General features: G+C 32.8%; 6 protein-coding genes across 6 annotated transcripts; 2 read left to right on the top strand and 4 right to left on the bottom strand.

Moving 5' to 3' along the window:
* Positions 1-1,777: 1,777 nt before the first annotated feature.
* LOC133705879 (oligopeptide transporter 1-like) lies at positions 1,778-4,925 on the top strand. The gene is made up of 7 exons (XM_062131340.1): positions 1,778-1,832; positions 2,219-2,664; positions 2,805-2,902; positions 3,020-3,592; positions 3,688-3,955; positions 4,040-4,222; positions 4,305-4,925. Exons 1-7 carry the CDS (start codon positions 1,778-1,780, stop codon positions 4,923-4,925), a joined length of 2,244 nt encoding a protein of 747 aa, XP_061987324.1.
* A 254-nt stretch (positions 4,926-5,179) lies between these two features.
* On the bottom strand, positions 5,180-13,164 carry LOC133705806 (pentatricopeptide repeat-containing protein At5g66520-like). Its single transcript, XM_062131217.1, has 2 exons — positions 11,686-13,164; positions 5,180-5,347 (listed from the first exon to the last, which is right to left on the bottom strand). The coding sequence occupies exons 1-2, from the start codon at positions 13,162-13,164 to the stop codon at positions 5,180-5,182; spliced, it is 1,647 nt and encodes a 548-aa protein (XP_061987201.1).
* Positions 13,165-14,993: 1,829 nt separating this feature from the next.
* On the bottom strand, positions 14,994-19,868 carry LOC133689732 (ER membrane protein complex subunit 8/9 homolog). The gene is made up of 5 exons (XM_062109737.1): positions 19,517-19,868; positions 19,172-19,318; positions 19,030-19,089; positions 15,433-15,599; positions 14,994-15,274 (listed from the first exon to the last, which is right to left on the bottom strand). Exons 1-5 carry the CDS (start codon positions 19,724-19,726, stop codon positions 15,244-15,246), a joined length of 615 nt encoding a protein of 204 aa, XP_061965721.1. The 5' UTR covers positions 19,727-19,868; the 3' UTR covers positions 14,994-15,243.
* An 18,500-nt stretch (positions 19,869-38,368) lies between these two features.
* Positions 38,369-42,633, top strand: LOC133697525 (oligopeptide transporter 1-like). Its single transcript, XM_062120151.1, has 7 exons — positions 38,369-38,450; positions 39,972-40,417; positions 40,497-40,594; positions 40,712-41,284; positions 41,380-41,647; positions 41,748-41,930; positions 42,013-42,633. The coding sequence occupies exons 1-7, from the start codon at positions 38,369-38,371 to the stop codon at positions 42,631-42,633; spliced, it is 2,271 nt and encodes a 756-aa protein (XP_061976135.1).
* Positions 42,634-51,001: 8,368 nt separating this feature from the next.
* On the bottom strand, positions 51,002-54,959 carry LOC133680909 (ER membrane protein complex subunit 8/9 homolog). Its single transcript, XM_062103935.1, has 5 exons — positions 54,520-54,959; positions 54,176-54,322; positions 54,010-54,069; positions 51,532-51,698; positions 51,002-51,377 (listed from the first exon to the last, which is right to left on the bottom strand). Exons 1-5 carry the CDS (start codon positions 54,721-54,723, stop codon positions 51,347-51,349), a joined length of 609 nt encoding a protein of 202 aa, XP_061959919.1. The 5' UTR covers positions 54,724-54,959; the 3' UTR covers positions 51,002-51,346.
* Positions 54,960-69,389: 14,430 nt separating this feature from the next.
* LOC133704552 (heterogeneous nuclear ribonucleoprotein 1) lies at positions 69,390-71,938 on the bottom strand. The gene is made up of 6 exons (XM_062129410.1): positions 71,780-71,938; positions 71,645-71,685; positions 71,091-71,254; positions 70,750-70,849; positions 70,453-70,622; positions 69,390-70,201 (listed from the first exon to the last, which is right to left on the bottom strand). The coding sequence occupies exons 1-6, from the start codon at positions 71,833-71,835 to the stop codon at positions 69,686-69,688; spliced, it is 1,047 nt and encodes a 348-aa protein (XP_061985394.1). The 5' UTR covers positions 71,836-71,938; the 3' UTR covers positions 69,390-69,685.
* Between the last annotated feature and the right edge of the window lie 151 nt (positions 71,939-72,089).

Genomic DNA, 72,089 nt, shown 5'->3' with positions numbered 1-72,089 from the left:
TAGATTTAAACCTTAATTAGAGCCAACATCCTGAAATTTTTTATTAAATTTATCCAAAACATCAAATTAATTAATATTTGGATGGTCCTTTGAGCCCCTGTTTGGTATCAAATGATGGGGTGAACACTTTTTTTTGATTGATTTGATGTATTGATATAAAAAATTATTTCTAAAAATTAAAAAATATATATTATTTTGATGAATTTTTAAATAAAAAATATTTTAAAAAACAACATTTACAATACTTCTAAATACCATCTAAAATTACTTGGAGATGTAACTCAGTCTTGGTTGAGCTTGGTTAGAGGACACCTTTACTATCAAATAAAAAACAATTCTTAATCTTAATTTTTTTAGGGTGTGTTTGAGAATGCAGTAGCGGTTCAAAATATTTTTTGTTCAAAAATGCATTAAAATAATACTTTTTTATTTGTTAAAAATTATTTTTGTCATCAGCATATTAAAAAGATTTGAAAACATTAAAAAATTAATTTTATACAAAAAAAATTTAAATTTTTTAAAATACAGTTTCAACCAAATTCCCAAACATAACCTAAATCATATACTTTAAAAATACTTGCTTCTAGAAGTCAGCAGAAAATAATAAAAAGAAAAAAATAATAAAAAAATTCAACAATAAACTATTATTTAAAACTATTAAATGGAAAGAAATATTATCAGTGTAAAAAAAGAAGAAGAGAAATTAGAGGCAACAATACTGCAGAGGAAACAAAAAATTAAATCACAATGACAGAATATATCTATTATTTAAAACTATTAAATGGAAAGATATCCATCCACTTACAAAGATGATATTTACTATTAGTTTTACACATTCTGTCAAATTTCTTTTCCATATATTTTATTTTTTCCATTTTTGCTTCCTCTTGATTTGCTGTCATTTTCCTATCCTCATAATCTCTTTATTCCATATTTTTTACACAACCAACCTAAATTATTTTCTTTTAAAAGATATTTAAAAGCATAATAATAGTTACTTTTAAAATATTTTTTTATTACAAATATATTAAAATAATATTATTTTATTTTTTCAAAATTATTTTTTATAACAGTATATCAAAATAAAAAAAACATATAAAACTAATTTAATTTTTTTTTACCACCCTCCATTGAAAACGCAATAGCAAATAGCGGTGGAATTAATACTGAAATAGGGTTTTCAGCCACCCCAAACAATTATCTTTTTGAAAAAATGTCCAAGCTTATAGTCAACATGAAGACAATGTGAAAAAGGCAAATAATTAATGTAGATGGGACGGGGATCCATTTTAAGATAAAATAAACTACAAAAGTGTGTTTGCGCGCGTGCCTTGTTATAAATAGCGGTGCAGTGTATGTTCGTGTGTTTGTATTCATATATATATTACCTCGTGTATTTACAGCTAGCGCTTTAATTATATCTGATCTACTGGTGCAAGCTAAGAACATATACACAGTGGAAATTTCATCCTTGAAAGCAGGTAAATCCTGGGTGGCCCAGTTCTCAGTCATTGTTATTACTATACATCGATTACCCTAATTAAGAGAAGAAGAAGAATATGGTCAGAAAATGATGCACGATTCATTTCCTGTTCATGTACAGTTATGGCATGCATGAGTACATAAGGAAAGAAAATCAGAGCGGGATGTGAATGAATTGTTATTACAGAATAGGCAAGGCATTTTGGAGAATCTGTATAAACAGGTTTGAATTGATTTGCTTGGAGCCTTGGACTATCCTCTTCCTCTCCCTCCCAGCAAACATAATCAAGGAGAGATGAGAAATTTGCCTGATGATCATGAGAAGCATCATTTCGAAATCGACAAAGCAGGTAATCTACCATGTACATCTCCTCTTCTCTCTCAAATATTGGTTCTATGCATCTGTTCATCAGCTCTTCTCTCAAATATACTTGTATAGATGATCAAATCATGCAGTTTTAGCCTTGTTTTGTGGATGCGTGTATGAGAAATTATTAGTTAAACAAGAAGTTGCAGGCTTCTCTTTTTACATGAAGAAGAAATCCATCATAAAAATTATTTATGTACCTTGACTTTATGAAAGAGAGGAGATTAGAACAACTCTGAATATATCAACAATTACGTGCAAAAATCTGAAAGAAGATGCTTGCTTTGGAAGCATTTAATTGTTTTTAGCATGCATGGTTAAGCCAGGTACAGTTTGTAATGAATAATATTTTATGGCTTGTTTATGTAGAAGATGAAGAAGGGAACGATAATCCAATTGAGGAAGTCAGGCTCACAGTTCCAATCACCGATGACCCCACGCAGGCAGTCCTGACAGTTCGAACATGGGTTCTTGGGTTGGCAGCGTGCATCCTTCTTTCCTTTGTGAATCAATTCTTCCAGTATCGTTCTAATCAGCTGTCTATCGGTTCAGTTACAATACAGATTCTTGTTCTCCCCATAGGAAAGTTCATGGCTGCAAAACTCCCAAAGAAACAAGTCTCGATCCCTTTTACAAAATGGTCATTTTCATTGAATCCAGGGCCTTTCAGCATGAAAGAACATGTATTGATCACCATATTTGCCAACTGTGGAGCTGGTGGTGTATATGCAGTGTACATTATTACAATTACGAAAGCCTTCTACCACAAAGGGCTTCATCCTGTCGCTGCTATGTTGCTAGCACAAACTACTCAGGTATAACATATATAATTTGGATTTTAATTTTTATTCATGCAACACACACACAGATATACACACACAGACATACATACATACATACATGTCAAGAAATGTTTTCTATCTATCTTATGATGTTTCGTGGCACTTGATGCAAGTTGCTTGGTTATGGATGGGCTGGCATGTTCAGAAAAATTCTCGTGGATTCGCCTTACATGTGGTGGCCTGCAACCCTTGTCCAAGTCTCTCTATTCAGGCATGTACTACTGTGATCTCTCTATATCTTTCTTCCCTTGTATTGAAAAGACTTGTATGGAAAGTCTGTTAATTAAACACTGGTGTAATGGAGCATATATATTTATGCAAACTGCAGGGCATTGCACGAGAAGGAAAGGAGAAAAAAGGGAGAACGTACAAGGCTGCAATTCTTTGCCATTGTCTTCGTTGCAAGCTTTGCTTACTATATTGTTCCTGGCCACTTTTTCCCTTCACTATCAGCTTTCTCCTTTGTTTGCTGGATATGGAAGCGCTCGATCACCGCTCAACAGATCGGTGCAGGGTTAAATGGTCTTGGAATTGGCTCCTTTGGTCTTGACTGGGCGACTGTTGCCTCTTTCTTGGGAACTCCTCTAGCTTACCCTTTCTTCGCCATTGCCAATACTATGGTTGGTTTCATCTTGGTTATGTATGTCCTTGTCCCCATAGCATACTGGTCTAACTTTCGTGAAGCCAAGCGATTTCCCATATTTACCTCTCACACTTTTGATGAAGATGGTCAGATATTCAACATTACCCGTGTTCTTAATGAGAAAACATTCGACCTTAATCTAGCGGAATACGAGAATTACAGCAAACTCTATTTAAGTATCTTCTTCGCCTTCTTATATGGATTGAGTTTTGCATCTCTAACAGCTACCCTTACTCATGTTGCTCTTTTTGACGGAAAGTACGCCATCTTCCTCAACATTAATTTTATTTAATTCCAGCCTAATTAATTGTTTTTTGTTTGTTTGTTTTGATATAGAATTTTCTTTTGAGCAGAAATATCATAAAAATGTGGAAGAAGACGACAACTGCAGTGAAAGACGAGTTTAGTGATGTGCACACAAGAATTATGAAGAAGAACTATGCAGTAGTCCCTCAATGGTGGTTTACTGTTATCTTGGTTATGTCACTGGCTCTTTCGCTTCTGGCTGTGGAAGGTTTTGACCGACAGCTTCAGCTTCCTTGGTGGGGACTTCTCCTAGCCTGTTTCATTGCTCTAATATTCACCTTACCCGTTGGAGTCGTTCAGGCGACAACAAACATGGTATGATCTTGTCTTTTGGGAAGCAATAGACACACACACACACACACACTCCATCACTCATGAACTGTGTAAACATCTATGCAGCAAATCGGACTAAATGTGATCACAGAATTGGTTATTGGGTACATGTACCCAGGGAAGCCTCTTGCTAACGTGGCTTTCAAGACGTATGGCTACATTAGCATGACACAAGCACTCAGTTTTCTCGGTGACTTCAAAATAGGGCACTATATGAAGATCCCCCCCAAATCTATGTTCATTGTACAGGTAAATCTTTATGCTCATCACCCTCTAACTAGTCTATTTCATTTAAATATAGGATACTAATTTGGTTTTATTGTGTCTACAGCTAGTTGGAACAGTAGTTTCTTCCACTGTTTACTTTGCCACAGCATGGTGGCTTCTCTCATCTGTTGAAAACATCTGCAATCCAGACTTGCTTCCTGATGGGAGTCCTTGGACCTGTCCTGGAAGCGATGTCTTCTACAATGCTTCAATCATCTGGGGAGTAGTAGGACCTCTCAGAATGTTCACAGACAAGGGAGTCTACCCGGAGCAGAACTGGTGGTTCCTCGTTGGTTTCCTTGCCCCAATTCCAAAGTGGTTTCTCGAGCGCAAATTCCCTGAGAAAAAATGGATCAAGTTGATTCACATCCCCCTTATCCTTAGTGCCACAGCACCCATGCCAACAGCAAAAACTGTGCACTACTGGTCTTGGGCATCTGTTGGATTTATCTTCAACTACATTATTTACAGGAGGTACAAGGGATGGTGGGCTAAGCACACCTACATCTTATCAGCTGCTTTGGATGCTGGTGTTGCCTTCTTGGGAGTTATCCTTTATTTTACCCTTCAATCCAAGGATATCTATGGCCCAGCTTGGTGGGGTGCTGACAATTCTGACCATTGTCCATTGGCGAAATGTCCTACAGCACCAGGGATCAAGGTCAAGGGATGCCCCGTTCTCTAAGAAGATTGTGAAATTCTACATCTTTTAAACTATAGGAATTTGCGCAAGGAAACTATAGAAATCCCTCAATTTCTCTACCCTTGTTCTGTAAACTTTTAACTATGTTCTCCCTTTCAATCCCTGTTTTCTTTGTTCCATCTCGTTGCTGTTGCTTTGAATCTTGTTAATAAATTTACAAATGCTGGCCGCTGTGTGGTGCATTGCAAATTATGTTAGCTTCTCTATGAATGTTTCCAAAAAGGATACTGAAGCACTCATGCTCCTGCACAAACAGTCGTCACTCTCATTTTGTACAGTCCTGATGCCATCAAGAGCAGCTCCTTCAAAATAGCAAACTGTGTCAAGCCACCTGGAGCATATTCGATTGCATAGCGTAGGCAGGCAGCTCTCTTTGCTTCTGCCATAGCTGAGTCTTCAATATTCTGGGTCGTGCGAGGCACATTTGTATTATGGCATTTTTCTCTGGTGTGGCTTGAGGTTATTATACTATTATTAATTAATCTTTGATCGATTTTATTTTTGAATTATTATATTTTAGATAAATACTATTTTTTATTTGATTTGACCATTAAAATTAATAAAAAAATATCTTTTAAAAAATTCATTATTTTGGTATTTGTCATTGAGATTTTTTTATAAATATTATTGAAAATTCAATCCATTTTCATAAATAATTTTAAAAGTTTTGAAAGTTAAAAAGCATTTTTTTTAAATTTTTCTAAACAATAAAAATGCAATAAATTATGGAAAAATAGAAAACAAACTAAAATTATATCAATTTTTTTTGGAGTACAATGATGCAAATGAATTTATATAAGGAATTTTAGTGTGATTCTCAAAACTTTGCATGTATGATTTAAAAACTTAACTTTTTCTTTCAAATGCTTGCAAATATTTTGAGAGTTTTGTTATTTGGATTAAGGCAAATTAAGTGTGTCACTAATATTAATAAATAATACAAATTAATTCAAATAAATATAATAATCAACAATATAATTAAAATGCTTAAAGTAAATAAGTAAGGGAAATATAATTTGTAAATTTAATTTTTAACGTGGTTTAACAAGTTTACATTCATATCTCAACTTAACATTCACTTCTTTCATGAGAAAAACATCCATTTGAAAAAGTTTAAAGTTGGCATGACAATCATATGCTAAAAACATCCTTATTGATTTTAGTATAACTACCAGTACAAATATTTCTTCATAATCAATAGCTTCTTCTAGATTATATTCTTTGGCAACTAGTCTAACTTTGTTTCTTACTATTATCCCATGTTCATCAGCTTTATTTCTAAACACCCACTTAGTTCTAGTAATTGAATGGTTGTTAGGTTTATGGAACAATTCTCAAACATCATTTCTTTCAAATTAGTTTAACTCATCTTGCATAGATAAAATCCATTTTTTTACTATCTTCGACTTCTAAAAGTGATTTAGGCTCTATATGAGAAATAAATGCATAATGACCACTTATGTTTCTAAGAGATACTCCAGTTTTAGTAACTTAAAAAGGATTATCAATAATTAACTCAGAAGGGGGAGAGCTTACATACCTTAGCTCCTTTAGAAGAAAAAAAAAGTTACTTACCATTTCTTATTGATTGTTTGTGCTTGGTTGGTCTTTGTCCATTCCTTCATTATTAGCCTCCATGAGGGTCTTATCATTAAGACTCAAATGTTGAACGCTTTTATTAATGTCATCTGAAATCTCAATAATTTTTTTCATTTTGAGTTTCCTCAAAGGCAATATGTATAGATTCTTCAAGACAAAGTGTTTTATTATTGTAAACTTTATATGCTTTGCTTAAGGAGTAAAACCAAGAAAAATTCCAAATGGACCTTGAATCAAATTTGTCTAAATTATCCTTGGTGTCGAGAATAAAATATTTTGAACAAAGTTTTTTGAAATATGAGATGTTGGGTTTCCTCCCTCTACAAAGCTCATATAGAATCCTTTTTCAACTCCAGTATCAAGGTAACATGATTTAAAACATACCAAGAGGTGTTTACAGCTTCTAGCAAAAAAACTTTCAGAGTATCAAATTCATTTAACATTGTTCTTTCAATTTCTTAAAGAGACCGATTTTTTCTTTCCATAACCCCATTTTGTTGGGGAGTTCTAAGTGTTGAAAAATCATGGTGATATCATTTTTCTTCACAAAATGATTCAAACAAATCACTTATAAATTCACCCCTATGATCATTCCTTATGTTTATGATGGAAAAACCTTTTTCATTTTCAACCTTCTTTGAAAATTTTACAAATTCATAAATAGTTTTATCTTTTGATTTTAAAAATAAAATCCACATATATCTAGTTAAGTAATTAATAATCATAAACACGAATCTATTTCCACTTATACTTCTAGTTCTAGTTGGTCTAAATAAATCAATGTGTAGAAATTCTAAAGGTTTTTCGATTGAGATGTGATTCTTGCTTTTAAATGAAGTTTTCACCTGTTTGTCTATTTGGCAAACATCATTTAACTTTTATTTTTTGAAGGCTATAAGGAAGATCTTTAATTAGATCATTTTTAACTAGTTTATAAATAATATTCACGTTCATATGACATAGTTTTCTATATAAAAAAAACTATTATTAATGTTAGAAATAAGACAAATTTGTATCCTCATGCATGCATTAATCTTAATTTTGTAGGCATTGCCTTTTTTATTTCTTACGTAGATTACTTTGTCATTCTCAAGAATGAAACAACATGCATGGTAAAAAAAAATCTTAGAGCCTTTATAACATAATTGAATAATACTAATCAAATTATGTTTTAAGCTATTAACAAGAAATACATTTTTAATTAAAGGTGAAGATTTCCCTCCAATATTACCAACTCTAATGATTTTACCTTTTGAGTTGTCTCTAAAAGTGACATTTTCTCCATTAATTTTGGTAATGCTTGAAAACAATAAATCATTTTTAGTCATATACCTTGAGCAAACACTATTTAAAAACCACTCCCCATACTCTTTTGATTACTACATACAAAAATCAAGATGAAGCTTTTGATACCCATACCTTCTTAGAATTTTTGTGGTTAGAAGTGATTCCTTTTGAAACCCAAGTTATATTACAAACCTTGTCCTTCTTAATAAGACATGCATAAATCAAATGACCTATAACTCTACAATAATTGCATTTATGGTTAGGTTCATATGATTGTTTGGCTTTAATAAAATATTTTTTTATTCACTTTTAATTCTTTTTACGTTGGTAACCTAAACCTATTTTTTTTAAAAATACATATTTGGCTAGAAAGCATGGTTTCTAAAATCTTAGAGCTTTATATGAATTTAGCTAAGGCAGTGTGCAACTTGTCTACTTTTTCTTTCAAGGATTTATTTTCACTGTCAAATTGATTCACCTTATCTATATCATCAATGAAAATGCAAGCTTTATTTTCCGAAGTTTTTTTTCCAACAAGTAATCATGCATAGTTCTATTTCAATATATTATATTTTGAACTTAAATTTTTTAAATTCATCATATAAAGATTCAAATGCATCATGCAATTCATTGTAGGTATGGTTAGATTCATCATCTAAACATTGTACCTTATTTTTGCTTTCAATTGTTTTGAAGCGCATGTTTGTAACATGCTATTCTTTATCACTTGAACTAAAGTCTGAATCATCAATCCATATGGATTTCATTTATTTTTTGTGATGATGGTTCTGCCTTTTATTTTGAATAAGTGGACAATCTACTTTGATGTGTCCTGTTTTGTTACATTTGTAACATTTAAGAACTTCTTTGCTTAATTCTTTCTTATTTTCATCCCTCTTGAAGTTTGAGAATCTTCTATTCCCTTATTTTTTTTCTTAGAAAATTTCAAAATTACTTTGTAATTAGAGCAATGTCCTTTCCAATGTCTGTCATCATCATCATTAATTTCAATATAATGAACAATTTTGAATGCCAAATCCTTATTTGGCTTTTCTTATTGTTCTTGTTTCTCTATTGCAATTTCATGTGTCATCAAAGAACTAATAAGCTCTTCCAATAGAAGTTTAGTGAGATCCTTGGCTTCTCGAACAACCATCACCTTTTCTTCATAAGTTTTCAGTAGGGACATAAGAATTTTGCTTATAATTTTGGCCTTAGTATAAGTCCTACCAAGAGCATCCAAACTATTAGTTATTGTAGTCATTCTAGTAAACATACTAGTTATAGATTCACTAGGAAACATTTTGAATAATTCATATTCATGAACTAATATATTGATTTTAGATTTTTTAACTTGGTTAGTTAAAATCTTTAATTTTAAATGGTTTATGAGGGCCATTCTCTATGGATAACCATAAATCATAGTTAATAGATTGAAGATAAATGATAGTTCTAGCTTTACAATAAGCATAATCATTACCATCAAAGAAAGGTTTCCTAGAGGTATATGATCCTTCATTTTAGAGATTATAGCTAGTGATTATAGATAAATAATAGTTTAAGCTTTGATGCTAATTGTTGTTGTAGGATTTAAGGCAACTATAACATCTAAGAGGGGGTGAATTAAGTGTATCACTAATATTAACAAATAATAAAAATTAATTCAAATAAACACAATAATAAAAAATATAATTAAAGTTTTTAAAATAAATAGGTAAAGGAGAGAATTTGTAAACTCGATTTTTAACGTGATTAGGAAGTCTATATTAACACCTTAAGTGCCAAACCATATTTGAGTACAATAACAATTTGATGAATCTACACCAAGATTTTACACTACTTGAAGATGTTCTATGTTCAAGATTTTTCTTCCACTTAAAGATATATTCTCTTCAAGATTTTCTCTTGATGAAAATACCTCACCAATGCCAAGAGTTTTTCCCTAATTCTCAAGTATCTTTATATCTCAATAGATAACACTTATAGGATTGAAAAATGTTTAACTATATTGAGAATGACAATGTTTATGAAGGCTTAATTACACAAATATGAATAAAATTAAGAATTGATGATTTTGAAGTTGTTTTGCTCTTAAAATAGCTTGTATATGATATATGTTTGGATTTTCTTTAAATTTTATAATTATAAAAGCTATATATATGTTTCTTGTAAAAACTAGTCGTTTATAGTCGTTAAAGTCCCATTGACGACTAAAATGATTGAACGGTTTAGATTGGTCAAACCAATCGGTTGACCGATTCCTATAAAATTCTCATGTGTTCATTATTGATAAAAAAACAGTCAACCAATTCATTTGGTATCACCAAAAGGTATACTAGTTTATGTAGAATATTAGATTTATCAGTTTTAATTTAGGTGAATTCTTAGAATTACTTATCAGGTTTTTAATCAATCCTTTTGAATGTATGCAAAGTGAAGTGTAAGCATTCGTTTTAATTGTGCTATGAATATGAGATATATAAATTTACATAAAACACTAAAATGAACACTTAAATTATAAGCCTTCACTTTGCTTTTTTTTTTTGACTTCTTGATTGATTTCTTTGTGAAATTTTTCATGCTTATTGATTTGATCTTTGTATAAAACCTGTTTAATATTTATTCTCAACCAAACATATTATTAATCTGATTTTTATTTTATTGTTAGCATAAAAATATATAAAAACATAAATGTGTGGTCTAAAAGTCAACAAATCTTACTAAGATAAAACAAATAAATTTATATGATTTTCATAGAACCCAACAAAATTTGAAACCATTCCAAAATAAATTCTATTGTTTTACCATTTTGTTAATATTTGATATTTAAGAAAAAATAAAAAAATGCTTCTTAATCTAATTTTTTTTTGAATGTAAACTGAATTTTTGATAGCATATATTAATTAGCTCAAAAATATTAAAAATTGATTTTTTTTCTAAAGAAGGTTTCATCAAATAATATGTTAGATAATTTGTGGTGTCTGCTCGAGGTTATACTATTATTAATTAATTTAATTAGTTTTATTCTTAAATCATTATATTTTAGATAATTGTTATTTGGTTTTGACCATTAAAATTAATAATAATAAAAAAATTCTTTTAACATAATTCATATTTTGGTATTTGTCATTGAAATCTTTTATAAATATTAATGAAAATTCAATCCATTTTCATAAATAATTTGAATTTTTTTGAAGTTGAAAAATATAAATTAAAAAAAAACAATTTAACAAATTATAAAAATAGAAAACAAGCCAAATTATCTCAAATTGTTCTTGAGTGCCAATGATTTCATATGAATTTATACAAGTAATTTCAGTGTGATTTTCAAAACTTTGCAGTTTAAAAAATTAACCTATTTTTCAAATGTTTGCAAATATTTTAAATTGGACCCTAATAAAATTTGGGACAATTCCAAAATATCTTAATATTTTTTTTTTAAATTTTGTTATTAAAAAAAAACTTGAAAAGCTTCTTAATCTCAATTTTTTAAAAAAGTAAATTGAATTTTTTTAGCATATATAAAAAATGTGAGCTCAAAATTGATTTTTTTTTTTTAAAAAAGAAGGTTTAATCAAAGGACAACGGAAGGACACTATTAAACCAAAACATATGACAACCCAGGCAAAAATTGGCATTAACCGAGTACTATTTGGTTCAACTTGCTTCTCTCTTCACAACTTCAAGACACAATTGCCTAAAGTTCTAACCAAAAAGTGTGGAAAAGATGATTAAATTTGCAGCCAACTGTGACATTGCAATTTGACAAAACTTTGTTGCCATCGATAAATTACCAAAAATCCCTACAAGAACACTGGCCATCTCTAAAACAATGGAAACGGTTTCTGTCACGTACAATTATCTCTCGACTGACAATACCTGATATGATTTTCAAGGCAGCATGGCAGTCCTCACAAACACGGAGATTTTTCATAATCCTGATGGGTGTTCCCTCTGGCGTGGTCATTAACCCAAAAACCACAGCTAATTTCTCACTGTGACGATACAAAAACTTCTCCTTCTCTTTCTCTTCCATGTCCAACAGAACAACAGATGTCTTAGGTGAATATCCTCTACGCTTCATTTTGACCAGTAGTTTGTCCCATATCTTGCATATATCCTCAGCCTGAGGGTGTGTCTGATCTCCAGCAACAAACTCATGAACCACTCCATTAACAGTGATTGAACTCCACCCACTTGTCTTCTTCACCCCTCGATCTTTCATCAACTTCCTCACCCTTGCTGCGTCTTCCCATCGTTCTGCTTCTGCATAAATGTTTGATATAACCACATAGTACCCATCATTAAGAGGATCCAATTCAGAAAGGTGTTTTATTGCTTCCTCGGCCAAATCAATGTTTTTGTGAACTTTGCACCCACCAAGGAGAGCCCCCCACACCACTCCATTTGGCTTAATAGGCATGCTCAAGATAAACTCGTGGGCTTCTTCAAGAAGCCCTGCCCTACTAAAAAGGTCAACCACGCAACCATAATGCTCAATCTGTGGAATTACACCATAATCCGCAGTCATGCTAGCAAAAAACCTACGACCCTCATCAATCAATCCCATGTGGCTACATGCATGCAAGAGCCCAATAAAAGTAACCCCATTAGGCTTCACACCTAGTTTGATCATCTCAGAGAAAAGACACAGAGCTTCCTCTGCTTGTCCATGCATTGCAAGCCCAGCAATCATTGCTGACCATGACACCACAGTCCGTTCTTCCATTTCATAAAAAACTCTTCTGGCATTCTCCAAGCATCCACATTTGACATACATATCAATCAAGGTATTACAAACATGAACATTTCTCTTAAACCCACTTTTTGTCGAGTATTCATGAACACTCCTCCCAAGATCTAGATCACCTAGATCAGCACAAGCTGCAAGAACAGAAACAACAGTTACCTCATTCGGCCTCAACGCTTCATCTTCCAACTTCATAAACAAATCAATAGCCTCATTAGGTTTGCCACACTGAACAAAACCCGAAATCATCGAAGTCCATGACCTAACATTCTTGTTAGGCATCCGCAAGAAAAAGCCATAAGCACCATCAATATCTCCCCTCTTGACCAACTGGGCTATCACTATATTCCAAGTAACAGCATCTCGTTGCGGCATTTTCTCAAACAACAACATAGCATCACCCATCTCCCCACACAGACCATACAAATTCAAGATCATATTTTGCAAGAACAAATTTGAGCCAAACCCCAGCTTCTGAAAAAGCCCATGAATGATTTTACCATTCACAACATCAGATAGTTTCAGACACGCTTTTAGGACAAAAGAACAAGTGAAAGTATCAGGCAAGACATCAAACAAACGCATTTGATAAAACAACAAAAGGGCATTAGAAGGGCAATCACCCTCAGCAAAGCGTATTAAACAAGAATTCCAAATGGAAGTTTGAGGTATTTCAAGGAGATGAGAAAAGATTTGGTGGGCATAAGAGAAGGAAGGGGAGAGAGCACAAACAAAAGCAACTTTGGTTAAAGGGAGGATAGAGAGAGGAGTGTTGGTTTTGATAAGGCGGGCATGGAGTTGTTTTAGCTCAAGTGGAGTGTTGAAATTGTGGATCAGGCGATCATTATTTTTGAGGTTTCGGAAAGTGGGGGAAGGTGGTGGGAAACAGTGAAGGGAAGAACATAGAGAGCAAGAGGACATCATTTCCTTTTCCACTTTCAGTTAATATTTACATGTTATTCTTCTTGAAACCTTCCTTTGGTCTGTGAGGGTGCTTTTATATATATATATATATATTTCTCTCTCTCTCATGTTAAGATCAAAATTTCCTTAAAAACAAGAGAAAAAAAAAATACTTAAAAGAATGTAGCTAAATGAATTAGATTTTAAATTTATTTTTTTAAAAATTATTAATTTGAGTTTTATAAATTTTAAAGTTGTTAATTTAATTTTAAGATTATTCAAAAAATATATATAAATTAATCTAAACACCTATGTTAATTCCTTATCAAATTTAAGCATTCGAAATCTTAATTTGATTGATTGTGTTCGACATCAGGCAATACTATCTCCTATTCATTCTCCATTACTAACTGTTGAAATGATTTCGTCAAAGCTGTCCACAGCAAGGCTTTGACAATAGCCACGTCAAATAGTATTTCCTGAGGGTTGCTTTTATCGGGAAAGGTTGTTAAAAATATTTTATTTACATGACACAATATATATAATATAAATTTAAATTATAAAATTATAAATAAAATATTAACCCTAATAATATATTAATAATTTTAATGAAGTAGTAATTAATAATATAACACAATAAAAATAAAAATAAAATACATAATATAAAAATCCAAACATTTATTTTTTTTACATTGATTCCTCTACTTTTTAGACAAATCGACCCATCTACTTTGTAATTTACAATAAACAAGTGCCTTTAAATTTTAATAAATTATTTAATATTAATTATTCCAAGGATCAAGCATGCCAATTTACAACTTTTTCTTTATATATTTGCCAGCTAAAACAGAGTAATATAACAATTGATATGTTAATAGTTTACATAAAAAATTGTAAAGAATAAATAAGTATTTTAATTTTACGAAAATAAAATTCACAAATAACTTGTATCATTAAAAAAATTACAATAATTATAGTTAAAATCAAACCCTTGTTTATCAAACTACACAAATTTTGCAGGATATAAATTTAAAACAATGAAAATATTAAGATACATATTACCAAAATACATAATTTTATATTTTTTTCAAACTTATAAAATTAATCCGATTTTACTTTATCAAGTTTAATAGTTTTTAAGTTTTAATCTAATTTAATATTTATATTGATTTGTAAAATCATAAAATTTTAAAATTGATTTTTTTTTTAACAAGATTGCTGAAGTGATTGGAGTGCTATAGCTAACTTCCAAAAAACATAAAATTGAGATGAGGTGGTGGGAGACACCACCCCACATCGACTACTAGCATACTAATTGGCCCTTTTTCTAGCCTTACCTCTCCAATACAAATATTCCTTTTGAATTAAATTGTACGAAGGCTAACGCTTTGCCCTCAAGATCGCACAACGAGCTTCAATTAAAAGAACAGATCACATGATATAGCATCAATACAAGAACTCGATGGGAATCACCTAGCAGACTACATATCCAGTCTAATTGACGAGGAAAATTAGAGATTAAACAGATAGTAGTGATGTATTTATGGAGAGCGGCAGCCATTCCACTTTTAAAACTCTGAACTTCAACACAGTAATACTTCTCAGAAGAAAATACCATGTTCCTTATCTGGGAAACTTCACAATTTAACACAGATATATCACTGCAAAATTTTCTTATTAATGGTAACTACGAGCCCAATGCTCATCCAAATCATTAACATTTAAATTTCATCTGGTCTACATGCACGGCTGGGGCCAACCTTACTTGAAGAGTTCTGGATTCAGCCAGTCCCTGCAAATACAAAAACAAATTGCTGATATGATTTCTATGAATAAATAAGGTGCAAAGCAGTGCCTGATGCCAAACTTGTCTGCACGTATATGAAAGCAGAAGACACCATTCATTCACTCACACTCACACTCACACTCACACATGCATATGATGCTTACTTGGTAATGTCATCAAGGTGGTCATCAAAGTCTACCACATCCTCCCACTTCTTGGATGAAATATAATCCAATAGAACAGCATTTGCAGCTGGTTCCTTAGTTGTCAATCGGCAGCTTCCATCTGATCTAGTTAGCTTCCAGTTCTTGGATGCATCCCTTGTATAAAGCTAGTACAAGAAGGGAACAAATGTACTTAGACGCTTGACTGAAAATTCATTAAATGGGGGGTAAATTGGGCAATTAGCAAAGTAAACATAAAAAATTGACGGAATAACACCGTTTGAAAACGTTATGGCGAAACAACACACTTTCACCTTATCGCGTTTCAAAAGCGCGGCATTTACTTTTACTAAATGTCGCTATTCCTAAGCGTGACAAGATAGTTGTCAAGCTTCCAAATAACAACATTTAGTAAATGTAGCGCTTTTGAAGCGCGACAAGGTGAAAACTGATCAACCAGTTTGTAATAGTCAGTAAAACCAATCGACTAATTTTGAAAATAATAAGAAAAATCTCAAAAAATGATTGGACTTTCACCTTGTCACACTTTAGAAGCGCGACAAGGTGAAAGTGTGCTATTTCACCAAATTCTTTTCAAATAGTGTCATTCTGCCAATATTTAACATTTATTGTGCTAATTTGACAAAAAAACCTTAAATGGGACCATCATACTAGGGTTCATCTATAAATTAGTGAGTGGTATGAGTTAATGGTGGCGCTATGGTAGGGGAGCAAGATTGTTTAATTTTTTAACACAGCAGTGAACTATTACAGAATAATCACAAAAGTAACTGTCGGAATGCTAACAAAGGAGAAACCAAGAAATTAATGAAATCTCAAAAGAAAAGTTCAAACAGATAACCACACCAAAAACATGTCATGTTGCTGATGGCATGAAAAAGACCTTAGATCAGTAAACACAGACAAGTAACTTGTTGCATATCTGTAAAAGGTAACTTAACAGATGATCATTGAAATTTCAACATATACATAAATTACTAAATATGGATAAACAATTAATTCTGGCATGTAAGTAGAGTTATAGTTATTATCAATAGAGCCATTAACTTCCTATCAGACCACAGAGCACCAATGGAGAGATCACATGAGAGTTTAAAAGATAGTTGAAGAGAAGCATTGATGCCCCCAACACAAGGTAATTTCAAGCTTCACACAGATGCTACTATCTGCTCTGATGCTCAGAAAACAGGAATGATGTGCAATTCATGAGCACAAGGGAAATTCTTAAGCTAGTCACAACCAGAGGAGCCCAAGCAAGATGATTCCAGAAATAGGAGAAGCAATGGCAATTGCATTTTGGAATCCAAACAGTAAGAAATGCAGATTACACAAGCCTCCTGGTGGGAAATGATTTTGTAATAGTTGATGCACAACAAGGAATAACTGTCAATTGAATTCACTCTATTGATAGAGTACATCGGGTGTTGCCTGCCTCCCTGGAACTTTTACAAGATTCTAATTGCAAATGGGAAGCCAATGGAGTGGCTCATGACTTTTTTGAGAATCAGCATGCACACCATTGAGATTCAGACAACACATTGTTTTTGTACCTCATGTAATGAAAGGTTTACTTTCCTGAAAAGAGTATATCAAAGTCACAAATGCTTAGGCACACAAGTTTATTTTGTTGACAGTTTTGGACCTAATTTTCCCACATGGATCTTTTTCCAACTGTTATTCACCAGAATTAAATGGAATCGGTTTTTTATTGCTCCTTGTCCAGGCAACAAGTAGTTCCTGTCAAAACCCATTGCAGGTATAACTCCCTCCCTATCAAACACAGGTGTGTGCAGCCACATTGAGAACTCAATATACCTCTATTGGACAGGAACTCTCCACTAAATCAAGTCCCAACTCCATACAGTTTCTGAAAACAAGTCGGAGACCTGACAAATCAAAGATCAGATTCTCAGCTGCTTTAGACGAACAAGGATTGATGCATGCAGCTATATGGTGGGCTAGCACTGCATTACAAAATGATGATTAAATTCCTGCTACTGCAACTGACTAAGCAACATTATTCATGCTCATCTCCTGATATGCCTGCTCTTTTGCACCAAGTATCATGTTTATATTACTCAAACTTCACTATGATTACATATAAAGCCCTCTAGCCATTTCCCCTGTACTTCTTTCCCTAAACCATCACGTTCTCCTTTCCCTCTTTATGACTGATCTGTCTAGCTGATAATAAACAATATGTTCCTTCAATTCCTATTCTTGGCATGTATTCTATCAAGCACATCAAAGCCAGTGTAACAACCATTTCCCTTCTTACCAGAACAATCCAGCACAGTCCCTTCTCACAGATGTTGCTTCCTTAATCTAACTAACTATCCCCATAGGATCTTCATTCATGCAATTAACTACACTCAATTCTGCCAACAATTCAAATGCAATCGCCTACTACAGTTCCCAATTGGTTTAACTCTAACCAGACCATTTCTAAGCTCATTAGTGAATTAACACCCCAATTGTTATTGGACCAAATTTTCCTTAGATCCTTTTGTGATTACAAACTAGTAAAATTAGATACAAATGCAAACTGAGAGCTTCATGTTCAAGTAATAGCTAATACTAGAAACAATGTCCAAATACTAGCATATCAAGGACCCAAGTTGTCCATAAACCATAACACAGAACAAATTCTCACACAGCACAACCCTCTCTTTTATCTTGATGGTTATGTAGTGATGCCAAGTCAAGCGGCTCATGAATGTGTTAGACTAGGCTGTAGCTCTCAGGATAATAAACTGTTCTTAGAGACTATGCCTGGGGTTATCAAAACTGATGTAAATCATTTGAATTTGAAATGGAAGCCTATGTTTCTATTTGAGATTGAGAGAAAGAGAGAGAGAGTTCTTGGGGAAAATTAAATTCAGGCAAGGTTATGCATACATTGAAATTGGAGAGCAAAAAGCATCAGACATCAAGTATAGTAGACTGGTAGGCTTACAGAAAACTTCACGATGATTTGCATTTCTTTCACTGTCACAATGTGCAACAGCATTTTTAGACATACTCAGTGCTCTTCAATCAGTCTTACAGCAACCATCAAAATCAAATATTTTTTGAGACTCATAAAGACTAATAAATTATTATTCCCCTAGAGTTCATGCCACTAGATGTCCTGTCAACTCGAAGATGTTTGAACCTACATTGCCAGATGAGTAACATTCTACAACCAATTCCATGCTAGATTTGTTTCCTCCCCCTCTTTCCCTCCCAAACAGCCCAAATCAGTAGATAAAACACCATGAAAAACAACATAAATTGGATAAATTCATTCGTTGAAGAATAAATCATAGGCATGCCATTGACCCTTGGCAAAGTGGCCGTAAACTATAGTCCTATCTGTGGATATATCCAAAGCAGTGGTTCTAAAGCCACTCAAAAGGTTTTAGTAGAATAATGTAATATTTGGTGCATAATTTATCTTCTCAGTCACTGCACAGCCAACCAAAGGCTCTTGTATGATGGAACCACCACTTGCTAAATGTTCCCAGCAAACATTAGATGTTTCAGTTCATAAATGTCTTCCAAATAACACAACCGGGATAAGACAAAGCTACTAACCTGCATAACAGGGAGCCCATCTTTCCCCTTTGGCAAAGCTTCAAGCTTTTTGTTATCTAACTGCATAGAAAAGGTTCAAAATGAAATCCAGCAAGAAACAACAGACAAGAGAATCATCATCTACAACAGAAAGAATACATACCAAAAGAATGGCAGCTTGGGGAAAGTAGCAATAGATGTGATCGCCAATATTCTTTGCAACATTACCAAGCTCCACATCATCAGACCTCTCATTTGCGTGAAAGTAACCCACTATACCCAAACCTCGAGCGCTATAATACTCCTCTATCTATTTAGAAACAATTCAAGAAACCCATTTTTTTTTTTTAGAAAAAAAAATTCAACATTCTCATCTCATAAGTATAAATCAATCCCTGAACTTTTCAAATTATAACTAATAAGTATATGTTAATTACATTGAATTAACAAAGGATCCTACTTTTATTAACCAAAGTGAAAAAGAAAATATTGATTACTAGTTGTTTACCATGATGAGAGAGATCTCGAGAGGAGGCAGGAGACCTAGGTGGTTGTGGAACAGAGGGACAGAGTCGATGATCTGGACAACATCGTCACAGGAACTGCCAACCAAAACCCCGTTGACGGCGGAGGTTTTGTGCTTGAGAGAGTGGAGTACTAGTTTTATGTAGGCGTTTTGTGAAATCTCGTATCTCGATTCACCACCACTACCACCCATCGTATTTTTTCCTTCTCAATTCGAGAAAATTGCCTCGTATCTTGGCTGGGTTTGTCTGTCTATCGCTCAGTCTCAATTCTCCAACTCTTTAGCATCCCGTAATCAGTCTTGGCTTAATTCCTCGTAATAGGTGTTTTTTCACAACATGTTACAACTATATATTTTTTATTTTTTTTTAATTTTAAAAAATATATTTTTATATAATTTTAATGATCTAATATCAAAAATAAATTTAAAAAAATACAAAAAATATTATTTTAAAAAATAAAAAATAAATTTGAAAAACCATACCTACTACATCCTTAAATAAACACATAATCTCTCTTTAAACCATACAATTTGAATCGAGATCAAAACTCAATACCTTAAACTTATTCTCAATCAAAATCCCAACATTAGTCCCAACCTAAACCATACCTCACACCAAACTTAGCTCGAACTTCAAATGTCTCAAATCAACTTTCATATGTGCCTTAATGTAAATTATGAATCTTAAGCACTATTTACTTTAACCTAGTGCATCTCAAACCCTAATAATAGCCTAGTCATAACTAGAATCATCTCAGGCTTTGTCTTTGACCAACTCAAACCCTAATTGTTATAAGTCTGTCCTTACCTAACTTCTAAGCGCTTTAGACTAGGTCCTAAAGAAACCTTGATTGCTCAAGTTCAACTCTTTAACCCCCTAGACCAAACCTTGATTTCTATGACAAACTCTTAAGCATCCTAGTTTGGGTCCCAACTTGAATCCTAAGCACTCTGGTTTGGGTTTTAACCCAAACTTTATGCACCCTAAACAAGGTCTTGGCCTAAATCTTGATTACTCTGAACCTAGTTCGAACCAACTTTTGGTCACCCCGAACCAAGTGTCAGTCTAGATCCTAGACACCCTAGACATGGTTTAGAATCAAATCTTAAGCCTTCTAACTCAATTCTTGACCTAAACCCCAAACTTGATCCTAACTAAATCTCGAGATCCCAAACCTAGTCATAGCCCAAATGCTTGAGCGCATTGAACATGCTCTTGAATTGAATCCGAGGCACCCTGCACCAAGTCTCAACCATAACTCGAGATATAATCCATTAAAAATTTTAAAACTACTTTTTAAAAATTCATATTTTCTTTCCAAATAATTGAAAAATAAAAACAAAAAAAAATACCAAATATCTTCATTTTTAATACTAGATTCTCTTGAAAGTCTAAAATAACACCTAAGAAATGGTGAATTAGGTTTTAATTGAATATTTGATACTTTAAGAAATTTAATCATTTTAAACCTTTAATTTTTTGGTAACAAATATCAAATATGAAATGCACAAATAAAATGAGATAAAGATCAAGAGATACATACCAAGTTTATAGTGGTTTGGACAATCACCTACTCTACTCGTTGAACCATCATTCAAATATTCACTATTAACTCATGATTTTTTAGACAGGTGGGACCTTACAAATACACTGATTTTTTTTTTATGGGAACAAGATTAGAAAACCTTTCACTCATAATCTTTTTTCAATATCAAGATCTTAACTTTTCAATGGCTCACAGCCAAATATTTTTTTAAATGATTTAAGTGCTACTTACACTTTCACAATAGATTTTCTCTTTTAAGGATTTTTCACACCTTACAATAAAAAGAAATAAATATAATAGATTGAACCCAGGATTTTATGGAATGTAATCTATCTCAGGAATGTGGAAGGGATGATTGATGCAAATAAAGTTTAAAATTTTGAGAGAATTATGAAAATAATAAAAGTTTTTAGATTAAAGAGTTTATAAGCATAAAGTGTTGTAAAGTAATTTACACAAGGTGAACAAGTGGTATTTTTGGGTGAAAATCATTGCATAGCCATTACTCTCACTTTCATAGCCATTACTCTCACTAAGAAAGATGGAGTAAAATATTTTGAATTTTTAATGTATTCTTCCATCTATTAAAAAAGACTATAACATATTTTTTTTATAGAGAAAATGAGTTTTCACAAGAGCTTTTGAGTGTAGAACAAATTAACTCTTGAGAGTAAAATAAGTTAAGTATAACTCTTTCAAATTACAAGTTTACCACTTAGTTAAAAATAAAATAGTGTGATCAAAGTGTAAGAGATCATTTATTAAGTAATCTATTTAAAAATAATTTGAGTGATAACGTCAAAATATATGATAAAAGATTTTTTTCATGAGGCATTTTTCACAATGTATTGATTTCGATAATGATAAAATTTTTGGATAATGAACTTGGCAATGAAATATATTTTGTGATGCCAAATTAAATTATATAAAGACTTGATTACATAAATTTAAGTTTAAACATCTTCAAATCAAGATTGCGTTCAACGAGTTCATTTTGATTCTATATGATAAGGAGAAATTTCTATAACATTAAAACTTTTGATACACACACTAGTTAAAATATCATGTATCGCTACGAAGAGCAACATATTAGAAAGTATGTATAAGTGTGAGAAAATATTTTTTTAATCATAATTACTTGGAATTTTAAAATTCTATGTTTTAATAGCAATTTAATTTTATAAAAATGTTTTTTTATAATTCAGCAACAATTATATGAATAAACACAAACATACAAATATAAAATACTCACTTCATGAACAAAACAAAGATTGTTTTGAATTATATATGTTAAAATCCATAACTATATAAAAAAGAACTAACTTTTTATTGAAACATTTGATTAGAAAACACTTTAAATTTTTAAATACCATCTCATGCATTAAAATGATTTTATTGGTAGAGACTAAATATATTATCTTATTTAAGAAAATTACATGAAAAAAATTCTACTCTATATATAGAAATGATTTTTTTTTGTGTCTTTAAAAAAAGCTTAACTCCATTTCAGGAAATGATTGATTTATTTTACATGACATAGCTTAACTATGTTTTACATTCATATAACACTATTATATTTATAGCTAACTATTTATTGTATACATATTTATGTATCTCATAAATCCTTAAATAATATAAAGGGATAATTATTAATAAATAAAAATCAGTTCAATTAAGAAACCCTGGAATTCTCTCTTTCTCCTCTTTATAAACCCCTCTATATATCACTTTTTAGGATATCATCAATGACTATTTCATCGAGGACAACCCCTTCCTTTTTTCTCTCATAATTTTTCATTTTCTTTTTTATTTTTCTAATAATTCCAGATCGAGTTTTTGAATCTAATATTTCCAATAATTATAGATTTAGGTCTATATGATCTAAAGTCTATGATTTTATTTGGTTTGTTGTTCTTAATATGTGAGGTTTTTGTTGTTGATTTGTGTCAAGTAAAGGTTTGTTCAAATATCTATAATGAATAAGAGCATGGATTTATAGTCTTAGAGCTCATTTGTAGTGTTATAGTTGTTGTTTTTTAAAATACTTTTTACTTAGAAATGTATCGAAATAATTTTTTTTTATTTTCAGTTTTGATATCAACATATTAAAATGATTTAAAAACAAAAAAAAAGTTAATTTGGAGCAAAGAAAAAAATAAAAGTTTTTAAGTTTTTTCAAAAGTGTTTTTAAAATGTAAAAACAAACGAGCTTTTAAGAAGATTTCAAGTGATATGATTGAATACGATGTTGATGAAAAGAGGTTTTAATAGCCTATCGTGATCTTGTTGCATCCATCAAATAAAGCGTTGTAGTGTGACTTGTTTCTCATAAGTGGTGGAAGTAGAAAATGAGAACTTGAGGGCTCATTTGAATGTCTGTGAAATACAAAGGATGAGACGTTACTTAGAAGGTCAATGGTTTATATTATAGTGAGAAAGTTTTTTTTCACTTGATTATAATCGATTACCATGCTTGCAATCTCTATGTGAGTCTTGGGGAAATTATAATTTCTATGTTCTATTTTCAATATTAATGAAAATATTTTTTACAAAAAGAAATTATAAATCAAACCCGGACCTAAGAAATTTTTCACAAGTCAATCCCCGACTTTTGAAATTTTGCAACAAGTAGTACATCGTATTACAATTATATATTGACATTGTTTAAATATGAAGAATTATATATATAAAAGAAACAATTGAGGAAAATATTGATGAAAATAGGGATGAAAATCCATTTTAAAAGAGGATAAACCATAAAATATTATTATTACCTAGTGTATTTACAACAAGCATTTAAACATCTCTAGTGGTGCATTAGGTATGTATATATATGCCTTGTTAAAATTGCATTTAAGTGTGTTTGGCTTGAAAAAATATTAAATTAATTTTTTTAGTACTTTCTGATTGTTTTGATGTGTTGATGTAGAAGATCACCCCACATAACTAGTCTTAACAATTCGAACATGGATTCTTGGATTGACAGTACATCCTTATTTCCTTTGTGAATCAATTCTTCCATTATCATTTTAATCAACTATCTATCGGTTCAGTTAGAATACAAATTCTTGTTCTTCTTATAGGAAAGTTCATGGCTGCAAAACTTCCAAAGAAACAAATTTCAAACCCATTTACAAAATGATCATTTTCATTGAATCCAAGGTTTTTCAATATGAAAGAACATGCATTGATCACCATATTTTCCAACTGTGGAGCCGGTGGTGTATATATAATGTATATGATTACAATTATTAAAGCCTTCTACCACAAAGGACTTCATCCTGTTGAAAATTAAACTCGATTTCTGGTTTGTTCTGAAGAACAGAGGAATCGGTCAACCAATTGGATTAAATTATGATTTTCTTATATTAGTTTAATTTCTTAATTATCTATGACTTTATACTTATAAAAGGCTTGCAATTCAACATTATTAAGCAGCACAAAAGAGGGAGAATAACTAAGAGAGCTTAAAGAGAAACACTTAATAAAAATATACCTTCCTCTCAATCTTCTTTTTGTTCTTAAGTTTTTGACTTTGCATTACTGTTTTTGATCTTATGTCACACTTATCTTTCTTCCAATAAGTGGTATTAGAGCTTGTTTTAATTGTTTATTATGGCCAATCCAAACTTCCCACTTCAATATCCTTGTTTGATAAAAGATAACTACGAACCTTGGTGTATTAGAGTAAAAGCTTGGCTAGGTTTCTAAGATGTATGAGAAATGGTTGAGAAAGGCTTTAAGGATCCTATAGAAAGAGCAATGTTAACTTTTGCCTAAAGGGAAGCTGTGCAAAAGGCACGAAAGAAGGATAAAAAAAGCACTCACAATCATTTACTAATGTTTGGATGATGCACATTTGAGATAAGACAAACACAATCACCGCCAAGCAAGCATAAGAAGTTTTGCAACAATCAAACCCAGGATTGACAAAACAAAGGTTAAATGCTATATTTCAAAAGGTAAGTCATTATGTTAGGGATTGCTAGAATCTAACTAGAAGAGTTGAGGAGAATGCCAATTTTATTGTAGAAAAGGAGAAAGAAGTCCCCCTATTACCAGTCTATTATGAACAAATACAAGCCAATAGAATATGTGGTATCTAGTCAATGGTGCCAGCAATCACATGTATGGAGATAAAGACAAGTTTTTGGAGCTTAATGAATCAATTAAAGGTATTGTCACCTTTACAAATCATTTAAAAGTTTTTATCAAAGAAAAAAGTATGATTCTCATAAAATTGAAAAATAAAAGTCATCAATTTATTGGTGACGTCTATTATATCTTTATTGTAAAGAGAAATATATTGAGTTTGAGACAATTGTTGGAGAAGGGTTATGAGATTAAGATGAAAGATTGTATATTGACATTACTTGATACTTATGGAGCTATGATTACAAAGGTAATCATGACAAAAAAAAACATAATGTTTTTGTTAAACATAGAGATGGATGTGCCTCATTGCTTAAAGACATGTGTGAAAGATGAGACTCGGCTTTGACATATGAGACTCGGACATGTAAACTTTGATATCTTAAAGAGGATGGCACAAAAGGAGATGTTGAAGGGTCTGTAACCCATTATACATCCAAATCAATTATATGAAGGATGTTTACTGGGCAAACAATTTCGCAAAAGCTTTCCAAAGGAGTTTACATCTAGAGCAAGTCAACCTCTACTAGAGATACATACAGATGTTTATGGTCCTATCAAACCATGTTCATTTGGTAAAAATCTGTATTTTCCATTTTTATTGATAATTATAGTAGAAAAAGTTTTAAAAGAAAAATCTAACGTGTTTAATTGTTTTAAGAAGTTTAAGACATTATAGTTGAAAAAGAAAGTGATTAATCTATAAAATCACTTAGGACGGATATGGGATGGATTTCATTCTAATAATTTTAATGAGTCTTGTGAAGATCATGATATAAAAAGACTCTTAATGATGTCTAGATCCCCATAACAAAATAGTGTGGTGAAGAGAAAGAATAGAAGTATTTTTAACATGGTAAGAAACATGCTCAAAACTAAGAAGATGCCTAAAGAGTTTTGGGTTGAAGCTATAGATTATGCTATCTATTTGTCAAATAGGTGTCTTACTATAGGTTTGAATGACATAAATCTATAAGAGGCATGAAATGGAAGAAAGCCAAGTGCTACTCATTTGAAAGAATTTGGAAGCATTAACTATATACATGTAGATGATCAAGTAAGGACTAAGCTAGATGACAAGATCAAAAGGATGATCTTTGTGGGCTATAACCAAAAGTCTAAATGATATAAGCTCTACAACCCCAATGAAGGAAATGTGGTGATTAATAAAGATGTTGAGTTTGATGGAGAAAAAACATGAGATTGGAAAGTAGATGATGATGATAAATATAATTTTCTATCGGTTCTTGATAAAGGGGAAGAGAGATATGAAGATCATTAATAACAAGCTACACCTTTACAATCACCAATGGTGTCATCTTCACCTTTATCTTCTTTTTTTAACAGAAGTTCAAGTAGTGATAACCTATCAAGTTCACCAAGAAGGATGAAGATTCTTAATGAGCTATATGAGGTAACTAAAAATCATAACCCTTTCTTCTCCTTAACCCAAAGGCGCCGCTTCCTCCATGGAAAAGAAAAAAACCTAAGCCAATCGCCCTCCCACTTGGCCAAACAAGAGAAGCCGCAGCCTCTCCTATTTCCATACCTTCCCTTTCCCAGCCAACCGTAGCCCTCTGCTCTGCCAGCCTCAGCTTCTCTGTAAACCAAACACCTCATTTTTCCCTTTAACCAGCAGACCACAACAAACCAGCCACACACCAAGTCTTCCCTCTCTCAGCTGACTTCCTTTCCTCCCCCACGACTGAACATAGCCACAGCCAACATACGACCACCCACAGAGTCATCAGCGCTGTCCACACTTGGCCACAGATCCACCATCGCCCTCTGCCCACCGTCGATCTGCCCGTCAACAACAACCCATTAGCAGCCGTAGAAGACCGCCACCGCTAGATCTGCCATCGGCAGAAGAACACTGAACTGGGAAGAAAAGAGAACAGAAGATTTTGAACATATCTAAAAAATAACTAAATAAAATTGACTGCCTGTGTTTTTTTGTTCTTTTTGCAGGTGATGGTGGGTGTCACCACCGGCAGGGAAGGGAAAGGGAGAAGAAGCTGAGCCAGACCCACCCATTTTCCAGCGTTTCTCGTGGCAGTGGTGAACCCACGCGCCGCCAGTGATGATGGCGCATGGAGGGGACGCGCCGCCACTGTTTATACAGGTCCAAAAGGTTTCCTAACACTATTATGTATTTTTGGGGGTTTGTTTTGTAATTTTTAAAGTGTTTAATGTAATTTTTGTTTAGTTGTTTTTTAATTTGTGTAATTTATAGTGTGTAAAAAAAGAAAAAAATATATAGTAAAAGTGTATGTGTGTTTTTATTTGTTTTATGGATGTTTTTTTTATTTATGATAAAATTGCAAAAAATAAAGAAGAATTTAATATTTTGATTTGATCACGGTCAAGAATTAGAACTTACACGTAAGTCGTATTTCTAATATCCAATGAAAAGACAAAATTTTTAAAACTTTTTTAACACATCAAAGCCACGAAGCAGCTTACCTCAGGTAGGGTGCGTTAGGGGTGCTAATACCTTCCTTAACCACAACCAGTTCCTTACCCGTGAATCTCTGACAAGACCAGTACATCCAAGTTTCCTAGTAACCCTCAATGAAATACTAGGTGGCGACTTCCAAGAACGAATCAATCAAGCAACGAAAAATCACCAACCGACACAGTGCGGGTGACGTGCGACAGAATGGCTACTCCACTAGGGAAGGTACTGTTTCTAACAATATTGGACTAAGTTTTGTGTATTTGATGTGTTTAAGTTTTTTGCTTTTTATTTCTTTTTTGTTAATGTATTTTCCATGCATTTTGTAGAATTGTCTCATGTATCACATGTCTTTATTTTTTAAAGCACATACAAGCTTCTAAGTTAGGTGGGGAATTAACAATCTACCCTGTGACTATTGGTCATGGTTCAGATGCGTGAAACACCCAACTCATATCTGAGTGCTTGCTTGGTAATGGTAGGTATACGTACCTTAACCATTTCTTGCAACGCCCCTATACTGTCTTTATGAAGACCGTCATTGGGCAGGTATGAGACCCTTTTGAGACCAGGTAGAAAACCTACTCATATTCACATAATGAATAGAACTTGTCCTTAGGTTGTATGTGCTATCGTTATTTACATAAGGACAAACCTTTCTTGAAGCATCTTGAACTCAAGACTTGTGGGTGACCCAATGGCCCTCACTTAGAAAATTTTCATTGTAGAGTTTAGGCAAGAATCACGATTCTTGTTTCATCATACAAGAGTTACGACCATATGTCACCCCTTGAAGGGCGAGTTCATCATATAAATTACATGCTCAAACATTTGTCATGTATACACCGGGATGAAAAATTGGTTCCCTCACCCGAGGTCTTCTTTACTGGATTGAGAAAAGTTGGGAAACAAAGAATGGGGTCCGATAAGAGGGTTATTGTCTAAAGGAAATTGAGGCATCAAACTTTAATGTAGCAGAACTCTTTTTGCAGAGATTTTTTTGTTGATCTGCTAGTGGGGAATTAAAGAAGGAATACAGTAGTTTCAGATCATCTTTGATTTTTCTCCTACTAGTGTTAGACTTAAAATGCAAAAGTAGAGAGAAAAGACATGCCTAGACTGAAAACCTTGAAGAAGACTGAAACTTCAACATAGCAGAACTCCCTCTATTAGTGTTTGTTTGTTGCACCACCATTGAGGAGTTGAAGAGGAGACATAAGAGTTTCAGATTCATCAATTTCTCTTCTATTAGAGACAATGCATGATTCCACGCGTTGACAATGGTGTTGTTGTGCGCTACCAAGATTACCTAGCTGTTGGGAGGTTCCAACAATCCTCTAACAACCATAACAACATTGGAGGATTGACATCATGCTGCTGTAAGGATTGCCGAAGGAATTGAACAAGCTATGAAGAGAGGAAAGATTGAAGGATCTACCATGGATTCTAAAACAATTATGAGAGTTGAATAAGAAGATGACTCTCAATTGAGAAACCTCAGTTATTTTGCCTAGTCAGGTCTTGCCATAATATAAATTGCTCAAATGTCTTTGCCAAGATTGACATTCCTCTGCCACTCAAGTTTGTCTACCAGCATCTGCCAAATTCTAGACTTATTGCCTCGACTCCGTTCAATCACATGCAACCACTGTTTCCTAGGTGGTATAATACAAACGAGATGTGAATATCATTGTGGGCACCTCGGCCATTTCAATTGAACAGTTGCAAGAATTTCAAGAATCGAGATCGGATGATGGTGAGCAAGAAGCGAGTTGAGTTTGTGAAAGATGATGTCATCGGCCATATTGTCATCAGAACATCCTCAGATTGATAAAAGATCGAAAATGCTTGACAAAACACAAATATTGCCAGAAAAGCTGATCCAAGAATGGTGCTGAATTGTCAATCATTTTGTTATGGATTGTTGCCATTGTGCATTTTGTTTTGGGGTCACATCTCATCCTTGAACGAAATATGTCTTTCTTTTGGCTTCATGTTGTTTTGAAATCAAGAGATGCTTATTTCAAAGGGTATTTTGACAAAATATTTTGATCAAACTCTAATATGCAAAATTAAAGCTAGTCAATCCTAAAAGATTAAGAGTGTTTTGATTGCAGAAATGACTCGATATTTGTTAAAATGTCAAGATAAACAATATGAGGCTACCAAACAAATTTTGAACTCATACTTGAAATTGAACCACACACCATGTAGCTAAATTTTAGCAGTATGCATAATGACATGTAGTGGATTTAGTAGTGATGGACTCGTGAATCATGATTCTTACAAGTCCAAATCATTACACTAGACAAGATCAAAATTTATCGGTTCTAATTGTCCTTGCTTCAAATAAGAAAAGGCCATCTTTGTTCATCCCTTCACTTTCTAAAGATATATATCCCTTGCAATCCAATTTAAGCCTGATAGAATATTTCTTTTCAAAAGAAACCCTGACTAGGATCACACTCCACACTGAGGTAAATAAGAGATATTTTAAAGACACTGATAAAATCAATGGATAAAAGAAAGGCTTAGAACAAAAGTCCAATGATTAAGAAAGAGCTAGAAGAAGAAAGAAGTCATAGACTAGGGGGCATGTAAGAAAACTTTGAAGAAAGCTATAAAAAAAGTGGAAAGGAATTGGAATGCCTATCAATTCAAAGAAGGGCAAAAGAAGTTTCAATTGAAAAAAGACACAACAAATGCCAAAAGTCAACACAAAAAAAATTGAGTTTCATGTCTTTTGGTGTGTCTAAGATAAAGCCTCTAGTGTCTTCAAAAGGATTAGATTAGTTATTCATTAAAGAAAAAGTTGGGTTTGCATTATGACCTATGTTAGGAAAATTCTGATCTTTGAGATTAACAAGGTTATATGTCACTTTCCCTACAAAGACAACAAGAGAAAGAGAATTGATGAATAGTTGATGTTGATCCTAAGTCTTCGAAACCCTTAAACACCTTTTTGATCTTGTGAATTTTCCTTTCTTTCATAGCCATGAACCATAGCTTGCATTATGTGCTTTTAAAAACCCTTTTCGATCAAGTAAACAATCTGAACCGATAGCTACTGGTTATTATACATGTTGATAAAATAAATGCTAAGAAAAGAAACCACCTTTCTTAATAAAGCCTGAGCATCTTGTTTTTGAAATTCACAAAAATATCACCTTATCACAGACCATAAAAAAGATATACCCAAAATTAGAGTTTAAAGTGGACACAAAGAACTATGAGAAAGGCCATTTTAATCTTACAATGGGTCGATTTCTGTTTTCAAAATACAAGACAATCAAAGGACTACATTGAATGACATGTGTTGGGTCCTTGACCAAAAAGCTTGATTTTTAAAAGATCTTTCCCAAAACTGATATCTCTCTGATTTTATTTCAGCAATTAGACTTGAATATACATGACCTTTGAAATATAAGATTTGATTCCAGAAAAGAAAGATTGTCAAACAAAGAAGAACATTGATTCAAACAGTATTCAGCTCAGTTAGGGGGCAAAGAAAGATGATTCAATGAAGAATCGGTGAACAAAAGACAATATGGTTTGAAGAAAGATAATCAATGAACGAGCATATTCAGATCACACCGGGGGCAATATTGTTAAAAAACACTCCATGATCTAGTGAACTCCAGTAACAATTGAAAACAACACTGCACTTGAGGGACAACTTCGTATCTTCATCTTGGGGTTACCCTTTGAAACATGGTTATAACAGATGTTATCGCATAGTTGCATTTGAATGAATGTCAGAAAGATGCGCATCACCAAGACTGACTGTGGGACCATATGTTTTGAAACTCAAAGGCGCACTTCACAGCATGAATATGGGTGATAAATTGGACATCATTGATGAGGCCAATACATTTCTTTTCGCAATCTGATTCAACAAGATCAGAGGAATCCATTGAGAAAAACACTGAGTATACAACAAAAAGCTTTTTACTACAAGCTATGAGATGCATGTTTGGATGACTTGACAGTTCCAAGAAGAATGGTGATAACATATACTTGAAGAGTATTGTTTCAACTTGAGGCAAGTTCATAACTGATTGACAATCTTGATGGGTGTTGGCACGATGCGCACAATCAATGAGAGAACAATTCTCAGGAAAATCCAGAAGATGAATGATCGGTTAAGCTCATTCGTGATGAATCAAGCAACACCACACTTGGGGGCACACTCATGCTTAATAAACAACGAGAGCAGTAATCATCGAGGACTGCCCGGATAGGCACGACTCTTACAGCTGAGTGAATGACTAGCACATGAACAGGCCAGTACATGGAAGAAATAAAAAAAGCTTTTGGATAACAAACAAATATACCCTATGACGATGGAACATCAAAGAGGGGGGACCTATATTTCAAATCAGGTAAGGATGCATGCATGTCATCTAACCTCAAAGCATTGCACACATATTTTTATTCGTTACAGGAAAATCCTCAAAGAAGTCCAACAAGATTAAAAAAAAATAATCATTGAGCTGATAATAACAGAGAATTATGGTTGTGACCTTGGAACGGGAAGAAGATGAGATAAACCTTACTGTTAGGAAAATCTCAAAGAAATGAGAAGATCAACCTTGTCATCATGAAGAGTCTTCAAGTCAACTCCTACAATTAGGAAGCACTAAGTTTTCTAACTTTGTCATCAAGAAAAATCCAGTTAATTTCAGTCATCATGAAGGACAAATGTTAACCTTGTAATTAGAAAAGACAGATGTCAGTCATGCAATATCACAAAAAAAGAGAAAGCATCAAGTGAAAAGTTTAATCAAACCTTATCATCAAGAAGAAAAATGAGAAGAACCTTACCATTAGGAAATTCTCAAAACAAGAGAAGAAAGTTCAAACCCTGTCATCAAGAAGAACACACAAGATTTTGGTTTGGTTAAAGGGGAACGCCAAATGGGATCTCAGGTTAGCCCAACCACACTTAGGATTTTGGTTCTAATTAAAGGAGATCGCCAGATGGGATCTCAGGTTAGCCCAACCACTCAAATTTTGGTTCTGGTTAAAGGGGATCGCTAGATGGGATCTTAGGTTAGCCCAACCACACACTGGATATTGGTTTTGGTTAAAGAGGATTGTCGGATGAGATTTCAGGTTAGCCCAACCACATAGATTTTGGTTCTGGTTAAAGGGGATCGCCATATGGGATTTCAGGTTAGCCCAACCACACAGATTTTGGTTCTGGTTAAAGGGGATCGCCACATGGGATCTCAGGTTAGTCCAACCACACACAAGATATTAGTTCTGGTTAAAAGAGATCACCGGATGGGATCTCAGGTTAGCCCAATCACACATATTTTGGTTCTGGATAAAGAGGATCGCCGGATGAGATCTCAAGTTAGCCCAACCATACAGATTTTGGTTCTGGTTAAAGGGGATCGCCGAATGGGATCTCAGGTTAGCCCAACCACACAGATTTTGATTCTGGTTAAAAGGGATCGTCGGATGGGATCTCAAGTTAGCCCAACCACACACAAGATATTAGTTCTAGTTAAAGGAGATCGCCGGATAGGATCTCAGGTTAGCCCAATCACACAAATTTTGGTTCTAGTTAAAGAGGATCGCCGGAAGGGATCTCAGGTTAGCCTAACCATATAGATTTTGGTTCTGGTTAAAGGGGATCGCTGGATGAGATCTTAGGTTAGCCTAACCACACAAATTTTGGTTCTGGTTAAAAGGGATCGCTCGATGGGATCTGAGGTTAGCCCAACCACACGCATATTTTGGTTCTAGTTAAAGGCGATCGTCGAATGAGATCTCAGGTTAGCCCAACCACACAGATTTTGGTTCTGGTTAAAGAGGATCACTAGATGGGATCTCAGGTTAGCCCAACCACACAGATTTTGGTTCTGGTTAAAGGGGATCGCCAGATGGGATCTCAAGTTGGCCCAACCACACACAAATTTTAGTTCTAGTTAAAGGGGATCACTGGATGGGATCTCAGGTTAGCCCAACCACGCAGATTTTGGTTTTAGTTCAAGGAGATCGCCAAATGGGATCTCAGGTTAGCCCAAACACGTAGATTTTGGTTTTGATTCAAGGAGATCGCCAAATGGGATCTCAGGTTAACGAAAAAAAAGAAGAGAGAAAGAAAGAAAGGAGAAGAAAAGGAGAGAAATATTAAAAAAAAAAGTCTTTAGATGAGTGGATATTGAGCAAGTTAGGAAGACAAAAAGATAAGTTTTCTTTACAAAGCTTACTATGCAAAACATTGAGGAGTTTTACTTTATAAGCATTGTAAAGAGGGAGCATCTGTTGCTACCCAATTTTTGATCCATGTTTTGATAAATTTTCAGAAAAATTCAAAAATAGCAAAAAACATCAAAAATCCAAAAAATACATTTTTTAGTATATTTGCATTATTTTTAGCATCGTCTCAAAAGAATTTAAATTTTCAAAGATCTTTAGAACGCGTTTGACTTTTAATGCGTTATATTTTAAAATCATCGATTTTCCTTATTCGAGTCGATGTTGATAAGAAAAATCCAAAAAATAACAAAAATCAAATTTCCAAAAAAAAAAGAAAGAAGTTGAGGGACCAAGTTTGAAAACCTAGCAATATTTTTACCTATAAATACTAGTTTCTACAACACATATAAGAGGGGTAATTTTGCACAATTGAGGGAATCACAAAAAAACCCTCAACCACAAAAAAACCCTAAAAATCTTAACCCTTTCTTCTCCTTAACCCGAAGGCGCCGCTTCCTCCCTGGAAAAGAAAAAAACCTAAGCCGACCGCCCCCCACTTGGCCGAACAAGAGAAGCCACAACCTCCCCCATTTCCAGACCTTCCCTCTCAGTACAATGTCATCAGTGTCGTCCACACCTGGCCACAGATTCACCATAGCCCTCTGCCCACCGCTGATCTGCCCGTTAATAACAACCCAGCAGCGGCCGCAGAAGACCACCACCGCTAGATCTGCCATCGGTAGAAGAACATCGAACTTGGAAGAAAAGAGAACAGAAGATTTTGAATAGATCTAAAAAATAACCAAATAAAATCGACTACCTGTGTTTTTTTTGTTCTTTTTGCAGGTGATGTTGGGTGTCACCATCGGCAGGGAAGGGAAAGGGAGAAGAAGCTGAGCCAGACCCACCCATTTTCCGGCGTTTCTCGCGGCAGCGTGTGAACCCACGTGAAGCTAGTGACGGTGGCGCATGGAGGGGACGCGCCGCCACTGTTCATACAAGTCCAGAAGGTTTCCCAACACTGTTATGGATTTTTAGGGGTTTGTTTTGTAATTTTTAAAGTGTTTAATGTAATTTTTGTTTAGTTGTTTTTTAATTTGTGTAATTTGTAGTGTGTAAAAAAAGAAAAAGAAAAAGAAAAAGAAAAAAATATATAGTAAAAGTGTATATGTGTGTTTGTATTTGTTTTATGTATTTTTTTTATTTATGATAAAATTGCAAAGAATAAAGAAGAATTTAATATTTTGATTTGATCACGATCAAGAATTATAAACTTACACGTAAGTCGTATTTCTAATATCCGATGAAAAGACAAAAAATTTAAAACTTCTTTAACACATCAAAGCCACAAAGCAGCTTACTTCAGGTAGGGTGCGTTAGGGGTGCTAATACCTTCCCTAACCACAACCAGTTCCTTACCGGTGAATCTCTGACAAGATCAGTACATCCGAGTTTCCTAGTAACCCTTAATGAAATACTAGGTGGCGACTCCCAAGAACGAATCAATCAAGCAATGAAAAATCGCCAACCGACGCCGCGCGGGTGACATGCAACAATTATGAATGAAGAGATTGCATCAATTGAGAAGAATGACACATAAAAATTAGTTCCTAGATCAACTAGAAAGAAGCCAATAGGTGTCAAGTAGATCTATAAAGAAAAGAAAATGCCAAAGGATAAGTGGCGAGGTATAAGGCAAGGTTAGTGGTAAAAAAACTATAGTCAAAAGCATGAGATTGACTATGTTGAAGTGTTTGCTCTAGTTGCTAGATTGAAGACTATTCAATTAATCATTGTTATAGTTGTCTAACATAAATGGAGAATATATCAAATGGATGTAAAATAAGTCTTTCTCAATGGTTTTCTCAATTAATCATTGAGCAACCCATGAGTTATAAAGTGAAGGGATATGAAGACAAGATATTAAAGTTAAACAAAGCCTTATATGGATTGAAAGCCCCAAGAGTTTGGTATAGTTGCATTGATGATTATTTCTTAAAAAATGGATTTGGAGAATGCACTCATGAACATACTATCTATATGAAGATAAAAAAAAATAATGATACTCTTATTGTATTTTGTATGTAGATGACTTGATCTTTAGAGGAAATAATCTAAAAATATTTGGAGACTTCAAGCAAGCAATGATCAAGGAGTTTGAGATAACAGACATTGGTCATATGACATACTACTTAGGATTGAGATCAAACAAAGAGAGGATGAAATTTTGTAAGCCAAAACAAGTTTCTAAAAGAGATTCTTCAGATTCAAGATAGAGGATTGTGGAAAAGTAAATACTCTAATTGAGTGTGTAGTGAATATGTCAAAGAATGATGAAGGGGAGAAGATAAACTCTACAACATTCGAAAGCCTAGTTAGGAGTTTGAGAAATTTGACATGCACTCGTCTAAATATTCTTTTTGGAGTATAACTTGTGAATAGATTTATGAAGACACCAACCATGACACACTTCAAAGTTTTGAATCGAATTCTTTGATATATCAAAGATCCTATTGATTTTGGCTTATTTTATGGATGGTATAATAGATTTGATCTTGTGGGTTATAATGATAGTGATTGGACTAGAGATATGGATGATAGAAAGAGCACTACTGATCTTGTTTTTTACATGGGAGACACAACATTCACATAAAGTTCCAAAAAAAATAATCTATAATCACTTTATCAACATGTGAAGATGAATATGTAGCCATTACATGATGTGTTTGTCATTCCATATGGCTAAGAAGATTATTGAAAGAATTGTGGATGCCACAAGAGAAGCCTACAAAGATTTACATGGATAACTCATCAACCATTGGTGTAGTTAGAAATCCAGTTTTTTAATGATAAAAGTAAGCATATTGACACAAGGTTTCATTATCTAAGAGATTGCATTACAGACAAGGAAGTTGAAGTCAAGTATATGAAAACACAAGATCAAGTCATAAATATTTTCACAAAGCCACTGAAAAATAAGAGATATGTTAGGAGTTATAAAGAAATCAAGTTTAAAAGGAGATGTTGAAAATTAAACTTAATTTCTTAATTTTTTGAATAACAGAAAAACTAGTGCACCGGTTAAATTAAATAAATCCATCATCCCATTGAGAAACATTACTAAACAAATAGAATTCCTAAACAATATACCTTCCCTTAAATCTTCTTTTCGTCTTTTACTTTACATTACTATTTTTAATCTTATACTACACCTATCTTTCTTCGAATACATCCTATCTCTGCTCTGTTGCTAGCACAAAACACTCAGGTATTGTTTCTATGTATATTATAATGTTTCCTGGCACTTGATGCCATTCAGTTGCTTGGTTATGGATGGGCTGGTACGTTCAGAAAAATTCTCGAGGATTCGCCTTACATGTGGTGGCCAGCAACCCTTATCCAAGTCTCTCTATTCAGGCATGTACTACTGCGATCTCTCTAGATCTTTCTTCCCTTGTGTAATGGTGCATGCATATTTATGCAAACTGCGGGGTATTGCATGAGAAGGAAAAGAGAAAAAAAGGAGAACGTACAAGGCTGCAATTCTTTGCCACTGTCTTCGTTGCAAGCTTTGCTTACTATATTCTTCCTGGCCACTTTTTCCCTTCACTATCAGCTCTCTCCTTTGTTTGCTGGATATGGAAGCGCTCCGTCACCGCTCAACAGATTGGTGCAGGGTTAAATGGTCTTGGAATTGGCTTTTTTGTTTTTTTCAATTTCAAGACGCAACAACAAGAGAAGACAGAATTATTACAGAGAGTAAGGCAAATCTAAGAGGGTGAGATCTCTCTTGGGATCGAGACCGAAAAGAGAAGTAATTATTGCAGAGAGCTTGGGCATGACTTTGAAAAGGGAAGGCTTCTTGTTCTACTTCGGTTTTCGAAGAGGGAATTAACGGCTGTTTTGGTTTTGGCTTTGGCTTTTCTCTATAGATACGTAGGAATAGCATTTTAGTAAAAGAAAAGGAATTTTAGTTATTGTTTTGGTTGTCCTGTTGGAGTTGTTAAAACAAAGAATGAAGTGAGATTTTTTTTTCTTCTTGGCTTCAGGCGTTGGAGATGCCCTTACCTCGTGTATTTATAGCATATACATAATTAGACTAGAATCCTTCAAAGTAGGTAAATCCTGGCTGGCCCCATTGGCCTAGTTTTTTTGTCAGAAAATGATGCAGGATTCATTTCTTTTTCATATGAATCATCAGATGCATGTTTACTAAGTTGGCGGACTACCAAATTTAGGCAAGGGCTTCCTTGACTGTGAATGAATGGCTATTACATAATAGAAGTTGTCTTTTTATTGCAAACTGTCAGTCAATGCTAGAATATAGAAGGCATGTTCCAAATAAGGACAACGTAGGATCTGTATATATAGGTTTGATAATGTTTGTGTTGCTTTGAAGGACTATCCTCATCCTCTCTCTCCCTGCAAAAAAACATTTAGGAGATATAGAGAGAGGAGCTAAGAAACATGGCAAATTTAGTCGACGAAGCAGCGCCCCAATTCAAGTTGCCTGATCATGAGAAGCATCATTTTGAAATTGACGAAGCAGGTAATCAACCATATGCATCTCCTCTTCTCTCTTTTATATATATATATATATATATATATATATATATATATATATATGCATGTGTGTGTGCGCCCAGGGGTGGAAGAAGGGGGGCAGGGGCCCGGCCCCCCTGCAATACATGCAATATATTTTTTTATTAAGTAACTAGATAATTAAATACAAGGAAGTGTTATACTTTTTATTTTAGAGAGCCTCCTAAATTAAATGTAATTTTATTTTTAATTTTTTTTAATTTACTCTTGACCTACATGGAAAAGAAAAAAAATATAAAGGCATTACTTTGTGAAATAAATAACAACGTCACCAATTTACCCTAATATAAATCCTGCAACCGATCAAAAACATAAATTACAAGCAAAATTTTTCTACAAAAAAATTGAAGGAGAGCTACTAATTAATTTATCTTTCATCAAACAAAACAAGGTAATTTAAATTTAAAATATACTTTTGTTTTGTTTTGAGATGCTTGTTAATAATTTGATGAGGTTTTTTTAATAATTCTATCATTTTTGCTTCTTCTTTTTTCAGATCTGCTAGTTTTACCAATTGTTTTTTGAATTCTTGTTATAGTGATTTTTTTTCTAATTAATTAGATATATTTTATTGGTTTGTTTTGATTATGCTTGGATTTTTTTTATGTTTTGTTTTGAGCAGAACCGCCAAAATTATTAATTTTTTCTTACGATATATGTTTTGATTTTAGGTTGAACCATGAATAAAATAAAAAGAATTGATTCTTTTTTCGAAAAAGAAAAAGAAAAAATATTGATAACTCACAACCTACTGAACGAGCTTTTTCAGCGATAAATATTGTTAAAACAAGACTTCACAATCGGATGGAAGATGATTTTCTTACAAATTATTTGATTGTCTATATAGAAAAAGAAATTGCTGAAAGATTCACAATTGATATGATAATCGATGATTTCTATTATATGAAAGAACGACGACCACAATTAAAATAAATATGTAAGAATCATTCTTTATTATTTTTTGCTTTATTTCAAAGTTTATCAAACATAAATAATATTTCGTTTTAACTAATGTTTCTTATATACTTTGTATGTTTATATTTGATAGGTATAAAGACCAACACCATTAAAGTGATATATTATGAAGATGAAATTAACTTCATTACTTTGACTCAATTTGGTTTTGCTCCAAATCTTTTACCTTATACAAATGTCATTATATATTTGAATAAAACTAAATTATATAGGTTTTGTTGTACAACTCATGTATAATAAATTAAAATAAATATCATATCTTATTATATTAATTTTGGCCCCCCTAACAAATAATTCTAGCTTCGCCCCTGTGTGTGTGTGTGTGTTTTTCTTCAGAAAAAGTTGTTTTGTTAAATACTGCTGTACAATATTTTTTCACAGGCAAATATTAAAGTTGAAGATGCTTGCTTTGTAAACATTTAATATTTTTAGCATGCATGGTTAAGTCGGGTACAGTTTGTAATGAATAATATTTTATGGCTTGGTTATGTAGAGGCTGAAGAAGTGAACGATAATCCAATTGAGCAAGTCAGGCTTACAGTTCCAATCACCGATGACCCTACACAGGCAGTCTTAACATTTCGAACATGGATTCTTGGGTTGGCAGCGTGCATCCTTCTTTCCTTTGTGAATCAATTCTTCCAGTATCGTTCTAATCAGCTATCTATCAGTTCAGTTACAATACAGATTCTTGTTCTCCCCATAGGAAAGTTCATGGCTGCAAAACTCCCAAAGAAACAAATCTCGATCCCATTTACAAAATGCTCATTTTCATTGAATCCAGGGCCTTTCAACATGAAAGAACATGTATTGATCACCATATTTGCCAACTGTGGAGCCGGTGGTGTATATGCAGTGTACATTATTACAATTATCAAAGCCTTCTACCACAGAGGGCTCCATCCTGTCGCTGCTATATTGCTAGCACAAACCACTCAGGTATAAAACACACACACACACATGTCAAGAAATGTTTCTATGTATCTTATAATGTTTCCTGGCACTTGATGCAATTCAGTTGCTTGGTTATGGATGGGCTGGTACGTTCAGAAAAATTCTTGTGGATTCGCCTTACATGTGGTGGCCTGCAACCCTTATCCAAGTCTCTCTATTCAGGTATGTACTTCTTCGATCTCTCTAGATCTTTCTTCCCTTATCTTGAAAACACCTCTATGGAAAGTCTGTTAATTAAACACTTGTGTAATGGTGCATGTATATTTATGCAAACTGCAGGGCATTGCATGAGAAGGAAAAGAGAAAAAAAGGAGAACGTACAAGGCTGCAATTCTTTGCCGTTGTCTTCGTTGCAAGCTTTGCTTACTATATTGTTCCTGGCCACTTTTTCCCTTCACTATCAGCTCTCTCCTTTGTTTGCTGGATATGGAAGCGCTCGATCACCGCTCAACAGATCGGTGCAGGGTTAAATGGTCTTGGAATTGGCTCCTTTGGTCTTGACTGGGCGACTGTTGCCTCTTTCTTGGGCACTCCTCTAGCTTACCCTTTCTTTGCCATTGTCAATACTATGGTTGGTTTCATCTTGGTTATGTATGTCCTTGTCCCCATAGCATACTGGTCTAACTTTCGTGAAGCCAAGCGATTTCCCATATTTACCTCTCACACTTTTGATGAAGATGGTCAGATATTCAACATTACCCGTGTTCTTAATGAGAAAACATTCGACCTTAATCTAGTGGAATATGAGAATTATAGCAAACTCTATTTAAGTATCTTCTTCGCCTTCTTATATGGATTGAGTTTTGCATCTCTAACAGCTACCCTTACTCATGTTGCTCTTTTTGACGGAAAGTAAGCCATCTTCCTCAACATTAATTTTATTTAATTCCAGCCTAATTAATTATTTTTTGTTTGTTTGTTTTGATATAGAATTGTCTTTTGAGCAGAAATATCATAAACATGTGGAAGAAGACGACAACTGCAGTGAAAGACGAGTTTAGTGATGTGCACACAAGAATTATGAAGAAGAACTATGCAGCAGTCCCTCAATGGTGGTTTACTGCCATCTTGGTTATATCACTGGCTCTTTCGCTTCTGGCTGTGGAAGGTTTTGACCATCAGCTTCAGCTTCCTTGGTGGGGACTTCTCCTTGCCTGTTTCATTGCTCTAATATTCACCTTACCCGTTGGAGTCGTTCAGGCGACAACAAACATGGTATGATCTTGTCTTTTGGGAAGCAATAGACACACACACACACACACACACACACACACACACACTCCATCACTCATGAACTGTGTAAACATCTATGCAGCAAATCGGACTAAATGTGATCACAGAATTGGTTATTGGGTACATGTACCCAGGGAAGCCTCTTGCTAACGTGGCTTTCAAGACGTATGGCTACATTAGCATGACACAAGCACTTAGTTTTCTCGGTGACTTCAAAATAGGGCACTATATGAAGATCCCCCCCAAATCTATGTTCATTGTACAGGTAAATCTTTATGCTCATCACCCTCTAACTAGTCTATTTCATTTGGATATAGGATACTAACTTGGTTTTATTGTGTCTACAGCTAGTTGGAACAATAGTTTCTTCCACTGTTTACTTTGCCACAGCATGGTGGCTTCTCTCATCTGTTGAAAACATCTGCAATCCAGACTTGCTTCCTGATGGGAGTCCGTGGACCTGTCCTGGAAGCGAAGTCTTCTACAATGCTTCAATCATCTGGGGAGTAGTAGGACCTCTCAGAATGTTCACAGACAAGGGAGTCTACCCGGAGCAGAACTGGTGGTTCCTCGTTGGTTTCCTTGCCCCAGTTCCAATGTGGTTTCTCCAGCGCAAATTCCCTGAGAAAAAATGGATCAAGTTGATTCACATCCCCCTTATCCTTAGTGCCACATCAGCCATGCCATCAGCGAAAACTGTGCACTACTGGTCTTGGGCATTTGTTGGATTTATCTTCAACTACATTATTTACAGGAGGTACAAGGGATGGTGGGCTAAGCACACCTACATCTTATCAGCTGCTTTGGATGCTGGTGTTGCCTTCTTGGGAGTTATCCTTTATTTTACCCTTCAATCCAAGGATATTTATGGCCCAGCTTGGTGGGGTGCTGACGTTTCTGACCATTGTCCGTTGGCAAAATGTCCTACAGCACCAGGGATTAAGGTCAAGGGATGCCCTGTTCTCTAAGAAAGATTGAGAAATTCTACATCTTTTAAGCTATAGGAATTTGCGCTAGGAAACTATATGAAAAATTTGGTCGGTGACGTTGATAGAGACTGCTTAAGGGAAATAAAGAAGACAAAGCAGTGAAGCTCATTAATTCAGAAGATGTTTACTCAAACAGGCACAGCAGTTGTACATAACATGTTGTCTTTATTCTAGATTCGAGTATTTGAGTTATCATTGGTTTTCTTTTTTCTTTTTCAATTTATCGTATGATCTCAATGATACCAGTCTCTGCTTCTACAAATGCTAGAATGCATCTAAAAAGTTCTGCAACTTTTCAATGATCATTGATGATATCCTTTGGCAAAGGTATATTAAATATTTTTTTATCGAAAAAACGAAGGAATTGAAGAGGACCTTAATAATGCAATATTTCAAGGGTAAATTCTTTGATTTTTCAGAAACGAAACATCACGCCATCAAATGCAATCAATTAATAATAGAAAATTTTCCTATCTTCATCATCCAAAAAAGAAAAAAGAAGAAGAAGAGATCTTTACCTTCAGAATTGCCTTCATAGTCTCTCAGTTTCACCCAGTTTCTTTTCTCCCATTTCTCTATCTCACCACCCTTGTTTTTGTAATCTTTTAATTACATTCTCTTTTTTATGCAGTTGAGCTTGTGAAAATCAAAAGTTATGAACATTTGGGTAATAATATGACATAATGAGATGGAAATCTAACACTGACATGTTGTGTGAATAGTCTAACATATCCTTGAATAACACGTGTAGAGTTTTGTATATAAGTGAACCTCTAGCTATATATAGAAGGGTTCTTTCCTTTCGACTGTAAAAATCTTCACTAGACGGGGAAAGAAAGAGAGGAAAAAGAAAAATAGAGTAGAGGAGTAAAGAGAGAGGGGAGAAAGAAAACAGAGTGAGGCGAGAAGAAAATAAAAAAGAAAGAAAACAAAGGGAATAAGAAGAAGGCTGAGAATAAAAAACCAAGAGAACAAAAGAGGAAGTCTTTCTTTAGTTATCAGAGGCAAAAGGCAGAAGTTTTTCCATCGGTTTGTGTCTCATCTTCTGCATTCAAAATGTGCAGGATCCGCAGGTATGAGTCTCGACTTCCTTTATCTTTAACATATTTAAAGCTATTTGTTTGGTTTTTGTTTCTTTTCAAAAACTTGTTTCTACTTTCGTTTCGGGCGTTTTTTTTTCTATTTTGACAACAAAGTTGTGTTGCTTATCCATTGTTTTTTTCTTCCATGGTTTAAAGCTTAAAAGGTTTGCGTATTCTTTGTTTTTACTTCTCGTTGTGAGGAACCATGAGCCTCATAGGTCTTCATCATCCCTGCACTCCTTGTTTGGCTGTCTTGATGTCCTAGAATATTGCATGCGAGAGTTTTCTTCTAAACATAACTACGTCCAGAGGAGATATAAAAGCGCGGGAGCATTTCCTTTGCAGGATTTGGTCTTTTTAGGCAGGCACTATTGGTCACGTTTTTTCCTTCCTGTTCTTTCAGGGTGGTTTAGTCAGCCATTTGATTTTTTGTTTATCTAGTTTAGTCTTTAATATATGGGGTATAGAGGCATATTTCTCAGTTTTCTTTCCTCTTACATGAAACTAGCATGGCAGCGTCAGAGATTAGAAAAAAAAGATAGGTGTGAGACACGGTTTCTGTTTCTGTTAGAAGGCTTTGAGTTTAACTTTTTTTATTGGTGCTTAAGGACTTGTGCTTTTCTTTTGAGAATAATGGGCAGACTTATATTCAGGCTTCAAGTTTAAGTTGCTATGTTAGGTCTCGATTGTTTGATTTGAATTGTTTTAAGCTTCCTGTAAATTTTGGAATATATATGTTTATAGCTTATTTCTTTAATTGTGATACTTGGTTTAATTGTGTTGTTTGTGTTTCGATAAAACATAAAAAATTTCTTGTATGTTACATACGGTCAATACCCTAACATATTTTGAACATTTCTTTTTTAAAAAAAAATATTCGAAGTTTAAAAGAAAATATGTTTTAGCATGGATTTCTTAAATACAAAAATTATTTTCTTGCATTTTGGATTTTACAATATGTTTGTAAACTCTAAAGGGTGTTGGTCAATATTCCAAAAATATAAAAATCTTATTTTTAGGGAATTCGTCTTTATTCACCATTAATATTTGGATAAAAAAATCTAAAAGGGTTACTATCCAAAATATTATTGGGAATAATTTGCTATTATTCACTGTTAATATCTGGATAAAGAAACCTCAAGTGGTTAATATCCAAAATATTTTTCTAGAAATAATAAGTCATTATCCCTTAATAATATAAGGGCAAAGAGTCCTATGAAAGGTAAATGTCCAAAATATTGTTGAGAGTAATACAACTTGTTCATTTTAACATAAGGGCAGATTTATGCCCAAAATGTTATTTAAAACAATTTAATTGCACATTCTTAGAAGCCTCAATTATAATTGGGGACATTTCAAATTTTAATTTCACGGTTTATGAGTCGTTAAAGAGTGAAATACTAAGGCAAAAATGGATAATTTAATTGCACATCCTTGAAAGAAGTCTCAATTATAATTAGGGACATTTCAAATTTTGATTCCACGGTTTATGAGTCGTGAAAGTGTGAAATACTAAGGCAAAAATGGACAATTTAATTGCACATCCTTAAAAGAAGCCTCAATTATAATTGGGGACATTTCAAATTTTGATTTCACAGTTTATGAGTCGTGAAAGTATGAAATACTAAGGCAAAAATGAGCTTTTAAAACATCTTGAATTTCCTTAAATTTCTAATTTAGTTTTTTTTGTTCCTTTTCCTTGCGATTTACGAGTCGCGAACACTTGAAATACTAAAGGGAAAAATGAGCTTTTAAACACGTTGAATCTCCTTAGATTTTCATCTTAGCTGTCTCTTAATTCATAGGTTATAAATTTATTTCAAATCAAACACAGATTCAAGAGATCTGCATCGGTTCTCCTTGACACTATATAAACATATCTAAAGGTATAATCCATATTGGCCAAGAATTGTTTCTTTTATACTTTGAACCCAAGTCCATTCATCATAGCAAACTCATCCTAGGAAAACTGATTAGAGAACACTAACACCATAGCAATTATAAGGCAAACCAAACACCAAGCAGCTTACCTTAGGTAGGGCGTACTAGTGGTGCTAAAACTTTCCATTTATGCAACCAATCCCTTGCCTTAGAATCTCTAAAGACTAATTAGGGTTTTTAATGGCCATAATACTATGTGAAGACTCCCTTTCTTATAAAACAAAGACCCCGAAATCAATTCCCCCGCTCTGGGAAGGGTCGTCACGACGTCGCGCTCTCGCGAAGGTGCAACAGACACAATGATTAACCAAGACTATTAAAATGATCAAAACATCCTTGTGTGGGAAAGTTACTCCCTCCATGTCTTCTAAGGTAAACATAATAATTTCATGCCATGTATTTGGAAGGCGAGCAATAGTAAAGACTTACTTTCTATATTTCCTTTTTCCACTTCCACTATCACCTCTTGTCGAGATTCCACCTAAAATAACATTAATCTCCAACAATACTTGGTTGGGTTGGTTGGACTCTTCTCCGTATAGGTCAACGCGGGTATCCCTTTTTACAAACTATTGGACATAGCCCTTGGCTATCAACTACTCGATCTCATTCTTTAAGGTATAGCATTGTTCGATATCATGCCTCTTATCCTAGGAGAACATGCAATACTTATTAGAGGTATGTGTATAGGGAGTGGTTTTCATTGGCAAAGAATATTAGAAAAATTCATTATCTATAATTGTGGTATAGAATTGAATGATAATGGTGTTCAATGAAGTGAAAAACCTCTTAGGATATGGCAATCAATTATGCGATGACCTTAAAGATCAAGTTTTGAATAGGGGAACGATTCTACCTAGAAGGTCCTTCAGGTTGACTATCCTTATAAAAACAGGGAGGTTCTTATCGCAACACACTTGCCTCTTCCACCTGTATATGATTCTTCATTACTTGCTTCACCGTAAGCAAACATTTTTTAGGTAAGGCATAAAGGTCTCTCTATAAAGCATGTTCCCTCACCTTATTGATTAAGGCCTTTAAGGCCACTGGCTTAATCAACTATTCCATTTTAAGCATCTCCTCATTAAACCTCTTCAAATATGCCCTTATGAATTCACCATCTGATTAGGTAACCCCAAAAAGGCTCTATAAAACTCTTATTTATAGGTATACTTGTATTGAAATACGCTACCAGTTTAGGTCAGAGATCTCTAAATTCTTCAATAGAACCTGGTTCCAAGTTGTTATACCAGGCACATGCAGACTCTCTAAAGGTTATAGGGAGTATTTTGCACATTGGTCACTATCTTGAATTACTAACTCCAAGTTACTATGCATATTTTGCACATGTTCTCTTGGATCGGCAAGACCATCATAGTTATCCAAGCTTATATTTATAGAGATATAGTCTTTTGAGGAATCCGAGTATTCAATACTTTTCTAGACAAGGGGAAGCCCTGCACATGATGGAGTTGTAGGTAGCTTCTTGGATATGCTCAAAGGTTGATCACCTTTTGATTTTTTATCTGCTGGGTTCCAGGGTGCAGGAGTACTCTATTGTGGAATAGATAGAGTGGTGATTGTTATCCGTCTCATAATAATGACAAGTAACACGCCTTGAATACCTGTTTTATGCAAGGGTATCACAATGATAAGAGTGATCCCTCTTGGGACTTGAGCCCACAGGGTGATGGATATGGTCTGAGTAATTAGGCCCATGACTATTATGGGCTTGTGCTAAAAGTGATCTTTCTATCTAGTATTAAAAAATACTGATAAATCTTGATCCATCACAAGGGATGAGAAAATATTTGTTGGGTATAAGAGAATAAGAGGGAGAGAGCACAAACAAAAGCAACTTTGGTTAAAGGGAGGATAGAGAGAGGAGTGTTGGATTTGATAAAACGAGCATGAAGTTGGTTGAAATTGTGGATAAAGAGATCATTATTTTTTAGGTTTTGACAAGTGAGGGATGGTGGTGGAAAATAGATGACGGAATAAGATAGAGAGGAAGAGGATATCATTTCCTTTTCCACTTTTAGTTCATATTTACATATTATTCTTGGACAAATTGGGCAACTAGCATACAAAATGAAAAGAAATGGTGAATCAACAGAACAGCGAAACGTTTAGATGAAATAACACACTTTTTTTATGTCGTGGTTCTAAATTGTGATATTTAATTAATGTCGCGATTCAAAAATGCAAAATTTCATTAAATGTTGTGTTTTTGAAGAGTGAAATCAATTAAAATTTTATCACGGTTTAGAACCGTGACATTTAATCAAATGTCTCATTTAAATCACGATAAAATTTTAATTGATATGATATTATTGTTTACATCAGGAACAATAGTGTCAGTATAATGATATAACATAAATATGTTATAAGATATTTTGTAAGAGAAACAAATCAAATTCTAGTCAATTAGACGTAATTTTAACTAAATTACGTTGCTCCAACCCTAATTGACAAAATTCATAGCAAATTCAATTAAATTCTCAAAATTTAACATAAAAGCAAATTTCACCAAAATTAAATATAATTCATGATATGAAATCTAATGGATATTTTCATGATTAATTGTATTAAATCAAACCTACATTCATAGAAAATTAAAATAATTCAAAGAAAATATCAAATTCATCAACTTATCATTAATCCTATGCAACGTGTAATTTGCCATAATCTTACTGTATTCATGTTCTATTGATTGAAATCATCAAGCATAGTTAATTATATTATTAGCTGATTCTAACTATCCACCCAAAATCTCTAACTTTGGCAACTTATCCAAAATTAAATGCAACATATAATTAATTTAAAATTCATATAACTTATTTTTATATTCTACTACATCCTATCAACCCTAATTGATGATATTTTAATCTAATTTATCATTACTTCAACAAACCCTGAATTCTTCGTTCTTCTCATATCCATACAAAATTTGATTTTTTTCTTCAGCTTCATCCCTTAGAATTTGATTTTTATACCAACTACGATCCTCATTTTGTTGATTGTTATTTGTTCTTCTCTTATCCTTTTCTTAATTGAAAAGTTTTATTTATTAAATTTTATCCATATTTTTTTATTGTTATTTATTTTATATAAAATAATTTATGAAATTGATTTTTTTAATTTTATCCTCTTTTGATTTTTTTTTATTTGTTAGATTTAGTCTCTATTCTTTTGATTGCTATTTATTTTATTTGAAATAATTTATGCAATTTGATTTTTTTTTCCAATTTCATCCTCCTTTAATTTTTTTTATATATGTCACATTTGGTCCTTGTTCTTTTAATAAACTTGAAAAAAATTAAAATATTAATAAGTTATTTTCAGTTCATTTTCAATGACATAGCCAAATACCGAAAAGTGTTTTCCAACTTATTTTCCATGACACTAACAAACATCGAAATAATTTGTTTTCTAAGAACTCATTTTCCATTAAAACCACTTTTCAAAAGAAAACTACTTTCCGAAATATAAACAGGGCCTAACTGTTGAATTGATTTCATCAAAGTTGTCCACAACAAGGCTTTGGCAATGGCTACGTCAAATGTCATTCGACTATATAAATGGGTCATGTTACGCCATGTGCCTAGTCAAATTTTTTCAATGTAAAAAAAACTGTCTAAGTGGTGATAACCTTAAACAACTTGGGATAATTTGATTAACTCGCTACCCGAGATATGAGATCGGGATAACCATGTAAAAAAGAAAAGAGGAATAAACCACAAATCTCAATGCTCAATAATCTAATGTCAAAGGATGACATTGAGGAAAAAAAACATCAAAGAAAAAAAATCCAAGTCAATTCGGGTTAACTTGATTAACCTACTACACGTGAAATGAGAGTGGGATAAGAAATTTAAATTAAGAAAAAAACATAGAATAAAAGACCAAAGTTACATCAATACAAAAATTTTGAAAAAAAAAACATAAGTCTACCTGGGTTAACTTAACTAACCCAAACCTGAGATAACCCAATAGAAAGAAAAGTGGAAAAATCACAAAGCTGAAGAGCCTATAATTTAATGTCAAAGGATAAAGATGAAAAAAAATCAATTAAAAAAATATCAAGAAAAAAAATTCAAAGAAAAATCAATTTGTAAAAAAGAAACTAAAAAAAAGATTGAACTTAAACGGGGCTAAAATTCAAAACCAATGACTCGGGTCATGAGACTAGGATTAACACATAGAAGGCAAACACGAAAAAATAACGAAGCAAAATTCCTAATCTTAAAAAAAAATTAAAAAAAAAACAAATAAACAAATAACAATTGAAATAATGAGAACCAAATCTAGTACAAAAACTAAATGAAAGAAAATAATTATGGAATAAATTCAAAAACAAAATAAAATAACCAAAAGATAAAAAAATAGCAATCAAGAGAATAAAGATCAAGACTGCAAATAAAAATTAAATAAAATAAAATGTTAAGATTGAAAAAGAAAACAATCAAAAGAAAAGAAAAAGAAAGTCAACCACCATGAATTAAACACATACTCCACTCTCATCGGTTGAACCACCATGAATTGAACACACACTTCACATCCATCAATTATGCCTCAACTAGAGCTTTTGGGTGATTAGTGATTAGCTATTTTTTTCTCATCAAACGTCGTCACACATGTTACCCAAAAAACATGGACAGCATTATACACATATACCAATAACTTTTTTATTTTTATAATATTTATTATTTGTTGCAATACTAATTTGCGCAAATTGAAAAAAAAATCATGATAAAAAATATAAAAACCCTGATATCAAGTTTTGCATTTTTTTTAAAAGTATTTTAATCTTTTATCTATTTTGATTTAAAAAAAAGACTGAAATCCTTGTTAGCCAAACAATTGTTTTTTATTCCGAAGGTTAATAGTAACTGCATTATACAATGTAAGAATGTGAGGAATTTAATTGATCTCATTCAATTTGAAAATACCAATTAAACTCAATGAAAAAATCATTTTACCTCTTAATCCACTCTTTTCTTGCTATAATTTGAACAAGAAAAATACCATTACGCTATAATCCACAATATAGCAATGTCATATGTCTTCCCATAGCAGAGCCCCTTTATTTATTTATTTATGTATTTATTTATTTTCCTAAGGCTTGCCTTTCTCGAGTGATTGGACTACTAGCATACTAGCATATTCTTTTTGAGATGAGGTAGTGGGAGGCAGTACCCCACATCGACTACCAGCATACGAGTTGGGCCCTTTTTTCTAGCCTTACCTTTCCATTACAAATATTCTTTTTGAATTCAATTGTATGAGGGCTAATGCTTTGCCCTCAAGATCGCACAACGAGCTTCCAATGAAGAACAGATCACATGATATAGCATCAATACAAGAACTCTTAGGAAATCACCTACCAAACTACATATCCAGTCAATTTGATGAGGAAAATAGGATATTAAACAGATAGTAGTGATGTATTTATGGAGAGGGGGCAGCCATTCCACTTCTAAACTCTTAACTCCAACACAGTACTACTTCTCAGAAGAAAATATCGGGTTCCTTATCTGGGAAACTTCACAATTTAACACATATATCACTGCAAGATTTTCTTAGTCATGGCAACCACGGGGCCAATGATCATCCAAATCATTAACATTTAAATTTCGTCTGGTCCATATGCATGTCTGGGGCCAACCTTACTTGAAGAGTTCTGGATTCAGCCAGTCCCTGCAAATACAAAAACAAATTGCTGATATGATTTCGAAGAATAAATAAGGTGCAAAGCAGTGCCTGATGCTAAACTTGTCTGCATGTATATGAAAACAGAAGACACCATTCACTCACACTCACACTCACACTCACACATGCATATGATGCTTACTTGGTAATGTCATCAAGGTGGTCATCAAAGTCTACCACATCCTCCCACTTCTTGGATGAAATATAATCCAATAGAACAGCATTTGCTGCTGGTTCCTTAGTTGTCAATTGGCAGCCTCCATCAGATCCAGCTAGCTTCCAGTTCTTGGATGCATCCCTTGTATAAAGCTAGTACAAGGGAACAAATGTATTTAGCCACTTGACTGAAAATTCATTAAATGGAACCATCATACTAGTGTTCATCTATCAATTAGTAAGTGGTATGAATTAATGATGGTGAGATTGCAGGGGGACGAGATTGTTTAATTTTTGCACACAGCAGTGAACTGTAACAAAATAATCACAAAAGTAACTGTCGAGATGCTAACATAGGAGAAACCAAGAAATTAAAAGGTTCAAACAGATAACTACACCAAAAACATATCATGCATGAAAAGGACCTCAGATCAGTAAACACATAGGCACATAGAAAGTTGCGTATCTGTAAAAGGTAACTTGACAGATGATCACTGATATTCCAACATATCTATAAATCACGAAATATGGATAAACAATTAAATCTGGCATCTAAGTATAGTTATAGTTATCATCAATAGAGCCATTAACTGCCTATCAGACTACAGAGCAGCAACAGAGAGATCACATGAGAGTTTAAAAGCTAGTTGAAGAGAAGTATGGATGCCCCCAGCACAAGGTAATGTCAAGCTTCATACAGATGCTACTATCTGCCCTGATGCTCAGAAAACAGGATTGGTATGCACAATTCGTGAGCACAAGGGAAATTCTTAAGCTACTCACAACCAGAAATAGGAGAGGCAATGCCAATTGCATTATGGAATCCCTACAGTAACAAATGCAGATTACAGAAGCCTCCTGGTGGAAAATGATAGTGTAATAGTTGATGCACAAGGAACAACCATCAATTGAACTCATTCTATTGATAGAGTACATCACGTGTTGCCTAACTCCTGAAACTTTTACAGGATTCTAATTGCAAATGGGAAGCCAATGGCGTGATTAAAAACTAGTAAAATTAGACCCAAACACAAACTGAGAGCTTCCTGTTCAAGTAATAGATAATGCAGGGTCATAGTAACATGAATTATTAAAATCAATGGATTCATTAAAATCTCATAAATAAATCAATCTCTCCACATAGAACACCATGGCTCTTCCTTTTGTGATATCACTCCATCCCAGCACAGAATTCAATGCATGTGCTTTATTCATCCATACAATGGAGACCCAAACAGACATGAAATTTTCACACAAATCAAGACAGGGCTGCACACCAGTTCCAAATACAAATGGAAACCCAAACTCAAAACACAAAATGAACTCACTCAATTCCGCCCAGATCCAACTGGAGAATAAATTGAGACCCAACTTGATTTGCTAGCAACAACATAATGGAGGCAGTGAATCAATATGGATTGATCCAATTTCAGACAAATTACACATCATACAATTCCTCGTAGGAAAAATACTAGAAACAATGGCCAAATACTAACATATCATGGACCCAAGTTGTCCATAAACCATAACACAGCACAAATTCTCACACAGCACAACCCTCTCTTTTAAAAGAGAGATGGTGATGCCAAGTCAAGCAGCTCATGAATGTGTTAGACTAGCTTTAGCTCTCGGGATAAGCAACTGTTCTTAGAGACTATGCCTGGGGCTATCAACTCTGATGTAAATCATTTGAATTTGGAATGGAAGCCTGTGTTTCTATTCGAGATCACGAGAGAGAGTTCTCGTGGAAAATTAAATTCATGCAAGATTATTCAGACATTGAAATTGGAGAGCTAAAAGCGCCAGACATCAAGTATAGCAGACTGGTAGGCTTACAGAAAACTTCATGTTGATTTGCATATCTTTCATTGTCACAATGTGCAACAGCATTTTTAGACACCCCTTAGTGCTCTTCAATTTTTCCATGATAAAGCTTGGGGTTGGGAAACATCTAGAAGACGTTATTCAAATTTTTCCACCCACTAAAAGCATAATGGAAAAGGCGCTTCTCCTTGTTCTTTTTTTATAATGACAATTGTATCCTACACACACACCCCTCTTATGCCTGCCATACGAGTAACAACAACGAAAAATGCCAGATTTGCACCCCCTTTTTTTCCCTACCAAGCAGCCCAAATCAGTAGATAAAACACCATGAAAAACAACATAAATTGGATTGATTCATTCTCTGTTGAATAAATCATAGGCATGCCATTGACCCCAGGCAAACTGGTCATAAACTATAGTCCAATCTGTGGATATATCAAAAGCAGTGATTCTGACGCCACTCAGAAAAGGTTATAGAAGGATAATGTAATATTTATCTTCTCAGTCACTGCATAGGCAACCAAAGGCTCTTTTATGATGGCACCAACACTTGCTAAATGTTCCCAGCAAACATTAGATGTTTCAGTTCATAAATGTCTTCCAAATAATACAACCGGGATAAGACAAAGCTACTAACCTGCATAACAAGGAGCCCATCTTTCCCCTTTGGCAAAGCTTCAAGCTTTTTGTTATCTAACTAAAGAGAAATTTTAAAAAAAAAAACACACAAAAGGGTTCAAAATGAAAGCCAGCAAGAAACAACAGACAAGAGCATCATCATCTACAACAGAAAGAATACATACCAAAAGAATGGCAGCTTGGGGAAAGTAGCGATAGATGTGATCGCCAATATTCTTTGCAACATTACCAAGCTCCACATCATCAGACCTCTCATTTGCGTGAAAGTAACCCACTATACCCAAATCTCGAGCTCTATAATACTCCTCTATCTATTCACAAACAATTCAAGAAACCCATTTTTTTTTTTACAAAAAAAATTCAACATTCTCATCTCATAAGTATAAATCAATCCCAGAACTTTTCAAATTATGACTAACAAGTATATGTTAATTAAATTGAATTAACAAAGGATCTTACTTTTACTTATCAAAAGTGAAAAAGAAAATCTTGAGAGCTAGTTGTTTACCATGATGAGAGAGATCTCGAGAGGAGGCAGGAGACCTAGGTGGTTGTGGAACAGAGGAACAGAGTCGATGATCTGGACAACATTGTCACAGGAACTGCCAACGAAAACCCCGTTGACGGCGGAAGTTTTGTGCTTGAGAGAGTGGAGTACTAGTTTTATGTAGGCATTTTGTGAAATCTCGTATCTCAATTCACCACCACCCATCGTGTTTTTTACTTTTCAATTCGAGAAAATTGCCTCGTCTCTCGGCTTCCTCTGTCTGTCTATCGCTCTCTCTTCCTTTATCAAAATCAAATCGAAAGAGTGTGCATTATAGTACCAGTTTAATCCCTCAATAAATTATCATTATCCAATAGATCTTTGAATCCTTTTGTTCATCGGAAACGAAGTTAAAAGTGACGTGAGTTGCACATGATATATTTTGATTTCATAAATCTGATACGTTAAATACCTCGATTTATCCTCGTATTCAAGAGTTGTCTCTCATAAATCCCTTCGTATTTATGAGATATTATATTATATTATATTATAACTTATTTGGTTCACGAGCTTTTCCTTCTTCTTTTTTTTCAAAAAATGCATTTGATTTTAATAAAAAAAATAAATAAATTAGCTAGTAAAGTTACTGTGTTTAAGATATAATTTACTATTATTAAAATAGAAAAATTACTATTTTATTCTTTAACATTCAATCTTTTAACTTTGTATTGGGATAACATTGTCTTTTTACTATAACATAAATGTTTTTTTACTAAATGTATATAGTTATATTAGTAATTTTGTTTTTAAATGTACATTCAAATTACTCCTTAAATAAAATAATCAATTGCATTCTACTCGAGTATTTATGTATCTTTATATTTTATAGAATAGTGTAATTAGTTTGAAACTCTTAAAAATAAAACCAATTAAACTCATTCAATGACTTTTTTGGTCATTTAACTTTATTTTTATTGTAAATTTTAAAAATACTCAGAGGCATTGTTGCAAATTATATTTATTAAATATAATTAAAAAGTGTGTGGGTGGCCACCAAACACCGCCTTCTTGGGCACTGTTTGAAATATCCCGGCATCCCTGACTTGATAAGGCAACACATGTGCCACCATTCACGATGGCTAGACCCTAATGGATATATCTTTTTCTTTCTTCTTCTCTTTCTCCATCTAGATTTTTACGCCAACCCTTTAAAAATTCAAGAACAACCATTTAATTTGTTGGTTCTTGAGATTTGATCTCTTTTTTATTATGATTTTTTTTATCTTCGATAATCTATAAAATTGATATGCCTTTTACAATTTTACCCCTCTTAAATTTTTTTATCTTTCAAATTTCATTATTATTCTTTTGATTGCTATTTTTTCTTTAAGTCATTTTTTAAATTGATTTTATTTTGTGATTTCACCCTCTTTTACTTTTTTTTCTTATCAAATTTAATCATTATTCTTTTAATTACTAATTTTTTAGGATTGAAAAGTTTTTATTTGGGATCATTTTTTAAATTAATTTTGTTTTATGATTTCACCCTCTATTTTTTCCTATCAAATTTAATGCATGTTCTTTTAATTGCCAATTTTTTTTGCTTTCACAAGTTTTTTTAAAGTGATATTTTTAAATTGATTCGTAATAAACTTCTTGATTGGACTCGGATACAAGGTTTGTTGCAAGTTTTTAAAATTTGACCAGATTTAAAATGTTTTCTTGGGTTTGTTTGGTTCTTATAGATGTTTTTCAATTTCACCTTCTATGATTTTTTTAATCTTTAAAAATTGATTCTTATTCTTTTAATTGCTGATTATTTTATTTGGGATCATTTTTTATTTTTTTCATTAAATTGCATCCCTCTTGGGTTTTTTCTATCAAAAATTTTTCTCATTCTTATTGTTGCTTTTGTAGGGTTTTTTATTAATAAGTTTTTACCGATATCATCTTTCAAAAATAAATTGGTTAGAATTAGACCTCTTAATTGAATCTAAGTCAAAGATTTCATGAGATTCGATTATTAAATATTAGACTAGGTTTAAGAGGTTTGTCAGGCTTGCTTGGTTTTTTTGCCCTTTTCTAAATTGATATTTTCTTTTTTTCTTCTTTTTTATAGTTTTATTTTATTATTTCTTTCAGTTTGATTCTATTATGTTAGCTCTTTATAATTTTTTTCTATTTCACCCCTACTATTTTTTAATCTATAAATAATCTATTATAATACAAATAATTTTTAATTTTACCCCTTATGATTTTTAATCTTACTTGGATCATTTTAAATTATTTTTTTTCAAATTTCATCCCCATTAGGTTTTTTTAGAAAAATTTTCCTTATTATTTTGTTGCTATTTTTTTTCTTTTGCAAGTTTTTTTATTAATATTTTTTCCTTGATTTCATCCTTCAAAAACAAATTTATTGAGAGTTAAGTTTCTTAATTAAACTCAGATTTAGGATCTCATAAGTTGTAGGTTTTAGATATTAGACCAAGTTTAAAGGTTCTCATAAGTTTGCTTTGTTTCTCTTTTTTTTATTTTTTGAGCTTATGTTTTCTTATTTTTTTTATCCTTTATTGTTTTTGGTTTAGTTTTCTTATTTGTTTAGGTTTGGTTATATTAGCTTAGCTCTCTATGATTATTTTTTTTCAATTTCAACCCCTATCATTTTTTTAATATATCAGATTACAAATGTTTTGTAGTTTTACCCTCTGTGATTTTTTAATATTTCAAATTTGATACTCATTCTTTTAATTACTATTTAGTTTGTTTGAGATCATTCCCCCTTTTTTTTTTTTACTTCATCCTCCTTAGGCATTTTTCTCTCAAATTTTATATTCATTCTTTTTGTTGTTTTTTTTATTAATATTTTTTCAACGATTCCATCTTTCAAAATCAAATTAGATGACATTTAAGCTTATTGATTGAACTCGAGTACAGGATTTAATGAATTGCGAGTTTTTAGATTAGACCAGGTTTAAAAGGTTTGCATAGATTTTCTTAGTTTTTTGCCCCTTTTTTAAGCTCATGTTTTTTGCTTCTTCTTTTTTGCGGTTTTACATCAATTAGGTTAGCATTGAATTGTTTGATAATTCAAATAGGCTTATGTGTGATTCTTCTTATTTTTTTTTCGTTGTTTTATTTTTTGTAAATTTATTTATTGTTGTTGTTGTTTTATATTATTTAAATTACCACTTGAACCATTGACTCGGGATTTGAATTATTTTTAGCATAACACTTTTTTTACATTAAGAAAAATTAGCTCGGTCCACAGTGAAGTGCGAGCAACATATCTAGTTGGATACTAAAGTTATTGGGACTAACTTTGAGACTTTTAGAACTAGAAACTCGATTTCTTCAAACGTGATCCAGATGCACCATGAACTGACCTAAAGCCAACTCTTTAGCATCTCGTACTTAGTCTTGGCTCAACACTTGATTCTAATCTCTATTTGAACCATATGACCCTATCTCAAACCTTAGTGCCACAAACTTATTCCTACACTGACACTAGTCTATTTGGCAAAGCGGCGTGTGGACACGCTTTTGAGAAAATTCAAAAAACATTTTTTTAAATTATTTTTTATATATTTTTGAATCGTTTTGATGTGCTGATGTAAAAAATAAATTTAAAAAAAAAACACTATTTTAATGTATTTTTAAGCGAAAAGCACTTTAAAAAACAATTGTTACAACAATACTAAACAGGCTTTTATCCTGAATTTTAAACGTCTGAATTCCACTTCTTGGTGCATTTCTAATAACGGGCATCCTATACTCAGTCTTAACTTGAACCTAATGCATCCCTAACCCTATACAATGGCCCAACTTGAACCAAAAACACCTTAGACCCCCAACTGCCTTGGACCAAATCCTAACCTAAACCTCGATCATCTCGAACCTAGTCCTAGGCCAACTCTTAAACTCCTTGGACTAGGTCCTAGCTTAAACCCTAATTATTCTAGACCTGGTCCCCGCTCAACGCTTAAGCATTATGAACTAGGTCAACTGAACCTCGATCGACTCTTTAACCTTAAGCCAAACCTCAGTTGTTAGATCAAACTCTCAGACACCCTAGTCTAGGTCCTAACCCGAACCCTAGGTGCCCTAAACAAAGTCTTGGCCTAAACCTTCATCGCTCTGAACATAGTCTAAACTGACTCTCGATCACCTCGAACTAAGTGTTTGCCTCAACTCGACAGGTCTAGAACCAAATCTTGAGCCTTCTAATCCAATTCTTGACACAAACCCTAAAATTGGCCCTAATAGAATCCCGAGCACCCTAAAAACAGTCTTAACCCAAATCCTTAAGCTCCTTAAACCTAGTATTGGATTGAATCTGAGGTATCATGCACCAAATCCAAACCAAAACTCGAGACATGACCCATTAGATCTGACATTCAAAATATATCCTAATTATGTAAAAAACAGTTTTAAAAATAACTTTTTTTATTTTACTATTTTTTTTCCAAATCTTTAAAGAATAAAAATATAAAAAATACCGACAACTTAGTTTTTAATACTAGGTTCTCCTTCTAATATTTTATAAAAACAAAAATGTTTGCAGTTTGTCTCTCTCTTTGTATGTGTTTATTAAATACATGATAAACAATCATATTCAATCCAAATAACTCATTAATCATAATATTATATATCTATATCATATGTCTTTAACATGATAGTTAAAATTAAACTAAAATGAGATCTGTAATTTAAATCCATTAGAATTGTTTGTGATATGTCATCCAAAGTAATTAAACTTTTATAAATTTATTACAAGTAACTTATAAGTTTAATATTTTAATTAAAAAAATGCCCTCTTTTTGAGATCTAACAAAAATTATGAATATAATGGGTATTTATAATATATAAATATTTTCTAAAAACAAACCTCAAAGTATAAAGATAGCCTGTTTATTTTTAAAATCAAAACATGTGATGTGTGATCACTTAACTTTAGAAATGTCTTTTACTCAAAGGTTAAATTGACATCACTAGAGATGTAAAAGCTAATTGGAAACTTAAGCTATTATATAAAGATATATTTAGCCATATTTTAAAAAGAAATTAATTAGTGATGGACTTAGAGTTAATGAAAAAGTAGTGTATTAAAATACTTTCATTTCTATGAAAGTTTAAATAAATAAAAATATATTATTCATTTTACATCTCCAATTTTCCTTTTTGTCTTTATTCTTTTATAGAAAAATTAGAAAATATGTTCATTTCTTATCATTAAAAAAAAATCAAATTAGAAAATTAGAAAATATCTTCTAATTATTTTTTTCTATTTTCAAACAATAGGACTAAATTGAATAATATTAAAGCTCAAAGACGTAACTTTAAACATGACACCTCTAACCTCTATGTGCTTGTGGTACCTTGCAATAAGATTTTTGATCACCTTGTCCCATTTTGTACATTGAATATGATCTTCATTGTCATCACTGTTTCATTAAATTGCCATTTAATCAAATTAATAAAACATAATCCATATCTAAATCTTTCAAACCTAATATATTTTGTGTTAAGAAACTCAAAAACAAATAAAATTAAAGTTTAAACATAAACCAAAAATAAAGAGTTAAAATGGATTCTTAAATCGATATTTACTCGTGGGGTACCATATACATCAATGTCTCAAGATTAACAATCCATTTCGAGTTGATCCAATATAATTTACTTAAAGAAATAAACTATTTTTTTCTTCAAAATCAAGCCCAACAACAAAGGTCATGACAAGCCATCTCTCAAGCTTAAAAACCATCCTAATTTCAAAAGTTTTTTTTTTTCAAGTTATGAAAATTGAGCTTTAAATTATTTATTATTGCATAATGTTGATCTTAACTAGTGTTAGGTTTTATATGTTGAATTCCTTTTTTCATTATGTACTTATAAACTTTGCTATTAATATTGGCAATTAAGTTATTGTCTATATTATCTATCTTTTAATGTTCTTAATAAAGTAATAAAACAACAAATAAAATATGTCGGTAAGAGATAAGATGGGTTTTCTTCTCATTCCAAACTATTTTGAACTTAATGAACAAGTAAAATACACTTATTAAATCACATAATATAATGGAAGATGATAGAAATAAAAATAAATAAATAAATAGAGATTTAAGCAAAAATGAAAAAACAAATTGTAGGAAGAGAACCTTATTAAAAAAAGAAAAATATAAAAATATTCCATTGTCATTAATTTTTTGTATTTTGACAAAAATCCAACAATATAAATAGATCATTAAAAAAAAAGCTACATGTGAGGACTATGAAGAAGAAAAAAAAGGATTGGACACAAGAAAAACTAGGAAAATCACATATATAAGAGAGAAAGAGAGAGAGAGAGAGAGAGAGAGAGAGAGAGAGAGAGAGAGAGAGAGAGAGAGAGAGAGAGAGACTAAATTAAATTGTCTCTTGCCCTAAACCATATCTAGCAACAATAGCCACAACTGTCATGCATCACATATTAGAGCATTACATATCAGACTATCTTTATTGACAAAACCCAAAGACCCACAACACACCAAATAGCCTTTTTTTTTCAATTCAAAATCCATCAAACAAAGTCAGTCCGAAACAATAATCTTTTCTTGTCAAAATCCACCCAAAATTTTAGCAAAGATCATACTCTAAAAAGAAAAGGAATTTTAGCAAAATTCATACTCTAAATATTGATAAAGAAATTTTGTTATATTTTTTACGGGTTAGCATTGACATGTGAAATTCACCCACCATTGCTTTATAATTGAGTTACACACATCGATGTTTTAAACCACATGCCAACACTATTCATTTTCAAACCCCTGAGTAAATCATTGCCTATTTCGAATAAATTTGAATGTATTATTAAGTTTTTAAATGTATCATAATGAATATTTAAAGTGTTATGATTATGTATCATTGTGTGGCAATCTTGTGGATGAAGTCATTAGTGATTTATTTTTTTAGGTGCTATAAGATTAGAATTAATACCCTGTAAAGAGATTAGAAAGTTGGATTGCAGGGTTGCAATTGGATCATTTAAGATATAATTATCCGACTTCGGTGTGAAATTTTATATATGGATATATTTGTTTGCTTATTGCGAAGTTATGTTTTTATTTTAATTGTGTGATTGTATGCATTTTTTGTTCCCCTTTTATGGTTGTATGTTGATCATTTTCATTTCTAGATAATTGACATTTTAATGATCATGTCCTCGAGAAATTAAAACTTTCTCTTGTTTTTTTTTAAATAAAAATAAAGAAATTTCTTTTGGTATGTCCTCGAGAAGTTATGTTTTTTTTTGGTTTAATGATAGTACATTCCTTATAAGGATTCTTTTCTCGAAAAGTTAAAGCTCCTTCATTAAAAAAAAATGTAGATCAAAGGTACACTTTGTTAGGTTCAATTTTAATTGGTACTTCCACAATCTATCAAAGATTTTTTTAAGATGTTGACGTGATCATCTTCCTCATTTGACTTGATGATCATGCCATTCATGTACACCTCGATCTCTTTATGCATCTTATCATGGAATAACATGACCAAGGGCGGAGGCATGATAAAGGCTTGGATGGGCTATAGCCCAAGTCAAGATTTTATCAATATTTTTTTATTAGTTTTATATAAAAACAATTCATAATTCTTGATTGAGTTATTAAAAAAATTTGAAATTTACGTGAAGCCTTCTAATATGATACTTTAGCTTGGGTCAAAATTTCAGAATTTTTGAAGAAATTCATAAATTTAATGAAAAATTACAATTTGACCAGTTTTACGTTATTGGACATAATTTTCAATCCAACCATCATATTGAGCTAAAATTTTACAAGGGATCTTAAAATATATTTAATAAAATCTGGTTAAAATTTTAGGATGAACGGAGTTTGATAGTGCTAAAAAAAAGACTGTCAAATAAAAGCAAAACGATTCATTAAGGGTAAAATGGTTATTTGCCATTAAAAAATAAAACAAATTAGCTCTTCCTTCTTTTTATATGTTGCCGACTGGGCAAAAGCAGAATAGGAAAAGAAAGAAAAGAAAAGGCGAGAGAGAAAGAGAGAAAACTAAGGGAAAAACATAAAAAAAAATTCAAGGAAAAAAATAAGAAAAGTGAGAGAATAACCTTGTAAACTTACAAAGTCTAACTTATAAAACACTAATTTAAGAAAGAATCAAGTGAAGGAAAGAGGAATTGAGAGAGTGAAAAAAATTAATTACTTTGTTTTCCAGTTGACATCTTTGGAGCTTGCCCTGTTTAGATCCTTAAAGTCTACACCTATTGGGACCTTTTCATTTTATTTTTTAGGATTGTCATAATGTTAGATACCTATGAAGGATACTTAATGACTTTTAGAAATATCATTTCAAATTGCTCTTATACTTCCCTTTTGTCTTGATCAACATATCACGCCTCATCCAAATTAACTTCTACTTCATAAATTTACATCTATCTATCAATAAAAATCTCATGATGTCTATATCTAGATTAAACATGTTGGCATAAGATTATCCATAAAAATCATCATACTTTCTTAGTAGTTTGATCAGATTACCTTTTTTCTCTGAGAAATTAATGTTCATACCTTCAATTCCCCTTAATTCTTATTGATTCCTATGTCAACTATTCTCAGCTCTTCATTATTTGATTTAATTGTATTTTTTAACAATTCTACTATATTGGTAAACTCTTTGACATTACTTTCCTCCCATTATTTCTCATCCATTTGGATTAATTTTTTACCAAAATTAGACCAATTAATCTCAATGCAATGATTTTGGATTTTTATTGATGTCCTGCTTTCAGGATTTCTAAAAGTATAAAGTGTTTTGTATGAGTGTGTGAATTTTAATGGATCGAAAATAAGCATGAAAAAGAAAAGGCATGATTGAATGGTAAATGTATGATCTCATTTTTTTTAAAAAAAAAAAAGGCTTATCAATTCTTTTTTAGCATCCTAAGCCAAAATACAAAATTGAAAAAATTTAGAGGATCCAAAATTAGGTTATGACAAATATATTGTTATCAAACTCTAATTTTATGATAAAGAAAAGCCACTGACAGTACCTAAAAGCTTGACACAACATAAACTCTCTTAAAAGAAAAGAACACAATCTCTTAATCCTCCACATAAACAACTTGTTACACGACCTTACATCTTTTCCATGAAAACCCACCATCCAAAACTCAAAACACAGCCACATTCACTCTTTTCATGTAGTTTCTTTCTTCAATTTACAAAAACCACTCTAAGTACAACCGTTCCCAACTCACCTTCTCTTTCTATCTTTAATGGCAAGCCCAACAACTTGAGCTCTCCCAATAATTTTTTTTTTTAGAAATCAACCATTTTCTTAATGAGGCTTGAGAAGATTGTTATCAACGTTATGATTGGAAAAATTACTAAAAATAAATTCCTGAAAAATTCAATTCTTAGATAAATCATAAAATTCAAGTAAGATATTTATAAAATAATCAGTAAAAAATAAATCAAATCAAGGCTTGCATAATCCTAACCAAGAATTTCTAATTTCTAATTTAGTCAAAACTGCTGAAAACTTCACACACGCTCTCTCTCACCACACTCGAATTCCAAAATAAAAATAGAAAATCATTAAAACAAAATAGAAATTCAGTTTGAAACTCTAATTTGAAAAGAAAAGAAATAGAAAATCACCTTTGATTTTTATGGACTTCTCTTTGCAGCCTCTTTATTTTTGGTACAACCTCACCTCTTTTTCTTTAGTTCAGTCGCCTTCCTTGTACCTTTCTTTTTCTCTCTCTTCTATCATTTTGGTTTACAAAATGCAGAGGTGAATAGATATGATTTTCAATGTTAAAAAAAAAAGAAGGAAAGTTGCAATGAAGGATAAATGTGTATTTGGTAATGTTGATCAAGTTACTTATGCAAAAGTACTTTTCAACTGAAAATGCCATTAAAATGATATTTTTTTAGACTTTATTTTATTTTTTACATCAACACATGAAAACTATCAAAAAAAACTTTAAAAACATTAATTTGATGTTTTTTTCAAGCGAAAAGTAGTTTGAAAATAACTTTGAAAAGTTGCTTGAAATGAAAAAAACAAATGGACCCTTAAGCCACATCTCCTAGGAACAACTAGTTATTTGACCCGCGTTTCACCTCAAGTCGGATTATTTTTTTCAGTAAAAAAAATGAATATGTAGGCTTTTCCAACATGTTTCTTTAAATAAAAAATTCTTAATCACAAATAAAAAAGTTTATGCATGTATCTAATTAAATAAATCAAGAATTATTTGTACTAATAAACATAAAAAAAATAATCGTTAATGATAACTAAAGACTAAAGTGAAAAAATCAAGAGATAAATGTAAATTAAGATATTTGATCTTACAATATGGATCATGTACCCAATTGTAATTAATAACTTTTTTAATAATTTTTTTTATTTAATAAAATAATTACCCCTCCCAACAAAACATTAAAAGAAAGTCGTTAATGATAATTAAAGCTTAAACTGGAAAAATTAAGAAGTAGTTGTAAATTAAGATATTTGATCTCGCAACATGGATCATGTATCTAGTTGTAATCAATACCATGTTTCTTATAATAATTTTTTTATTCAATCAAACAATGATAGAAACAGACATACATAAGAAAGTGAATAAATAAAACACAAGAAAAACAAACATGCAAGGTTTCATATATTAAAAAAAATGTTATAATTTTATGCAAAAACCAAGTAAAAACTAAACGATATTTAATCAAAAACTAAATTATAAAGTTGAGAGATAGATGTGGTTGTAGATATTTGATCTCGAAAGACAAGCCATAGACTTAATTATATTTAATAACATTATTTCTTGTAACCAATACTTCATCTAATAAAACAATAATTAAAAAAAATATGCATAGGTAAGCGATTAAATAAAATTAAAGCGAAAAAAATTTAAGCATAGCTATAAAACAAGAATGCCTTCTACCATAAGAAAAATACGTTGAAGTCATATGTAAACTAAGTAAGAATTAAATCATGTTCTATTAAAAAAAAATCATAAAGATTTCTTATAAAGTATTAAATTTGAATAAAAATAATCAATAAAGGATGAAATTGCAAGAAATAAATAAAAAGGTAAAAAAAAAAAACAAATGAAAAAAAAAGCTCAGGCACGCAGGCCTGGATTAAGTAGCCTAGCGTGCCTAAGCAGATTTTTTTTATTAAAAGGTGAAGTATTTGTCATCCGCCCCTTGTTTTCTGAAAACAAAAAAATAAAGCAGTTGAAGCATCGCCTTCTAATTCAGTTTCAAGTGACCGGAGATTCACCAAAAAATCAGGTCAGGGGTTTTCAACCTATTTTTTACTAAAATACCAAAAACAAATCCTACATACCTTGACAAACCTATCCATGACTTCAAATAACTCAGAAAAATAGGTTAAAACAAAAATCAACTTGAAACCAAAAAATATATTGAGCTTAAAAAATACAACCTCTGACAATATAAAGGGAAAAGTAAACCTACGATAAACTTTTATCTTCGAATGGAACTCATTAACACCAAAATTGATATTTTTTATGGCCAAAATGGATGTGAACCGGGACTATCTCTCATCCATCAAATTCTAACCACTTTCTCACTCCTTTCTAAAACAAAAGACTAAAAAATAAAAATAAAGTTACGTGTCACAATCGCATTCTTAAAATACTATGAGACTAAAATGTTTTCATTTAAAAAGTAAGAGAACCTAAGTAAATTTTTCTACTCATTTATGAAACTGCCAGTCAATTTATTCATGTTTCACATTGTGGTCTTCTTTGTTTCAATTATCACCCTTCTTAATTTATTTATTTATTTATTTGATAAATTAGCAATTAATTTGGGAATAAAAGGATGCAATTTAAAAGAAACAAAATTTAAGGACTAAATTAAATTTCAATCAAATATCTGGTATTATGCAATTGAATTGGATACGATTTTTATTCAATTTCATTAGAGTCAAACCAGCAAAGGCCCTCAGCCAGGTTTTTGAGACCACCTTTTTTTTTGAGTTAATAACTTTATTTTCATAATGCGAGCATTTTTTCTTATGCTTCATAAAAATATTATATAATTGCATGCACAGATTTGAAAGTTGGACTTTGTTTTGGAATATAGTTTGTTATTTAAGTTAGAATTTACTTTTATAAAATGAATTAAAAAAACATTTAGTAGCCGGACGGAACGCCTACACTTACCAGGAAAACATGCACTCGTGTTTTGACTGCCACACTCCAAAGAAAGAGGAAGGGAATGCAGTAAATGAGCAATGCCAATTCATTACATGACTAAAGCCCATGATGGTCAAATAAATGATCAAGCGTGCCATACTGCTCAAAGACAAGTGAACAACAAACCACCTTTATACAGCAAGCATAGCATAACATAGCATAGCATACTCTGGTTCTTGTTGGTGATCTGTTTTGAGATTATTTTATGACACTAGTAAATTACTAAATAAATAAATAAAAAATTTGATGTGGCAGAAGACTGATTCGGTGAGTCACGGTTACTAAATAAATTGCTTTCGATCTGTTCAAGCCAATAGACAGGTGACACATGGCAGCTACACTGAATTTTGTTCTCCTGCAAGCAAACTCGTTCAATCAGTGGTAAAATCGCGATTTTATGCGATTTCACCTGATTTTAACGATTAACTGTTTTTTACCCGATTTTACTCATTTCCGATTTTTATGAACGATTTAGCACGTAAAGTCTATATTAACTCGTAAAAACATATAATTTTACAACTTAAATCACGATTTTAACAACCTGCTAGTAATGCTTCCGAGATCTCTTCTTATTTTTCTCTCTCCCCTCTTATGTGCAGTGCAGTCCATAACTTTTCATAATATTTTTAAAAATACTGTGACTTTCAATAGCGACCACATTTCTCCATCACAATATATACAAACTATGCTATTTTATTAATTTTTTAAAAATACTAATAAGCAAAACTTGCCTTGTTTAGGAACGTAGGCTATTTCGTTTGGGAATATGAATTGCACCAAAGCAACGTCTGTGTTCCCAGACAAGCACTATACGTTGACGCAGTTATCACTCATAGCTGAATCGACTGCCCCAAGCATTTGAATAGGGGTTTGCAAACGGGGAGAGAGTAAAGACACCACAACAAGCAGATTTTCTTAATCCATGGTTTTCGTATGGTATCATTTCACAGGTGCGGGTAAAATCATGAGTTGACTGTAAAATCATATGATTTTACAAGTCAAAATATATTTATTATGTAAAATATCAAAAATTAATAAAATCAAACTAAAATCAGTAAAATCACGATTTTATAACTGATATTGCAATTTTATAGCAATTCTAAATTCTTATCTTCCTCATTACATACCCTTGTACTTTCTCACTAACACACAAGTCTCCTAAAGCACTTGTATCCGTGGATTCTTTCTTTAGTTAATGATGCAAGGATTAAGGAAACATAATCTTGCTTAAACTCTTATTAACACGTAAAACATTATTTAGCATGCGACAAGACTTTGAAAATTCTCATTCTATAAGAATATCTGCATGAACAAAGTGACAAGCTATACTTTAATCCACCATGTAGCTGTACCTAAATACCAATCTTTTCAACAAGTTTACAACATTGTATGTTCTTTATATAAAAAAATCTCATGATTTATCTAGGATATGTTCTAAAAAGAAACTATTAGATAAGTTAAAACTATCACTCCAAATAGTCATGCATTTAGAGGTAACATTGGAGTTAATGTTGGCCAATAAAAAAGCATAATTGTGAAGACATATTGTTATAAATGTTTGTCATTGGACATAGGTTCTTCTGAACTACATCCAACTTTTTTCCTTGGATCTTACATGGTATGATTTTATCATCCAAATACAAGTATACCACATCTTTGTCGATGAAATTACTTATTATTTGCATAAACCATGTATGAAAACAAAAGGTTATTTATAAATTCATAATCTTACAAAGTTTACATTGTATTTTTCATGTCCTGTCAAAAAAATATTATTGACAACCTCGGCATTTCACATTGTAACACGTTAATATACTGCATCCTCCTTTCCCTTTACATCATCCTTTCCCTTTACATCAACACATGCTCGAGGGGCTCAAAGCTTAAACAAGTGGGGGGGGGGGGGGACAATTATTTTCATAATTTTGTTTGAAACAATTCTGGCTACAAAATAGGTTTAGCCTCTCCACGACAACTGCTTTGGATCTTACAACATTAAAAAAATCCACCACACTAACAACTGCTGCAGAAATACAGCTGTATAACAGTTAACAATTATATAAAGTAACGATATGTCTTCCACAGCCACGGTCATTCAAAAAAAAAAGACAATGAAAAACTAATCAACACAGGGCGCCTCCCTTTTAGAGGATAATAAAACTAGACTTCATCTAAAGCTGAACTAAACCATTGTCAAAGACCACATGTTTTACCAAAAGATCAAACAGCCGGACCGGATCCACAAGCATGTTTATTTCTCACATAATTTAAAATATAGGAACCTATGGCCTCACATTTACCACCACTTGGCAAAAAAGTAATTTAGATTCTTGTGAGCTTTTACCTCAACCAAGTTGGTCCCAAGTTGCTTCATAATTAAACCAGGACAAAACTCTCACATTTTTAGGCAGAAACCTATGGTCAATTCTTGATAGATAAGAGTTGAACATCTATTATGTTTCCTCATTGGCATCAACATAGATCACCTAGTCCGACAATACCTTGTGCGAAACAGGTACTAACCATAGAGGCATCTCTAGAAACAAGCTAAGAATAAATGTTAAAGTTAGAAGTCTGGCTGCTAATCAGATGCAAAGAGAGAGCCAATAAAATATAAATACATCTAATCTAGATCAAACTTAAAGACATGGCAACATACTCCGAACCAAGATGCTATAGTCTATAACACAATCTGAAACAACTACAATAAGTAACCGAGACAACCAATAACTTAAGTGAAGCAAAAACTAAAGTCTGCTAGCCACCATACAATAGAAGAAATAGTCTAATTAAATAGGTCTTCTGATCCTTAAAAGCTTTCCTCACTTGATGTGATAGTAGACTTCTAGTACATGTGGAAAGTGCCTATCCATTCACAAGGCTTTAAACTAGAGTACCCTGTTTGAAACTTCTAGGCAAAGCTTAAGGAACAACTGCATGAAAGTGCTCTTTCTACCTTGCATAAGGATGGTAACGACTACTGCCAGTATAGCCTCCCCTTCCATACAGCCCACCTGCTCCTCCATAACTAGTACCTGGACCAGATTCATAAGCACTGGTATAACCAGAAGCTCCATAATTTCCATATCCCTCACCTCCTCGACCATATCCTCCTAAGCCACTAGCACCATAACCCCCACCGAAACCACCTCCATAAGGCGGATAGCGACCAGAATAACCAAGGGAGGCTTCAGCTCTGTAACCTCCTAGGCTAGTCCCTCCAAAATTTCCATAGCCACCACCAAAGTCCCCACCACCACTACCATAGCCATATGCACTACTGAGTCTACTAGACAGGCCAGGTGTCCTATAAGGGCCAGGCCCAAACCCGCCATCAAACCCCCCATACGGACCATTGAACCCACCATAATTATCACTATTGAAAGAACGACCCCTAGTATTGCTACCGTATGAAGGAGCAGATGGTGGGTTTGAGGCTTTCTTTGGTTCAGCTTTCTTGATCTCCACCTACAACAAAGCAACTTAGTTAACCTAGGTTCTGCAGCAGACAAACTAATGTGAGCCCCTTCCTGAGATCTATACCTGTAACGATCTCCAATGCTATATTAGAACAAGAATGCTAAAACTTAACTACATACATGAGGAAAAATAACCATTGTATGACAAGAAAAAAGAAAACAAATGCAATAATGCATGTTGCAACATAACAAGGATCTTTTTACATTCTTCTTTCTTGGAAACACTATAAACAAGCTTACCTGGGTACCAGCCATATCAATCATATTTCCGTTGGATAACATTTCATCAACAACTTCTTCACTGTCAAAAATTATAAATCCAAATCCACGTGAACGGTTGGTTTCATGATCACGTATAATCTGGTGTTCAACTACTTTCCCATATTTGGAAAAAAAATTCTGAAACTCATCTGAAAAAAATAAACATCCCAAATTAGCAACGGTCTAGAGAAGTGCTGCATGAACTAAATAGGGAACACAGCTAGCAAACTATCACCCTGTCAACAAAATACATCAGCAGAACCTAGCAGTATTTACCTTCAGTCACAGAGGATGGAATCCCACCAACAAAAATCTTCTTTGTTTTAAAATCCTTTGACTGCCCAGAACCTTTAGGAATAGTCCTTTTAATCTCAACCTGCTCCATTGTCCTTTGTTAGTCTCAAGGTGAATTTGAAATTATGATATCAAACTACTCTATCACAATAACTGAAGTTGAACAATCAGACCAAATTTTATTACTCTGATCACATCATAATGCATTGATCAAAAGTACAAATAGGTGCATCCAGACAGGAAATCGCTAACATCAGAATGCCGTTTTTAAGGTACTCTTTAACGAACAAAGTGATGTGGAACCTTTAAGAGGGATAATATACCTGTTTTCCATTAATCACATGAGTGTCTTCAATAACCTTGTCAACAACAGAAGGATCAGCATAGGTTATAAATCCAAAACCCCTAGGTTGACCAGTGTACCGATCCTTCATAATAACAGAATCAGTAATCTCCCCATATTTCCCAAAGTGCTTGTTAAATGTAGCTGCAATTAAATCAATACAATGTTAGGGAAAAACCCAAAACAACAAACCAGCACCCAACAAACCTCAATTCCGAGAAATATGCACTAACCAATTCCATAGTTTCAACAATCACACAGAATTAATTTAAAAAAAAAATTATATTGCAATAATCCTTTCAAATAATATTCATCCATTATTCAATTACAGACTACGTAGATATAATAAGCAATAACCCATAAACTCAACAACAAAGTAATACCCACCACAAAATCTCAGTCCCATCAATCTATTTCAACCAGCTTCAGAATTTCAACAACCCAATAAAAATAAAAGATTTACAGCAATCACCCCCTTAAAACATCACAAACTAATCAATTCAATTTTGAATAATAAAAGCAATGATAACTCACCATAAGTGGTGTCTTTCGCCAATCCTCCAATAAAAATCTTCCTGCACACCAAATAAAACGCAATTAGGACATGAAAGATTCAAATCAGTTTGATTCACCAATTTTCTCAGAAAAGAAATCAATAGAAATACGAACCCGGGGCTGGCTCCATCGCCAGTGTGGGGATTGTCGATCTTTGATCTGGAACCCATTATCAGGCCGTTTGCTTGTATGCTTTTTTCGAGAAAAATTGGATCGATTGATTGAAGAGAATGAGAAGAGAAGCCTAGGGTTTGTATATATATTGAAACCCAAGGAGATCTGCTGTGTGTGGTGCCTTGATTGCTTTTTATATGAAAAGACGATTTTGACATTCGTTGAACTATAAATTGACCGATGTGTCCAACCGACTTCACCTGGGCGGACAAGGACCGGAAAATTGACCCGCTGAGTCGGTTGGTAAATG

This window comes from Populus nigra, chromosome 1 (assembly GCF_951802175.1).
Source record: "Populus nigra chromosome 1, ddPopNigr1.1, whole genome shotgun sequence".
NCBI classification, from domain to species: domain Eukaryota; kingdom Viridiplantae; phylum Streptophyta; class Magnoliopsida; order Malpighiales; family Salicaceae; genus Populus; species Populus nigra.
The sequence above is the reverse complement of the archived record's forward strand: the minus strand, read 5'-3'. Positions and strand labels throughout refer to the sequence as shown.

Coding starts and splice junctions, on each gene's coding strand:
- LOC133704552 (XM_062129410.1), bottom strand. CDS start 71,835: ATGGGTTCCAGATCAAAGATCGACAATCCCCACACTGGCGATGGAGCC. Junction 70,623..70,749: donor TCCATCCTCTGTGACTGAAG/GTAAATACTGCT, acceptor TATTTTTTTCAG/ATGAGTTTCAGAATTTTTTT. Junction 70,202..70,452: donor TTGATATGGCTGGTACCCAG/GTAAGCTTGTTT, acceptor GCTTTGTTGTAG/GTGGAGATCAAGAAAGCTGA.
- LOC133689732 (XM_062109737.1), bottom strand. CDS start 19,726: ATGGGTGGTAGTGGTGGTGAATCGAGATACGAGATTTCACAAAACGCC. Junction 19,319..19,516: donor TCGAGATCTCTCTCATCATG/GTAAACAACTAG, acceptor GTTTCTAAATAG/ATAGAGGAGTATTATAGCGC. Junction 15,275..15,432: donor CACCTTGATGACATTACCAA/GTAAGCATCATA, acceptor TTGTATTTGCAG/GGACTGGCTGAATCCAGAAC.
- LOC133697525 (XM_062120151.1), top strand. CDS start 38,369: ATGGCAAATTTAGTCGACGAAGCAGCGCCCCAATTCAAGTTGCCTGAT. Junction 38,451..39,971: donor TTTTGAAATTGACGAAGCAG/GTAATCAACCAT, acceptor TTGGTTATGTAG/AGGCTGAAGAAGTGAACGAT. Junction 41,931..42,012: donor AATCTATGTTCATTGTACAG/GTAAATCTTTAT, acceptor TTGTGTCTACAG/CTAGTTGGAACAATAGTTTC.
- LOC133705879 (XM_062131340.1), top strand. CDS start 1,778: ATGAGAAATTTGCCTGATGATCATGAGAAGCATCATTTCGAAATCGAC. Junction 2,903..3,019: donor GTCCAAGTCTCTCTATTCAG/GCATGTACTACT, acceptor TGCAAACTGCAG/GGCATTGCACGAGAAGGAAA. Junction 3,956..4,039: donor TTCAGGCGACAACAAACATG/GTATGATCTTGT, acceptor ACATCTATGCAG/CAAATCGGACTAAATGTGAT.
- LOC133680909 (XM_062103935.1), bottom strand. CDS start 54,723: ATGGGTGGTGGTGAATTGAGATACGAGATTTCACAAAATGCCTACATA. Junction 54,070..54,175: donor CCCAAGCTGCCATTCTTTTG/GTATGTATTCTT, acceptor ATTTCTCTTTAG/TTAGATAACAAAAAGCTTGA. Junction 51,699..54,009: donor ATGGGCTCCTTGTTATGCAG/GTTAGTAGCTTT, acceptor CCCTTGTACTAG/CTTTATACAAGGGATGCATC.
- LOC133705806 (XM_062131217.1), bottom strand. CDS start 13,164: ATGCGTTTGTTTGATGTCTTGCCTGATACTTTCACTTGTTCTTTTGTC. Junction 5,348..11,685: donor TTGTCAGTCGAGAGATAATT/GTACGTGACAGA, acceptor CGCACGACCCAG/AATATTGAAGACTCAGCTAT.